Source organism: Somniosus microcephalus, unplaced genomic scaffold, assembly GCF_052327205.1.
Source record: "Somniosus microcephalus isolate GS21.2 unplaced genomic scaffold, FLI_Smic_1.0 unresolved_chr1, whole genome shotgun sequence".
Taxonomy (NCBI): domain Eukaryota; kingdom Metazoa; phylum Chordata; class Chondrichthyes; order Squaliformes; family Somniosidae; genus Somniosus; species Somniosus microcephalus.
Genome location: NW_028225179.1, coordinates 67,726,542 through 67,798,104, shown reverse-complemented (window position 1 = coordinate 67,798,104; position 71,563 = coordinate 67,726,542). Strand labels below are relative to the sequence as shown.

The 71,563-nt window shown below is 53.0% G+C and overlaps 2 protein-coding genes across 2 annotated transcripts in view; both read right to left on the bottom strand.

Annotated features, from left to right (window-relative positions):
* The window catches only part of LOC147095461 (uncharacterized), a 38,554-nt gene extending 33,541 nt beyond the window's left edge, over window positions 1–5,013 (bottom strand). The window contains exons 1-4 of the mRNA XM_085973641.1: window positions 5,001–5,013; window positions 2,738–2,886; window positions 2,348–2,407; window positions 1–24 (exon numbers count right to left, since the gene is read on the bottom strand). The exon at window positions 1–24 is cut by the window's left edge and continues 609 nt beyond it. Of these exons, the coding sequence (XP_085829767.1) occupies window positions 1–24; window positions 2,348–2,407; window positions 2,738–2,886; window positions 5,001–5,013 (246 nt within the window). The remainder of the gene's footprint in view (window positions 25–2,347; window positions 2,408–2,737; window positions 2,887–5,000) is intronic.
* A 9,350-nt stretch (window positions 5,014–14,363) lies between these two features.
* LOC147095460 (uncharacterized) lies at window positions 14,364–37,147 on the bottom strand. Its single transcript, XM_085974610.1, has 4 exons — window positions 36,809–37,147; window positions 32,571–32,686; window positions 22,984–23,251; window positions 14,364–16,651 (listed from the first exon to the last, which is right to left on the bottom strand). Exons 2-4 carry the CDS (start codon window positions 32,679–32,681, stop codon window positions 14,421–14,423), a joined length of 2,610 nt encoding a protein of 869 aa, XP_085830736.1. The 5' UTR covers window positions 32,682–32,686; window positions 36,809–37,147; the 3' UTR covers window positions 14,364–14,420.
* Between the last annotated feature and the right edge of the window lie 34,416 nt (window positions 37,148–71,563).

Here is a 71,563-nt window from a genome sequence, read left to right as displayed (position 1 = left end):
CGCCCCCTGAAGTCCCCTCGCCCCCTGAAGTCCCCTCACCCACTGAAGTCCCCTCGCCCACTGAAGTCCCCTCGCCCCCCGAAGTCCCCTCGCCCCCCGAAGTCCCCTCGCCCCCCGAAGTCCCCTCGCCCCCTGAAGTCCCCTCACCCCCTGAAGTCCCCCCGCCCCCTGAAGTCCCCTCACCCCCTGAAGTCCCCTCGCCCCCCGAAGTCCCCTCGCCCCCTGAAGTCCCCTCGCCCCCTGAAGTCCCCTCACCCCCTGAAGTCCCCTCACCCCCTGAAGTCCCCTCGCCCCCTGAAGTCCCCCCGCCCCCTGAAGTCCCCTCGCCCCCCGAAGTCCCCCCGCCCCCTGAAGTCTCCTCACCCCCTGAAGTCCCCTCGCCCCCTGAAGTCCCCTCACCCCCTGAAGTCCCCTCGCCCCCTGAAGTCCCCTCACCCCCTGAAGTCCCCCCGCCCCCTGAAGTCCCCTCGCCCCCTGAAGTCCCCTCGCCCACTGAAGTCCCCTCGCCCCCCGAAGTCCCCTCGCCCCCCGAAGTCCCCTCGCCCCCTGAAGTCCCCTCGCCCCCCGAAGTCCCCTCGCCCCCTGAAGTCCCCTCGCCCCCTGAAGTCCCCTCGCCCCCCGAAGTCCCCTCGCCCCCTGAAGTCCCCTCGCCCCCCGAAGTCCCCTCGCCCACTGAAGTCCCCTCGCCCCCTGAAGTCCCCTCGCCCCCTGAAGTCCCCTCGCCCCCCGAAGTCCCCTCGCCCACTGAAGTCCCCTCACCCCCTGAAGTCCCCTCACCCCCTGAAGTCCCCTCACCCCCTGAAGTCCCCTCACCCCCTGAAGTCCTCCCGCCCCCTGAAGTCTCCTCACCCCCTGAAGTCCCCTCGCCCCCCGAAGTCCCCTCACCCCCTGAAGTCCCCTCGCCCCCTGAAGTCCCCCCGCCCCCTGAAGTCCCCTCGCCCCCTGAAGTCCCCTCGCCCCCTGAAGTCCCCTCACCCCCTGAAGTCCCCTCGCCCCCCGAAGTCCCCTCGCCCCCTGAAGTCCCCTCGCCCCCCGAAGTCCCCTCGCCCCCTGAAGTCCCCTCGCCCCCTGAAGTCCCCTCGCCCCCTGAAGTCCCCTCACCCCCTGAAGTCCCCTCGCCCACTGAAGTCCCCCCGCCCCCTGAAGTCCCCTCGCCCCCTGAAGTCCCCTCACCCCCTGAAGTCCCCTCACCCCCTGAAGTCCCCTCGCCCACTGAAGTCCCCTCGCCCCCTGAAGTCCCCTCGCCCCCTGAAGTCCCCTCACCCCCTGAAGTCCCCTCACCCCCTGAAGTCCCCTCACCCCCTGAAGTCCTCCCGCCCCCTGAAGTCCCCTCACCCCCTGAAGTCCCCTCACCCCCTGAAGTCCCCTCGCCCCCTGAAGTCCCCTCACCCCCTGAAGTCCCCTCGCCCACTGAAGTCCCCTCGCCCCCTGAAGTCCCCTCACCCCCTGAAGTCCCCTCGCCCCCTGAAGTCCCCTCACCCCCTGAAGTCCCCTCACCCCCTGAAGTCCCCTCACCCCCTGAAGTCCCCTCGCCCCCTGAAGTCCCCTCGCCCCCTGAAGTCCCCTCACCCCCTGAAGTCCCCTCGCCCCCTGAAGTCCCCTCACCCCCTGAAGTCCCCTCGCCCCCTGAAGTCCCCTCACCCCCTGAAGTCCCCTCGCCCCCTGAAGTCTCCTCACCCCCTGAAGTCCCCTCACCCACTGAAGTCCCCTCGCCCCCTGAAGTCCCCTCACCCCCTGAAGTCCCCTCGCCCCCTGAAGTCCCCTCACCCACTGAAGTCCCCTCGCCCCCTGAAGTCCCCTCGCCCCCTGAAGTCCCCTCACCCCCTGAAGTCCCCTCGCCCCCTGAAGTCTCCTCACCCCCTGAAGTCTCCTCACCCCCTGAAGTCCCCTCACCCCCTGAAGTCTCCTCGCCCCCTGAAGTCCCCTCACCCCCTGAAGTCTCCTCACCCCCTGAAGTCCCCTCACCCCCTGAAGTCTCCTCACCCCCTGAAGTCTCCTCACCCCCTGAAGTCCCCTCACCCCCCGAAGTCTCCTCACCCCCTGAAGTCCTCTCGCCCCCTGAAGTCCCCTCGCCCCCTGAAGTCCCCTCGCCCACTGAAGTCCCCTCGCCCCCTGAAGTCCCCTCGCCCCCCGAAGTCCCCTCGCCCCCTGAAGTCCCCTCGCCCCCCGAAGTCCCCTCGCCCCCTGAAGTCCCCTCGCCCCCTGAAGTCCCCTCGCCCCCTGAAGTCCCCTCACCCCCTGAAGTCCCCTCGCCCCCTGAAGTCCCCTCGCCCCCTGAAGTCTCCTCACCCCCTGAAGTCCCCTCGCCCCCTGAAGTCTCCTCGCCCCCTGAAGTCCCCTCGCCCACTGAAGTCCCCTCGCCCACTGAAGTCTCCTCGCCCCCTGAAGTCCCCTCGCCCCCTGAAGTCCCCTCGCCCCCTGAAGTCTCCTCGCCCCCTGAAGTCTCCTCACCCCCTGAAGTCCCCTCGCCCCCTGAAGTCTCCTCGCCCCCTGAAGTCCCCTCGCCCACTGAAGTCCCCTCGCCCACTGAAGTCTCCTCGCCCCCTGAAGTCTCCTCACCCCCTGAAGTCCCCTCGCCCCCTGAAGTCTCCTCACCCCCTGAAGTCCCCTCGCCCCCTGAAGTCCCCTCGCCCCCTGAAGTCCCCTCGCCCCCTGAAGTCTCCTCACCCCCTGAAGTCTCCTCACCCCCTGAAGTCTCCTCACCCCCTGAAGTCCCCTCGCCCACTGAAGTCCCCTCACCCCCTGAAGTCCCCTCGCCCCCTGAAGTCCCCTCGCCCCCTGAAGTCCCCTCGCCCCCTGAAGTCCCCTCGCCCCCTGAAGTCCCCTCGCCCACTGAAGTCCCCTCACCCCCTGAAGTCCCCTCACCCCCTGAAGTCTCCTCGCCCCCTGAAGTCCCCTCACCCCCTGAAGTCCCCTCACCCCCTGAAGTCCCCTCACCCCCTGAAGTCTCCTCACCCCCTGAAGTCTCCTCGCCCCCTGAAGTCCCCTCACCCCCTGAAGTCCCCTCACCCCCTGAAGTCCCCTCACCCCCTGAAGTCCCCTCACCCCCTGAAGTCCCCTCACCCCCTGAAGTCTCCTCACCCCCTGAAGTCCCCTCGCCCCCTGAAGTCCCCTCACCCCCTGAAGTCCCCTCACCCCCTGAAGTCCTCCCGCCCCCTGAAGTCCCCTCGCCCCCCGAAGTCCCCTCGCCCCCTGAAGTCCCCTCGCCCCCTGAAGTCCCCTCGCCCACTGAAGTCCCCTCGCCCCCTGAAGTCCCCTCGCCCCCTGAAGTCCCCTCGCCCCCCGAAGTCCCCTCGCCCCCCGAAGTCCCCTCGCCCCCTGAAGTCCCCTCGCCCCCTGAAGTCCCCTCGCCCCCTGAAGTCCCCTCGCCCCCTGAAGTCCCCTCGCCCCCCGAAGTCCCCTCGCCCCCTGAAGTCCCCTCGCCCCCTGAAGTCCCCTCGCCCACTGAAGTCCCCTCACCCCCTGAAGTCCCCTCGCCCCCTGAAGTCCCCTCACCCCCTGAAGTCTCCTCACCCCCTGAAGTCTCCTCGCCCCCTGAAGTCCCCTCGCCCCCTGAAGTCCCCTCACCCCCTGAAGTCTCCTCGCCCCCTGAAGTCCCCTCGCCCCCTGATGTCTCCTCGCCCCCTGAAGTCCTCCTAATGTCTCCTCACCCCCCGATGTCTCCTAATGTCTCCTCGCCCCCTGATGTCTCCTAATGTCTCCACGTCTCCCCACCCCCTGATGTCTTCTCACCCCCTGATGTCTCCTAATGTCTCCACACCCCCTGATGTCTCCGCAACCCCCGATGTCTCCACACCCCCTAATGTCTCCACACCCCCTGATGTCTCCGCAACCCCTGATGTCTCCTAATGTCTCCTCAGCCCCTGATGTCTCCTAATGTCTCCACACCCCCTGATGTCTCCTAATGTCTCCTCACCCCCTGATGTCTCCTAATGTCTCCTCACCCCCTGATGTCTCCACACCCCCTGATGTCTCCACACCCCCTGATGTCTCCACACCCCCTGATGTCTCCTAATGTCTCCTCACCCCCTGATGTCTCCTAATGTCTCCTCACCCCCTGATGTCTCCACACCCCCTGATGTCTCCTAATGTCTCCTAATGTCTCCTCACCCCCTGATGTCTCCACACCCCCTGATGTCTCCTAATGTCTCCTCACCCCCTGATGTCTCCTAATGTCTCCACACCCCCTGATGTCTCCTAATGTCTCCTCACCCCCTGATGTCTCCTAATGTCTCCTCACCCCCTGATGTCTCCTAATGTCTCCACACCCCCTGATGTCTCCTAATGTCTCCTCACCCCCTGATGTCTCCTAATGTCTCCACACCCCCTGATGTCTCCTAATGTCTCCACACCCCCTGATGTCTCCTAATGTCTCCTCACCCCCTGATGTCTCCTAATGTCTCCACACCCCCTGATGTCTCCTAATGTCTCCTCACCCCCTGATGTCTCCACACCCCCTGATGTCTCCTAATGTCTCCTCACCCCCTGATGTCTCCTAATGTCTCCACACCCCCTGATGTCTCCTAATGTCTCCACACCCCCTGATGTCTCCTAATGTCTCCTAATGTCTCCTCACCCCCTGATGTCTCCACACCCCCTGATGTCTCCTAATGTCTCCACACCCCCTGATGTCTCCTAATGTCTCCACACCCCCTGATGTCTCCTAATGTCTCCTCACCCCCTGATGTCTCCTAATGTCTCCTCACCCCCTGATGTCTCCTAATGTCTCCACACCCCCTGATGTCTCCTAATGTCTCCTCACCCCCTGATGTCTCCTAATGTCTCCACACCCCCTGATGTCTCCACACCCCCTGATGTCTCCACACCCCCTGATGTCTCCTAATGTCTCCTCACCCCCTGATGTCTCCTAATGTCTCCACACCCCCTGATGTCTCCACACCCCCTGATGTCTCCACACCCCCTGATGTCTTCTAATGTCTCCTCACCCCGATGTCTCCTAATGTCTCCTCACCCCCTGATGTCGCCAAATGTCTCCTCGCCCCCTGAAGTCATCCTAATGTCTCCTCACCCCCTGATGTCTCCTAATGTCTCCTCGCCGCCTGATGTCTCCTAATGTCTCCACATGTCTCCTCACCCCTTGATGTCTCCTAATGTCTCCACATGTCTCCCCACCCCCTGATGTCTCCTAATGTCTCCTCACCCCCTGATGTCTCCTAATGTCTCCACACCCCCTGATGTCTCCACACCCCCTGATGTCTCCTAATGTCTCCTCAACCCTGATGTCTCCACACCCCCTGATGTCTCCACACCCCCTGATGTCTCCACACCCCCTGATGTCTCCTAATGTCTCCTCACCCCCTGATGTCTCCTAATGTCTCCTCACCCCCTGATGTCTCCTAATGTCTCCTCACCCCCTGATGTCTCCTAATGTCTCCTCACCCCCTGATGTCTCCTAATGTCTCCACACCCCGATATCTCCTCACCCCCTGATGTCCTCCTAATGTCTCCTCACCCCCTGATGTCCTCCTAATGTCTCCTCGCCCCCTGATGTCTCCTAATGTCTCCTCACCCCCTGATGTCTCCTAATGTCTCCACACCCCGATATCTCCTCACCCCCTGATGTCCTCCTAATGTCTCCTCGCCCCCTGGAGTCCTCCTAATGTCTCCTCGCCCCCTGATGTCCTCCTAATATCTCCTCACCCCCTGAAGTCCTCCTAATGTCTCCTCACCCCCTGATGTCCTCCTAATGTCTCACCTCCTGATGTCTCCAAATGTCTCCTCACCTCCTGATGTCTCCTAATGTCCCCATACCCCCTGAAGTCCTCCTAATGTCCCCTCGCCCCCTGATGTCCTCCTGATGTCCCCTCGCCCCCTCGCCCCCCGATGTCCCCTCGCCCCCCTGATGTCTCCTCGCCCCCCTGATGTCTCCTCGCTCCCCTGATGTCTCCTAATGTCTCCTCACCACCCCCCCCCCATGTCTCCTAATGTCTCCTCACCACCCCCCCCCCATGTCTCCTGATGTCTCCTCACAACCTCCCCCACTGTAATGTATGTACCTTTAAGGGAGAGAACTACTTCTTCCAGCTCCTGTATCCTGTAGTACCGGCAGTGACCACACCTGTATATAAACACTGAGTAGTGATCTGTACAGTCAGTTGCAGCTTGAACCCTCATTCAGTAAACACCTGTTGATCGTTCCCTGCAGTCTTTGTCTGATTATTGAAAGACACAACATTAAGATACACGGATCTAACATTGGCGACGAGCAGACTCGAACCTACCTGCAACTCTGCATCACCTCCCAGGGATTTGCTCCTGGAGAACAGTGGAAGGAGGTCGAGTCCAGAGGCACGGGCGTCGACCACGGGCAACCGCCCAGTCATCCAGCGGAGATTTGAGCATCGCAGCGGAGACTGTCGAGAGCCAGGCTTGGCTTTCCAGTCACGGTGGTCCAGCGAGGCGGGCTGGCAACAGGTACTGCGCAGACCCTTCCCGGACAGCGGCGGCTAGAGCCAACCGAGCAGCACAGAAAAAGGCCGAGCAGCATCGACGGGGGAGAGAGAGAGGGCAGAGCGTACAGGGCACAGCCGGTGTTCAGGACAGAGCGGCGTCAACGGGGGAGAGAGACGAGAGAGAGCAGAGCACAGCCGGTGTTCAAGGGCCGAGCAGCGTCAACGGGGGAGAGAGGAGTGCAGGAAAACACGAGGCGCTGTCATTGCCACGAAGACCGCAGAGAGCGGCATTGGCAGCAGCGCAGGAGCAGTGCACGAAACCCACAGGGCGTCGCCATTTGCCACGAGGACCGCCGAGAGCAGCGTTGGCAGCAGCGCGGGAGACGCCATTTTAAGCCGCAGCGGGGAAGAAAGGAAAGCGCGGGAGACGCCATTTTAAGCCAGTCTAACCACACCCAAAAATGCCGAAGAGTGGCAGTATCACAGCGTTTGACAATGAAGTCGAAGATTGGACGACATATGTCGAACGCATAGAAGTATACTGCAAGGCGAATGAAGTGCCAGATGACAAGAAAGCAAACGTATGGCTTACTACAAAACCTAGTAACCCCAGAGAAGCCAGCAGAAAAGGATTTTGAAAACATAGTGTCAACCCTACAGGACCACTTAAACCCCACACCGCTGCTGATAGCAGAAAGATTTAAGTTTCACAAAAGGAACCAGCATAAAGATGAAAGTAATGCTGAGTATTTAACAGAACTGCGCAAGCTATCGAAACACTGCCAGTTTGGAACGGGACTAGCAGATACTTTAAGGGACAAGTTTGTGTGTGGGCTTCAAAGTGAAGGAACCCAGAAATGGCTTCTATCAGAAAAGGATCTTACGCTGGACAAGGCTTTCAGCATTGCAGTATCACATGAAGCAACAGCACGGGGCGCGGCAGAGATACAATGGAGGCCGCAAGAATATGGCACAAATGAAATGTCATACGGAACAGTGAAGTGCTATCACTGCGGCAGAACAACACACGACCATAATGATTGCTGGTTCAAGGACAAAGTGTGCAGACAGTGTGGAAAAGTAGGACACATAGCAAGAGTCTGCAGGTCGGGAAAGAAAACCAGCAGCAAGAAATCTCCACAGGAGAAGTACAAGAAGGTACATAAGGTGACAGAGAGTAGTTCAGACGAACAGAAGAGTGATACAGACTCCGGAAGCAAGGAGCTGGGTTGTCTGAAACTACATAATGTCCGCCATCTTGGACGCCTCCAACTCCAATCGCGGGTGACCCGGACTCAACCACCGCCTCGTCCGACGACCACAGCGACTCGCTCGACCATACGCTGGCCTCCGTGACGCTGGACCAATCTCTCCCTCACCAACTGTCCAGGTCCATGATGGACATTACGGTAAACGGCCGCGCCACTACCTGCCTTTTCGACAGCGGGAGCACGGAGAGCTTTATCCACCCCGACACGATGCGCAGTTACTCTCTCCCGGTCCTGCCAACGCGCCATCGGATCTCTGGTTTCCAAATCCCATTCAGCGGACGTCGGTGGCTACTGTGTAGTGACCCTTTCAGTAAGGGGCACAGAATACAAAAATTTTAAACTTCTTGTCCTGCCCCATCTCTGCACTGCCGTTCTACTGGGGTTGGATTTTCAGTGCCACCTTAAAAGTGTCACATTAGCGTACGGCGGACCCCTCCCCCCACTCACAGTCTGCAGCCAGCAGCTTTTAAATCGCCCGCCGTGCACCATTTGCAGCCTCTCCACGCTTAAAGTCTCCCACCCCCCCTTGTTCGCTAACCTCACCCACGACTGTAAGCCCATCACTACCAAAAGCAGGCGGTACAGTGCCGGGGATAGGAGCTTCATTAAATCCGAAGTAGCAAGACTCCTGAAGGAAGGGATTATTGAGGGTAGCACTAGCCCATGGCGAGCACAAGTGGTGGTAGTGAAGACTGGCGAAAAACAGCGCCTAGTTATTGACTACAGCCAGACGATCAATCGCTACACCCAGTTAGATGCATACCCACTCCCCCGCATATCTGACATGGTCAATCAGATAGCACAATACCGGGTGTTCTCGACGATTGATCTGAAGTCGGCATACCACCAGCTCCCCATCAGGGCTGAGGACCGCCAGTACACAGCTTTTGAAGCTGACGGTCGTCTCTACCACTTCCTCCGAGTCCCCTTCGGCGTCACCAACGGGGTTTCGGTCTTCCAAAGGGAGATGGACCGAATGGTTGACCAGAACGCGCTGCAGGCCACCTTCCCCTATCTAGACAACGTCACCATCTGCGGCCACAGCCAGCAGGACAATGACGTTAACCTAGAGAAATTCCTCCGTACGGCCCAGCGGCTGAATCTAACATACAACAAGGACAAATGTATGTTTCGCACCACGCGCCTCGCCATTCTTGGCTGCGTAGTGGAGAACGGAGTCATCGGCCCTGACCCCGACAGAATGCACCCCCTTATGGAGCTCCCCCTCCCCCACTGCCAAAAAGCACTGAAGAGATGCCTAGGGTTTTTCTCTTACTATGCTCAGTGGGTGCCCAACTATGCGGACAAAGCCAGACCCCTCATCAAGTCCACCTCCTTCCCCCTGACAGCAGAGGCATGTGCAGCCTTCACTCTCATAAAAAGAGATATTGCGAAGGCCACAATGCACGCAGTGGATGAGTCCATCCCTTTCCAAGTGGAGAGCGACGCATCCGACTTCGCCCTAGCTGCAAACCTTAACCAGGCGGGGAGACCCGTGGCCTTTTTCTCAAGGACCCTCCAGGGCCCCGAGATTCGACACTCCTCTGTTGAAAAGGAGGCCCAGGCCATTGTGGAAGCGGTGCGACATTGGAGGCATTACCTGGCCGGAAAACGATTTACCCTGCTCACTGACCAGCGTTCAGTAGCTTTCATGTTTAACAATAAGCAGAGGGGCAAAATCAAGAACGACAAGATCTTGAGGTGGAGAATTGAACTCTCCACCTACAATTACGATATCTTGTACCGGCCCGGGAAACTCAATGAGCCCCCAGATGCCCTATCACGTGGTACATGCGCCAACGCGCAGGTTGATAGACTGCAGACCCTCCACAATGACCTCTGCCACCCGGGGGTCACCAGGTTCTTCCATTTCATCAAATCCCGTAACCTGCCCTACGCCATCGAGGAGGTCAGGACCATGACCAGGAACTGCCAAATCTGTGCCGAGTGCAAACCGCATTTTTATAGGCCAGACAGAGCAAGCCTGATCAAGGCCACTCGCCTCTTCGAGCGCCTGAGCGTCGATTTTAAAGGGCCCCTCCCCTCCTCTGACCGCAACGTGTACTTCCTCAACATAATTGATGAGTACTCCCATTTCCCGTTTGCCATCCCTTGCCCAGACATAACCAGTACCACGGTCATTAAATGTCTGAATGACCTTTTCGCCTTGTTCGGCTTCCCTAGCTATATCCATAGCGACCGGGGCTCATCCTTTATGAGCGACGGACTCCGTCAGTACCTGCTCACGAGAGGTATCGCTAAAAGCAGAACCACCAGCTACAACCCCCGGGGGAACGGCCAGGTGGAAAGAGAGAACGCGACGGTTTGGAAGGCCGTCCTCTTAAACTTAAAATCTAAGGGCCTTCCGACCTCTCACTGGCAGGAGGTCCTCCCTGCGGCGCTCCACTCCATTCGGTCACTGCTTTGTACGGCCACCAATGCAACCCCCCATGAAAAAATGTTCACTTTCCCCAGGAAGTCCACATCGGGGACCTCGCTACCGACATGGCTGACGTCTCCAGGACCCGTCCTACTGCGGAAGCACGTGAGGTCCCATAAAACGGACCCCCTGGTCAAGAGGGCGAGCCTCCTCCACGCCAACCCCCAGTATGCTTAAGTGGCGTACCCGGACGGGCGGGAGGACACAGTCTCCATACGAGACCTCGCACCTTCGGGTGCCCCTGAAACACTACCATTGCCATCCACCACTACCCACAACCCAACCCCTGTAGACGGCATGCCGCAGCCCCAGGACCCGTCGTTGACCACCCAACCACTCAATGAGACGCCAGATTCAACGTTGGATGCTGCACCATCACCGCCGCCACCATGACGATCAGGACGGCATAGAAGGCCACCTGATATACTCACTTACACAAACCTTTAGTACACTTCACCCCGCCGGACTCAATTTTAAACAAGGGGTGAATGTGGTAAACCACTGTTATTGTTGTTCACCGTTGTTGTTGTTGTTGCACACTGTTGTATCTATGCATGCCTCAGCTGGCTCCACCCCTGGCTCCAACCACATGCCCAGGTATAAAGGTGACTGCTCTGCAGCCCCCTGCCTTCTTGGAAACCAGTCAACCACGAGAGGCATGCTCTGTTCTTTGTTAATAAAAGCCTTTTAGTTACTCTCCTAACTCTCCGTCTTTTATGAGTAATTAATAGCGCATCAACTATCTGGGTCACGCTCAAGATAGCAGGAGTCCAAGTGAAAATGGAATTGGACACAGGATCAGCCCTAACAGTCATAAACCAAAGGGACTACAAGCGGCTATTCTCACATATACCCTTGAGAGATATACAAAGATTGTCTTGAAGACGTACACGGGGCAAAAAGTCTACCCCAAAGGAAAAATAAGGGTGAACGTTATATATAACGGCAAGGAAACACCAAAAATGGACCTATATGTATTGCCAGATGGAGGACCACCACTACTAGGACGTGAATGGATCCGGAAGATACAGCTAGATTGGCATTCCATACAAGCACTGACTGTAGATGCCAAAAAGGATGACGACGTCACACCTGGACGACTGTCAAAAATGCTAACTGACGCACAAGAAGTGTTCCAGCAGGGACTCGGAACACTAAAAGGCATAACAGCGATGATCAAAATAGAGGAAAATGCAAGCCCAAAGTTTTTTAATGCCTTATGCGATCCGCCCAGCCGTCGAAGCAGAGCTGGAAGGTTTGGAACGTTCAGGAGTACTGTCCAAAGTGGACTGGAGCGAGTGGGCTACACCCATCGTTCCTGTAATGAAGAGGTCATTGAGTAATACGCCTGGGGAACCAAAGAAGGTTCGCATCTGTGGGGACTTTAAGGTGACAGTGAACCCAGTCCTTCACACTGTACAATATCCGCTTCCGCGGATTGAAGATATTATCGCCTCGCTATCTGGAGGGAAACGCTTCACTAAGATTGATCTGGCCCAGGCGTACCTGCAAATGGAGGTAGAAGAAGCCTCGAAACAGTACCTCACGATCAACACTCATAAAGGTCTCTACCAATACAACCGGCTGGTGTTCGGGGTAGCATCAGCTCCGGCTATTTGGCAAAGGGCAATGGAACAAGTCCTGCAAGGGATTCCAGGGACCCAGTGTTATTTGGACGACATCCTGGTCACGGGCGAAAATGACAGTGATCACCTCGCCAACCTGGAGCAGGTGCTCACTAGATTGAAGGAATATGGACTCCGAGCCAATCGCCACAAATGCGAGTTTTTCCAGAAGCAGATCTCGTATTGTGGCCACGTTATTGATAAAGGGAGGTTACATAAGTCCCCAGAGAAAATTGAGGCAGTAGTTAAGGCTCCAGCACCGGAAAATGTGTCACAACTGAGGTCGTTCCTCGGGCTGGTGAACTACTACCATAAGTTCTTGCTGAATTTGTGTACAGTACTACACCCACTGAACACCCTACTGCAAACGGGGGTACCATGGAAGTGGAGTGACGAATGTAAACGAGCTTTCCATTGATCACATCAAAAGAGGTGTTCGCTCATTTCAACCCAGCACTACCAATTCGGTTGGTGTGTGATGCATCACCCTATGGCATTGGAGCGGTGCTGTCACACAAATTCCTGGACGGCTCGGAGAGGCCAGTAGCCTTTGCGTCTCGGTCACTAACCTCAGCCGAGCGTAACTACGCCCAGATTGACAGGGAGGCCCTCAGCCTAGTGTGGGGAGTGAAAAAGTTCAATCACTATCTGCACGGGCAGAAGTTCACCTTGCTGACTGACCACAAACCACTTGTCTCCATCTTTAATCCAAAGAAGGGCGTTCCGGTGATGACTGCGCAACGGCTACAAAGATGGTCCCTTTTCTAGGGGTGCACCAATATGAAATCGAGTATAAGGGCACGAAACAGCATGGAAACGCTGATGGGCTATCATGCCTGCCACTGCCTACTGCGGAGGAAGCACCAGCAGTGGATCCTGTCGAAATATTTCATTCGACTATAATTGAATGCTTGTCAGTAACTAACGTTGGTATAGAGAAGGAGACCCGAAATGACCCGACACTGTCTCGGGTGTATGATTTGACGGTGAAGGGATGGCCAGCACATGGCGACTCACTGTTGCCAGCATTCTCATCCAGAAGAGAACAGCTGTCAGTATGCCAGGGGCACTTGATGTGTGGATCCCCAGTGGTAATTCCACCCAAGTTAAGGGAGAGAGTGCTCAATGAGCTTCACGAAGGTCATCTGGGAGGGGTGAAAATGAAAAGCCTTGCTAGGGCTTATGTGTGGTGGCCGGGGATCGATCAGCAAATCGAGGACCTGACAAAGAGCTGCTCAGGATGCCAGAAGGTCCAAAATGCACCACCACATGCCCCTCTACACCCATGGGAGTGGCCCTCATCTCCATGGCAATGGGTGCATATTGATTTTGCTGGTCCATTCATGGACTCAATGTTTTTAATAGCCGTGGATGCGCACTTGAAATGGCCTGAGGTGATCAAAATGTCCTCCACCACCACGGAGAAAACTATTGCAGTCCTACGGACCATTTTTGCCAGGAACGGCTTGCCAGAGCAGATTTGCTCTGATAACGGACCACAGTTTGTGTCCGAAGAGTTTCGAAGATTTATGAAAAGGAATGGGGTAAGGCATTACACATCCGCCCCGTATCATCCAGCCACAAATGGATTGGCTGAGAGGTTCATACAAACCTTTAAAAAAGCAGTAAAGGCCATGTGCGATGACGACATTCCACTGCAGCATAAGGTGGACAATTTCCTGTTAGCCTACAGAAATGTGACACATGCAGTCACCAACCAGGCCCCGGCCATGATGTTCTTTAACCGAAGGTTGAGATCTCGTCTGGATTTGCTCAGACCAAATGTACGAAGAGATGTTGAGAATAAGCAATTCCAGCACATCAATGAGAAGCCGACAAGGAGCTTCAATGTAGGGCAACCAGTCTTGGCCCACGACTACCGTACAGAGAAATGGCAACCAGGAACGATATGCACACGGCAGGGGCCACTAATGTACACAGTGGATGTTGGGGAGAACATTGTGAGACGCCATGCTGACCAGATCCTAGAGTCACAGGAACGAGTCAACCCCATGTCTCGGCCATACGTACCTGGTGAGGAACCCGACGTGCAGGTCGCATCTACCTCAGAAACAATAGCATTGGAAGCTGATGAATCAACTGACGACAGGGTGTTAGAATCGCCTCCGCACCAAGAGCGAGACACTCGGGAAAGGCGCTATCCAGAAAGGATCAGGAAGCCTCCCCAAAGACTGAATTTATAAATAGACTATTTTCAGTTAATGTTGCATGTTAAAAGTGTTAATTGTATTTAGTTTGATATTTAATTGTTAAATGAGTGTTATGGTACTGTTAATCTAAAAGGGGAGGAATTGCAATGTATGTACCTTTAAGGGGAGAACTACTTTTTACAGCTCCTGTATCCTGTAGTACCGGCAGTGACCACACCTGTATATAAACCCTGAGTAGTGATCTGTACAGTCAGTTGCAGTTTGAACCCTCATTCAGTAATCACCTGTTGATCGTTCCCTGCAGTCTTTGTCTGATTATTGAAGGACACAACATTAGGATACACGGATATAACACCCCCATGTCTCCGAATGTCTCCTCACCCCGTGATGTCTCCTCACCCCCACAGCACAGACCAGAGACAGTCCACAGCTTGAAGGCAGCTTTTTTAATTGCGGATTGTGATTAAATCTCTCTCTCTTTGTCTTTCTCTCTTTCTCCCTCAGCCCTCCTTGTGCCGCCGTCTCCTCCTCCTCTCTCCCCGCCAGCGCCGGCCCAGCAGCAGCCGGCGGGCCGCCTCCACCCCACCGCCGAAGTAGAATGCGGCCCAGTACTCGCGGTCGGAGGCGGGCACCCAGATCAGGCGGCTGTCGGGCAGGGCGGCGTCGGAGGAGGAGCAGCAGGGGGAGGGGGTGGAGAGCAGCTCGATCAGTGCCTGCTCCTCGGGCTGCAGCCGGAAGCGAAGATGTGGCGGCGGAGGAGGGACCGCGGCCGAGCGGTTCTTACCTGCGTCCCCGGCGGCGTTGTGCAGCGGCCGGCTGCTGGTGCTGGCGGTGCGGCGGCGGGAGGCGGCCGCCAGCGCCTGGAAATGCTCCCAGACCCAGAGCGACGTGTTTGTGCAGCTGAGAGCTTCATCGCCGCCGTGCTCCCGGAGCAGCAGCAGAGCCGAGGCCGGAGGAAGCCCGCCCGACGACCAGGCCTGGCAGGAGCCTCGGCCGATCGTGACTCCCTCCTCCTGCTCCGAGGAGAAGCTGCTGCTGCTGCTTTGCCCTCGCATTGTGTCGGCGCCCGAGACCAGCGAGGAGATCTGCGGCTCCTCGCTGCTGCAGCTGCTGCTTACTTCTTCTTCCTGCGGCGAGGGCGAGCGCAGGCTCTGCGGCGGCCGAGATTCGGGGTAGGCCGCTGCCGTCGCCATGGGGACGGCCGCCATTTTGGCGGCGCTGTTGCTGCTGCCGGAGGAAGAGGAGGAGGGGCTAGAGCTGGTCGCCCTGGAGACGGTGTCCACGGCGACGCCCACCACCGTCGGGTCGAGCCCCGCCCCGCCCCCTTCCCCTTGCTCCTCTGCCAATAGCAGGCTGGAGCTGCCACCGCTGTTGCTGGGATTCGCCAAGGGGGTGCTGCTGCTGCTGGGATTTGCCAAGGGGCTGCTGCTGGGATTTGCCTGGGGACTGTTAACCATTGCTAAGCTTCTGGGCATTGCTAGGGGGCTGCTGGGATTTGCTCGGGGGCTGCTGGGATTTGTCAAGGGGCTGCTGCTGGGATTTGCCTGGGGACTGTTAGCCGTTGCTGAGCTTCTGGGCATTGCTAGGGGGCTGCTGGGATTTGCTAGGGGGCTACTGGGATTTGCCTCAGGGCTGCTGGGATTTGCCATGGGGCTGCTGGGATTTGCCACGGGGCTGCTGGGATTTGCCACGGGGCTGCTGGGATTTTCCAGAGGGCTGCTGGGATTTTCCAGGGGGGTGCTGCGGGTGCTGCTGGAAGTATGCCGGGACCCCGGGGCGGAGGAGACCCCCAGTCGGGGGGAGACGGAGGGAGGCGGGCCGCTGGCCTCTGAGGTCGTGCTGGTGCTCTGGCTGGAGGAGGATGAGGAGGTGGTGGTGGTGGCGGTCCCGGACGACTCTGGGGCCCTGCTGGCGACCCGGGGGTCCCCACCCCCCACCTCCGGGGCCGCCTCTGGATCGGGGGAACCTCCGGCCGAGGTGGACCCCCCGGCCGAGCCCGGGACCACCCGCGCCAAACCCACAGAGGAGGGATCAGAGCCCGGCCCCGCCGAGGTGGGTCTCTCCCTGGGGGCCTGTGGGGTCCCGTCGGCGGCTGTGCCGGCCACTGTGGCCGCGGGGGCGAGGCTGGTAGCAACTGGGGTCGCTGGAGGCACCGGGATGTCGATGGTGCCAACTGAGGCCCCCTTGGCCCAAGTCTCCTCCCCTGCCATTGGTAGCATCTCCCCCAGTGCCCGCCCCAGGACTTTGGTCTCCTGGGCCATCAGCCGTTCCGTTAGTCCAGGGCCCGTGCTGTCCGGTGCCAGGGGGGACCTGGTCTCTCGAGTGGCTCCCAGGCTCGGTAAGGTCCTGGCTGCTGGTTTGGCGCTGGACACGTGCGTGGCGAAGCATGTCCTCTGCAGGGAGAGGTTCTCCTGGCACACTGTGGTCAGCGTCAGTCTGAAGGTGATCAATTCCGGGTAGGTGGACTGCAGCTCCACGATGGTGGTCTTCACTGACGGATATCTCAAGGGGGGTCTCGGCATCATACCGACGAGCAGGGCAGAAGGCACCACAGTCCTGCTGGGGGCGGCCCGGGTCGGGCTAGCTATGCTGGGGAAAACCTTCGATGCTGGTTGGAGACGGGACGAAGACAGTTCCTCTGGCGTCCTGCTCTCGTTGGTTGGGCTCCGAGCCGTCACCTCCTTTGGCGCAGGTTCCGAAAGGGCAACATCCAATGCCTTTGACTCCAGACCTAGGACCAAGAGAGATAGGATCAGGGAGCGTCATTAGGATCAATGCACCACTACTTCTGATAGATTTCGACCTCTCTGGCCTAATAACGTTCCCCCCATCTGCTCCCTAAATATCTCAACCCCACATTTTTACCTGCTCCCACCTGCCCACATTCTTCTCCCCATATACCTACCCACCATATCCCTCAATCCCACCTCTCCATACCCCTCATCCCACCTTCTCTCCATATCCTTCAATCCCACCTTCTCACCAGATCTCCCAACCCTACCTACCGACCTCAACAGATCTCCCAATCCCACCAACTCACCTTCTCCCCGTATCCCTCAATCCCACCTACTCACCATCTCCCTATATTCCTCAACCCCACCCACCCACCTTCTCCCCTCTCAATGAACCTGTTCTCTCTCCACAAAGCTATCTAATTTGGCTCTTGACCCATTTGATATTATCTGCCTCAACATTTTCCCCGATCCAATTCCTCTTAGTCTCTTCTAACTCCTTGGGATAAGTATTCAACCATCTGGGTGTTTTTCTGATGCAGTGCATTTTTTTCAAAAATTCATTCTCGGAATGTGGGCATCATTGACAAGGCAGGCATTTATTTCCCATCCATAAATCGATATGACTAGCTACGGGTCAACCACGTTGGCTTGGGACTGGAGTCACATGTAGGCCCAGACAAGGTAAGAATGGCAGGTTTCCTTCCTTAAATGAACCAGTTACAGAACCCGCCCTCTTGTCATTCCATCGATTACAATTGTCGGATTGTATAACGGGCATTCGACCCGCTCCAACACATTACCACCCAAGCAGTGCAGACCGTAATTCAATCCTTGCATTCGGGAAGACATAGGAACAGGAGGAGGCCATTCAGCCCCTCGAGCCTGTTCCGTCACCCAACCGGATCACGGCTGATCTGTATCTTAGCTTCATCTACCCGCCTTGGTTCCATAACCCTTAATACCCTTACCCAACAAAACCCTATCCATCTCAGTTTTGAAATTTTCAATTGACCTCCCCGGCCTCCACAGCTTTTTTGGGGGGAGAGAGTTCCAGATTTACACCAGACTTTGTGTGAAGAAGTGTTTCCTGACATCACCCCTGAACGGCCTGGCTCTAATTTTAAGGTCATGCCCCCCCTTGGTCCTGGACTTCCCCGACCAGAGGAAATTTCTATCTACCCTATCGAATCCTTTAATCATCTTAGATCCTTAGAATGATACAGCACAGAAGGATGCCACTCAGCCTGTGCCAGCTCTTTGGTAGAGCTGTCCAATTCGTCCCAAATCCCTCTTCCCTGCAAGTATTTATCCAATTCCCTTTTGAAAGTTACTATTGAATCTGCTTCCACCGCCCTTTCAGGCAGCGCATTCCAGATCACAACAACTCGCTGCATAAAAAAAAATGGTAAATCTGAGTCCTCTGGTTACTGACCCTTCTGTCACTGGAAACCGTTTCTCCTTATTTACGCTATCAAAACCGTTCATGATTTTGGACACTCCAAACCTTCCATATTCTTCTATACCCTGGAAAATACAAGCCTGGTCGATGCAACCTGTCCTCATAATTTAACGCTTTTAGACCTGGTATCTTAAATGGTTTGTTGCTGCAAAAAATTCTCGCAGACTTGCCAACCCTCCAGCGAACATGAACGCTTCCCTTTGGGTCCACTTTGGTCACCTCCCCTGTTCCCACAGGGGCAAAGACGAGTTCCAAGACCAGCTGGACTTCTCCAGAGAGTCGAGCCCCATAAAGCTTGGTAAGACCACACTTGGAGCACTCTGCATACATTTATGTCGGAGGGGCAATACTGAGGGAGTGCTGCATTGTCAGAGGGGCAGTACTGAGGGAGCGCTGCACTGTCAGAGGGGCAGTACGGAGGGAACATTACACTGATGGAGGGGCAGTAATGAGGGAGCGCTGCACTGTCGGAGGGGCAGTACTGAGGGAGTGCTGCACTGTCAGAGGGGCAGTACTGAGGAAGCGCTGCACTGTCGGAGGGGCAGTACTGAGGGAGTGCTGCACTGTCGGAGGGTCAGTACTGAGGGAGCACTGCACTGTGAGGGTGTCAGTTCTGAGGGAGCGCTGCACTGTGGAAGAGGCATTACTGAGGGAACGCTGCACTGTCGGAGGGGCTGTACTGAGGGAGTGCTGCACTGTCGGAGGGGCAGTACTGAGGGAGTGCTGCACTGTCGGAGGGGCAGTACTGAGGGAGCGCTGCACTGTCGGAGGGTCAGTACTGAGGGAGCGCTGCACTGTCGGAGGGTCAGTACTGAGGGAGCGCTGCACTGTCGGAGGGGCAGTACTGAGGGAGTGCTGCACTGTCGGAGGGGCAGTACTGAGGGAGTGCTGCACTGTCGGAGGGTCAGTACTGAGGGAGCGCTGCACTGTCGGAGGGGCAGTACTGAGGGAGTGCTGCACTGTCGGAGGGGCAGTACCGAGGGAGAGCCGCACTGTCGGAGGGGCAGTACTGAGGGAGATCTCGACTGACGGAGGGGCAGTACTGAGGGAGCGCTGCACTGTCGGAGGTGCCGCCTTTCGGATGAGACATTGAACCAGAGAGCCTCGTCTGCCCTCTCGGGTGGACGTAAAATCCCACAGCATTATTGGAAGAAGAGCAGGGAGAGAGTTCTTCCCATTGTTCCGGGGCCCAATATTTATCTCTCAACCAACGTCACTAATAAACAGGTTTTCTGGTCATTATCACGTTGCTGTTTGTGGGATCTTGCTGTGCACAATTTGGATGCCGTATTTCCCACATTAAAACAGTGACTACGCTTCAAAAAAAGTACTTCATTGGCTGTAAAGCGCTTTGGGACGTCCTGCGATCATAAAAGGCGCTGCAGAAATGGGAGTCTTTCTATTCACTTCTCTTGTAGTCGTGTTCCCAGCATACTGCAGGAGGTTTCAAAAGAGAGGCTCCTGCCATCTTAACTTTGGGAAAATAAACATAAGCCTTTGTGTGGGTCACTTACATAGAATTACATAGAATTTACAGCACAGAAACAGGCCATTCGGCCCAACAGGTCCATGCTGGTGTTTACATAGAAACATAGAAGATAGGAGCAGGAGTAGGCCATTCGGCCCCTCGAGCCTGCTCCGCCATTCAATGAGATCATGGCTGATCATCCAATTTCAGTACCCTGTCCCTGCTTTCTCCCCGTATCCCTTGATCCCTTTAGCCTTAAGAAATATATCCAACTCCTTCTTGAATATATTTAATGAATTGGCCTCAACTGCCTTCTGTGGTAGAGAATTCCACAGGTTCACCACTCTCTGGGTGAAGAAATTCCTCCTCATCTCAGTCCTAAATGGCCTACCCCTTATCATTAGACTGTGACCCCTGGTTCTGGACTCCCCCGCCATTGGGTTTATGCTCCACACGAGCCTTCTCCCACCCCTCTTCGTCTAATCCTATCAGCATATCCCTCTATTGCTTTTCCCTTGTGTGTTCCAGCTCCCCTTTAATGTATCTATGCTTTGCATCTCAACCACTCCCTGTGGTAGCGAGTTCCACATTCTCACCACTCTCTGGGTAAAGAAGTTTCTCCTGAATTCCCTGTTGGATTTATTAATGACTGTCTTATATTGATGACCTCTAGTTCTGGTCTCCTCCACAAGTGGAAACAACTTATCTACGTCTACCCTATCGAACCCCTTCATATTCTTAAAGACCTCTATTAAGTCACCTCTAATCCTTTTTTCTAGAGAAAACAGCCCCAGCCTGTTCAGTCTTTCCTGATAGTTATAACCTCTCAGTTCTGGTATCAACCTTGTAAAAATGTTTTGTGCCTTCTCTAGGGCTCCTGTATTCCTTTTAAAATATGAAGACCAGAGTTGTGCACAATGCTCCAAGTCTATATGGAGCAGTGCTCCAAGTGTGGTCTAACCAAGGTATATGGAGACCAGAACTGTGCACAGTGCTCCAAGTGTGGTCTAACCAAGGTATATGGAGACCAGAACTGTGCACAGTGCTCCAAGTATGGTCTAACCAAGGTATATGGAGACCAGAACTGTGCACAGTGCTCCAAGTGTGGTCTAACCAAGGTATATGGAGACCAGAACTGTGCACAGTGCCCCAAGTGTGGTCTAACCAAGGTATATGGAGACCAGAACTGTGCACAGTGCTCCAAGTGTGGTCTCACATAGAAACATAGAAGATAGGAGCAGGAGTAGGCCATTCGGCCCTTCTAGCCTGCTCCGCCATTCAATGCGATCATGGCTGATCATCCAAGTTCAGTACCCGGCCCCTGCTTTCTCCCCATACCCCTTGATCCCTTTAGCCTTAAGAAATATATCCAACTCCTTCTTGAATATATTTAATGAATTGGCCTCTACTGCCTTCTGTGGTAGAGAATTCCACAGGATCACCACTCTCTGGCTGAAGAAATTCCTCCTCATTTCTGTCCTAAAAGGCCTACCCCTTATCCTTAGACTGTGACCCCTGGTTCTGGATTCCCCGACCATCGGGAACATCCTCCCTGCATCTAGTCTGTCCAGTCCTGCCAGAATTTTATAAGTTTCAATGAGATCCCCTCTCATTCTTCTAAACTCCAGCGAGTACAAGCCCAATCGACCCAATCTCTCCTCATACGTCATTCCTGCCATCCCAGGTATCAGCCTGGTGAATCTTCGCTGCACTCCCTCCATGGCAAGAACATCCTTCCTCACATAATTTGACCAAAACTGCACACAATACTCAAGATGTGGTCTCACCAAGGCCCTGTACAACTGCCGCAAGACATCCTTGTTCTTGTACTCAAACCCTCTCGCTATGAAGGCCAACATACCATTTGCCTTCTTAACCGCCTGCTGCATCTGCATGCTTACCTTCAGCGACTGGTGCACAAGGACACCCAGGTCTCATTGCACTTCCCCTTCTCCCAATCTATTGCCATTCAGATAATAATCTGCCTTCCTGTTTTTGACACCATTTATCCACGTTATATTGCATCTGCCATGCTTCTGCCCAGTCGGAGTAGGCCATTTGCCCAGTCACCCAACCTGTCCAAATCATCCTGGAGTTTCTCGGCATCCTCCTCGCAGCACACACACCCACCCAACTTTGTGTCGTCTGCAAATTTGGAGATATTACATCCAATTCCCTCGTCCAGATCATTAATATATATTGTGAACAGCTGGGGTCCAAGCACCGATCCCTGCGGTACCCCACTAGTCACTGCCTGCCACTCGGAAGACGACCCGTTTATTCCAACTCTTTGCTTTCTATCCGCCAACCAGTTCTCTATCCAAGTCAATACCTTGCCCCCAATCCCATGTGCCTTAACTTTACACGCTAATCTCTTATGTGGGACCTTATCGAAAGCCTTCTGAAAGTCCAAATACACCACATCCACTGGTTCTCCCTTATCTATTTTACTAGTTACATCCTCAAAAAATTCCAGTATGTAATGTGGATATGGTATATGGAGACCAGAACTGTGCACAGTGCTTCAAGTGTGGTCTCACCAAGGTATATGGAGACCAAAACTGTGCACAGTGCTCCAAGTGTGGTCTAACCAAGATACTTCAGGAAAATGGAGATGAGGTAGACGATCAGTCATGATCTTACTGAATGGCAGAACAGGCTCGAAGGGCCAAATGGCCTACTCCGGCTCCTATTTCTTATGTTCTTATGTATATGGAGACCAGAGCTGTGGACAGTGCTCCAAGTGCGGTCTAACCAAGTTATATGGAGACCAGAACTGTTCACAGTGCTACAAGTGTGGTCTAACCAAGGTATATGGAGATCAGAACTGTGCACGGTGCTCCAAGTGTGGTCTAACCAAGGTATATGGAGACCAGAACTGTGCACAGTGCTCCAAGTGTGGTCTAACCAAGGTATTTGGAGACCAGAACTGTGCACAGTGCTCCAAGTGTGATCTAACCAAGGTATGGAGACCAGAACTGTGCACAGTGCTGCAAGTGTGGTCTAACTGAAGCATATAGAGACCAGACTGTGCACAGTGCTCCAAGTGTGGTCTAACCAAGGTATTTGGAGACCAGAACTGTGCACAGTGCTCCAAGTGTGGTCTAACCAAGGTATTTGGAGACCAGAACTGTGCACAGTGCTCCAAGTGTGGTCTAACCAAGGTATGGAGACCAGAACTGTGCACAGTGCTCCAAGTGTGGTCTAACCAAGGTATGGAGACCAGAACTGTGCACAGTGCTCCAAGTGTGGTCTAACCAAGCTTCGCTACAAGTTGAGTGCAACACTGAGGGCAGTAACTTTGCGATAGCCTAAACCTCGCTCCCACCCCTTTGTGGTTGGAAACCGGCAATGGGAATGCGGTTATGGTGGCTATCTCCCCTCCCCCACCCCCTCAGTACCGTCCAAGATGCTCTCCTGCTCAGGTCTGAGGTTCAGCGTCGGGTGTGAGGCCACGTGAGTGGAGACAGGGCGGGCAGCTTGGGCCTTGTCTTCGAAGGGGCAGGGGATAGGTTGAGTGGAGACGGAGTTGGGGTCCTTCAGCTCATTGATGGCCAAGGAGTAGTACTCCAGCAGCCCATAGTTGGCCCACTCCTCGGAAAAGGGCATCTCGAGATTGCAGCCGACCGCGTAGAACTGGGAATCACTCTCCGTGATTTCATCAGACTCCTGGCAGGACGAACAAAGGAGGGCACACGGGTTCAAATATCAACATCAACCGGCAATAATCAGAGCAAAGCATACATTGCCTACAAGTGTTTGATGGGACAGTGTAGAGGGAGCTTTACTCTGTATCTAACCCGTGCTGTACCTGCCCTGGGAGTGTTAGATGGGACAGTGTAGAGGGAACTTTACTCTGTATCTAACCCGTGCTGTACCTGCCCCAGGAGTGTTAGATGGGACAGTGTAGAGGGAGCTTTACTCTGTATCTAACCTGGGCTGTACCTGCCCTGGGAGTGTTAGATGGGACAGTGTAGAGGGAGCTTTACTCTGTATCTAACCCGTGCTGTACCTGCCCTGGGAGTGTTAGATGGGACAGTGTAGAGGGAACTTTACTCTGTATCTAACCTGGGCTGTACCTGCCCTGGGAGTGTTAGATGGGACAGTGTAGAGGGAACTTTACTCTGTATCTAACCTGGGCTGTACCTGCCCAGGGAGTGTTAGATGGGACAGTGTAGAGGGAGCTTTACTCTGTATCTAACCCGTGCTGTACCTGCCCTGGGAGTGTTTGATGGGACAGTGTAGAGGGAGCTTTACTCTGTATCTAACCTGTGCTGTACCTGCCCTGGGAGTGTTTGATGGGACAGTGTAGAGGGAACTTTACTCTGTATCTAACCTGTGCTATACCTGCCCTGGGAGTGTTTGATGGGACAGTGTAGAGGGAGCTTTACTCTGTATCTAACCTGTGCTGTACCTGCCCTGGGAGTGTTTGATGGGACAGTGTCGAGGGAACTTTACTCTGTATCTAACCTGTGCTATACCTGCCCTGGGAGTGTTTGATGGGACAGTGTAGAGGGAACTTTACTCTGTATCTAACCTGTGCTATACCTGCCCTGGGAGTGTTTGATGGGGACAGTGTAGAGGGAGCTTTACTCTGTATCTAACCCGTGCTGTACTTGCCCTGGGAGTGTTTGATGGGACAGTGTAGAGGGAGCTTTACTCTGTATCTAACCCGTGCTGTACCTGCCCTGTGAGTGTTTGATGGGACAGTGTAGAGGGAGCTTTACTCTGTATCTAACCCATGCTGTGCCTGCCCTGGGAGTGTTTGATGGGACAGTGTAGAGGGAGCTTTACCCTGTATCTAACCTGTGCTGTACCTGCCCTGGGAGTGTTTGATGGGACAGTGTGTAGAGGAAGCTTTACTCTGTATAATCAGTATATTACTTAAGATAATACTTTTTGTCAGTCTTCACAGTAGTGGAAGAAGATAATATACCTGACATTCCAGTCAATCTAATAATGAATCAAGTACAGGAACTCACTAAAGTTAACATAAGCAAGAATACAGTATTAGAAAAAATAGACACTAAGGACTGACAAATCCTCAGGACCAAATAGTTTCCACCACAAGCTTTTAAAGAAAGTAAGTGAGAAAATTGCAGATGCTTTAGCCATATCTTCCAAAGCACTCTCGATTCAGGAATTGTCCCTTTAGATTGTAAATTGCAAATGTAACTCCCATTATTTAAGAAAGGTGAGAGAGAGAGAAAAACCAGGAAATTACAAATCTGTTCGTCTAACATCTGTTGCGGGGAAGTTATTGGAATCTATAATTACGGACAGAGTGACTGAACACTTTGAGAAACTTCAGCTGGTTAGAGAGAGCCAACATGGATTTGTAAAGGGTAGGTCATGTTTAACACTCCTAATTGAATCTTTTGAGGAAGTAAATAAAGTAGTAGACAAGGGAATGTCCATGGATGTAGTTTGAATGGACTTCCAGAAGGCATTCGATTAGGTTCCACGAGAGAGAGCTAAAATTAAAGATCATGGAATTGAAGGCAAAGTATTGACCTGGTTGGGAGATTGGTTAGGCAGAGGAAGACAGAGAGTAGGGATAATTAAAGGCAAATCGTGTTTAACCAACTTGATCGAGTCTTTTGATGAGGTAACAGAGACGGTTGATGAAGGCAATGCGGTTGACGTAGTGTACATGGATTTCCAAAAGGCGTTTGACAATGTGCCACATTAGAGGCTTGCCAGCAAAGTTGAAGCCCATGGAATAAAAGGGACAGTGGCAGCATGGATACGAAATTGGCTAAGTGACAGGAAACAGAGAGTAGTGGTGAACGGTTGTTTTTCGGACTGGAGGAAGGTATACAGTGGTGTTCCCCAGGGGTCGGTTCTGGAACCGTTGCTTTTCTTGATATATATTAATGTCTTGGATGTGGGTGTGTCTTGTTTTGCACACTTTGTACAAAAATAATAACTTGCGGGTGTTAAGTATGTGTATTGTATTGAACAATTAACACAAAGACTTAAACGTATAACTCAAACAGGTCTTTACTGGTTGGAGGTAGGGACTATACGTAGGTCTTTACTTCATGCCCACAGGCGGGAACTGAGGGGAGATCAGTACCCACAGTACTATTTATACCCCTATGGCCAGGAGTGGTACTGCGTATCACTACGCCCTACAAGTAGTGCAGTCCTGTCCATAGGTTCAAAGTAGCACACATATTACATACACAACATTCCTCCCTTCCTAGCTTTACAGTCATCTCCCCATTTAACATAACGTAATAACATATATACATATATAACTTCAGGTTTACATAACAGAATAACATAGATACATAGATAACTTCATGTCAAAACAGATCACAGATTCAGTCTCTGCGGAAAACAGTTCACAGATTCAATCTCTGTGGTGTAGTCGGTTCACGTTGCTGGAGTGACTCATTCAATAGTCCTTCCATGGATTTAACAGTTTGAACTTCCGAACTGAATTGGCTCCGTTCGGAGGGACCACGTGTGTGATCTGGTAGAGGTAATAATGGTTCAGATGGGTCATCTTCTGTTTTGACTTTTCCTTTTCTGCTTTTTGGAGACTCTCTGGGTTCCACTGTCAGCTGCCAGCTGCATGCGCAGTTCCTCCTTCTCTTCCTCCTTTTTCCGTAGTAGAGCCACCTTCTCCCGATGTTCCGTAGACTTTCGGTGCTCCTCCATGATTTCTGTATGGTGGGAGTCGAAGTTACAAGTTGGGCAGGACAGGACATAGTAATATTCGGTGTCGTCCTGATCTAGGCCAGCGAGAGGGTCTTCTATTTCCTCCATACCCAGCTGGGCGTTAGCCAGCTTTTGTTCCAAGTCCAGACATCTTTCCTGAAGAGACTTCTTCATGCGTACCTCTTCATCCAGCTTTTTCTGGGCTTTCAGCAAGTCGTTTACTAATGACCTCATTTGAGATTTTACTACTTCAACTTCTTTTGGAGATTGATTGATCAGACTATTCAATCCCTCTACCGGAGCAGCTGTTTCAGCGGTCTGTTGTTCTACGTTGACGTGAGTCAGCGTACTTTTGGCATCCAAGGGCTGCTCTGTTGCAGTCATCTCAGTCTGTGTTGCCACCTCAGCTCTTCCAATAACCTTTGAGAGCTCCGAACCCCTTTCGTTTGAATATTGAAGTTCGTGTTCAAGTTTTTCCCATTTCAGAGTCCTGTCCTTCAGCATATGCAGGAGTTGGCTGACCGTTAACTCCTCTGACATCAGACGTTTTGTGTGCTCCTGCTCCATTTTCTCCATCAGCTGCTTCTGTTGTCTTTCCAGATTCTCCAACTCTATATCAAAGAACTCTTTCGTTGCATTCAACTCTTGCTCAAAACGGCGAAGCATTTGTTCTAATTGCTGTTGTAGTTTGAAATGGAGTTGAGTTCGAGCCCGGTGTCCCTCAGAAATGGGCACATCAGTAGACTTGCCAGACTCAGAGTCCACAGTTAAACTATGTTGTTGTTGCTCAGTGGAATTCTGTGCTGAAACTTTGTCTTTTGCACCTGAGTTGGGCTTACCATCATCCGTTCCAGAATCTGGGCCGACTATCTTCACCGAGTTCTCACTCGTTATTGTTTGTAGGAAATGCCAGTCCATATTCATTTTCTTAATCCACTCCCGTCCTAGTAGTGGAGGACCTCCTTCAGATATCACATATAAGTCCATTATTTGACTGTCTTCGCCCTTGTGGACCACTGCAACCTCTATTTTCCCGATGGGGTACACTCTTTGCCCCGAGTATGTTTTCAATATATTCCCCGTATCCTGTAGGGGAATATGTTGGAATAACTTTCCGTAATCTTTCTTATTTATGACCGTTAATGCCGATCCAGTGTCCAATTCCAGTTTTACTTGGACTCCTTCTATCTGAAGAGTGACCCAAATTGTCTGGAGGTCTGCACCCTTACCAGCGTTGAGTACTCTTAAGCTAGCCAGTTCATTACAGCTTAAGCTAGCCAGTTCATTACTGCTAGCGTCTGAATCGGACTCCTGTTCGGTCACCTTGTGTACCTTTGCGTATTTTCCTTGCGGTGACTTCTTGTTGCTGGTCTTCTTCCCTGACCTGCATACTCTAGCTATATGTCCAAGCCTACCACAAGTTCTACATTCTTGGTTTTTAAACCAACACTGGTTCTGATCATGCATTGTCTTTCCACAACGATAACATTTGCCAGAACTCACACCCAATTTGTGTGCACTGAGCTCCGGTGACCGTAGCTGCATTACTGCCGTGCCTCTCGCTGCGGCTTCGTGTGCTGCTGCCATAGTGACCGCCTTCTCAAGCGTCAGCTCATTCTCCTCGAGCAGTCACTTTTGTGTATCCTGTTTAAATAAACCACACACAAATTTGTCTCGTAGTGCATCTGTCAGTCCCGTTCCAAACTGGCAATATTTCGCTAATTTACGCAATTCCAGCAAATATTCAGCATTGCTTTCATGCTGTAGCTGCCTTCTGTCGTAAAATTTAAATCGTTCCGCTAGCATCAGCGGCGTGGGGTTTAGATGATCTTTCAGGACAGTAACAATCTCATCGAACGTCTTATCCGCCGGTTCATCTGGTGATAACAGGTGTTTCAATTGCCCGTATGTCTTCGCACCCATTAAATTTAATAATGTTAGAGCTTTATCTTGGTCACGAATTTTATTGGCCTTACAATAATTTTTTACTCTTTCAACATATATGGCCCAATCTTCAAGGTCACTATCAAAGGTGCTAATATTCCCGTGTTTAGGCATTGTAGATTTGCAATTTCTCAGATTTTATTTTGTTTACTTGTTATCAAAGATGGCGGTTTCCCGCTCTTGCCGTCGTCCTCCGCCCACAAAATGGCGGTTTTCCCGCGCTTGGCGGTCTTCACCCGTCCCCCGACGCCGTCTCCCTTCAGCCCCCGAGTGCGGCCCTTATCTTCGCCGCGATCGATAGCCCGCGCTGTGCACCGCGGCTCTCGCACCTTGAGCTTCTGCAGCCGCCGCGCCTTTCAGTCCGAGTGCGGCCCTTATCTTTGATCCCGATCGCTGGCCCGCGCTGCGCCTCGCACTTGAAGCGGCTCCTGGCCTCTGGCTCACCCGCTCGCGCGGCTCTTGCTCGCTCCCTCCCGGGCTCTGGCTTACCCGCTCGCGCGTTTCACCGTGGCTCTTATCAGGGATTGCGATCGCCCTTATCTTCTCCAACTTCCCCAGCCCTGTCTTTGCAGCCAACGCTGCACGGCTTACCCCACCACCTAGGTTGAACAAGGAAACTGCAGAAAGACTTCTGTCAGTCGCTGGAAGCTGTCAGGACGGCTGCTGCACTCCAGTGCTCAGTCGCTGATGGAGGCTTCAGAGTCCTAAAGCCTGTCGCTTCTAGTGGGGTGGTGATGTTTGAAACCTCTCTTCAACTGCCGCAGGGTAAGAACCTGACTCGTCGCCAGTGTTAAGTATGTGTATTGTATTGAACAATTAACACAAAGACTTAAACGTATAACTCAAACAGGTCTTTACTGGTTGGAGGTAGGGACTATACGTAGGTCTTTACTTCATGCCCACAGGCGGGAACTGAGGGGAGATCAGTACCCACAGTACTATTTATACCCCTATGGCCAGGAGTGGTACTGCGTATCACTACGCCCTACAAGTAGTGCAGTCCTGTCCATAGGTTCAAAGTAGCACACATATTACATACACAACAGCGGGACAATGGAGTGTTACAGTTTAACTCTTTATTTAAGCATTAGGTCTGATCTTACTTGTAGCAGCACAGTGGGGACAAGATGGAGTTAGGACCCCTAGCCTGGGTCTTCAAAACAATAGTAGTCCTTACAGATGCCTGCAGGCCAATGACAACTCAGCATGTGATCACATGTGAATATAATAGGTATTCCTTACAGATGCCTGCGGGCCAATGATAATTCAATATGCAAATGTTACAGGGTGTACAGGGCACAATTTCAAAATTTACAGATGACACAAAACTTGGAAGTACAGTGAACAGTGAGGAGAAGAGTGATAGACTTCAAGAGGACATAGACAGGCTGGTGGAATGGGTGGAGATGTGGCAGATTAAATTTAACGCAGAAAAGAGCAAAGTGATGCATTTTGGTAGAAAGAATGAAGAGAGGAAATATAAACTAATGGGTACAATCCTAAAGGGGGTGCATGAACAGAGAGACCTGGAAGTATATGTGCACAAATCATTGAAGGTGGCAGGACAGGTTGAGAAAGCAGTTAAAAAAGCTTACGGGATCCTGGGCTTCATGAGTCAAGGTATAGAGTAGAAAAGCGTGGAAATTATGATGAACCTGTATAAAACACTGGTTCGGCCCCAACCGGAGTACTGTGTCCAATTCTGGGCGCTGCACTTTAGGAGGGATGTGAAGGCCTTAGAGAGGGTGCATGAAAATATTCACAAGAATGGTTCCAGGGATAAGGGACTTCAGTTATGTGGATAGACTGGAGAAGCTGGGGTAACACAATAGAGAGCCATATATCCAAGTTTGCCAATGACATAAAGATTACAAAAAGAGACTTTGATAGATTAAGTGAGTGGGCAAAACTGTGGCAAATGGAGTTCAACGCAGGTAAGTGTGAGGTCATCAATTTTGGACCAAGAAAGGATGGATCCGAGTACTTTTTTAAAAGGTGAAAAGCTTGGAACAGTGGAAGTTCCAAAGGCATTTAGGTGCCCCAGGTACACAGATCACTAAAATGTAAGGATCAGGTACAAAAAATTATCAAAAAGGCTACTGGAATGTTAGCCTTTATAACTAGTTAGAGGACTAGAACATGAATGGAAGGAAGTTTTGCTACAGCTGTACAAAGCCCTGGTTAAACCACGTCTAGAGTATTGTGTACAGTTCTGATCATCGCACCATAGAAAGGATATAATGGCCTTGAATGAAGTGTAGTGCAGATTCACCAAAATTTTACCATGGCTCCAAGGATTAAATTATGAGGCCAGGTTACATCAACTAGCCTTGTATTCTCTGGAATATAGAAGGTTAAGGGGTGATTTGCTTGAGGTTTTTAGGATTTTGAAAGGAATTGATAAGGTAGATAGAAACATTTTTCGCTGGTAGGGGAATCTATGACAAGAGGACTTAAGCTTAAAGTCACAGCGAGGACATTCAGGTGAGACGTTAGGAAGCACTTGCACAGTATTTACAGCACAGAGACAGGCCCTTTGACCCAAAAGGTCTATGCCGGTGTTTATGCTCCACATGAGCCCCCTCCCACTCCTTTTCATCTCACCCCATTAACATATCTCTATTCCTTTCTCTAGCTTCCCCTTAAATGCATCCATGCTAGTTGCCTCAACCACTCCCTGTGGTAAAGAGTTCCACATTCCTACCACTCTCTGGGTAAAGAAGTTTCTTCTGAAATCCCTGTTAGATGTATTGGTGACTATCTTATATTGATGGCCCTTAGTTCTGGTCTCTCCCGCAATTGGAAACATCTTCTCTACGTCTACCCTATCGAACCCTTTCATAATCTGAAAAACCTCTCCACCAGGCCACACCCTCAGTCTTCTCTCGTCTAGAGGAAAGAGCCCCAGCCTGTTCAATCGTTCCTGATGGGTATAACCTCTCAATTCTGGTATCATCCTAGTCAATCTTTTTTGCACCTTCTCCAGTGTCTCTATATCCTTTTTATGATATGGAGACCAGAACTGTTCACAGTGCTCCCAAGGAAAATGCTAGAGTCCATTATAAAAGATGTAATAGCAGAGCACTTGGAAAAGAGTGACAGGATCGGACAAAGTCAACATGGATTTACAAAAGGTAAATCATGCTTGACTAATCTACTGGAATTTTTTGAGGATGTAACTGGTAGAATAGATAAAGGAGAACCAGTGGATGTGGTGTATTTGGACATTCAGAAGGCTTTCAATAAGGTCCCGCATAAGAGATTTGTTGTGTCTGTGTATAATAAGACACGGACTGCAGGAGAACGGTACAACAGGTGTTTACTCAACGTGGCTCACACGGGAACTGATCTGTACAGATTACTACTCAGTGCTACATACAGGTGTGGTCACTGCCGGTACTGCAGTATACATGAGCTGTAAAAGATAGTTCCCCCCTTAAAGGTATATACATTACAATTCCTCCCCTTTTAGATTAACAGTACCATAACACTCATTTAACAATTAAATATCAAACTAATCACAATTAACACTTTTAACATGCAACATTAGCTGAAAATAGTCTATTTATATATTCAGTCTTTGGGGAGGCTTCCTGATCCTTTCTGGATAGCGCCTTTCCCGAGTGTCTTGCTCTTGGTGCGGGGGCGATTCTGGCCCCCTGTCGTCGGTTGGTTCATCAGCTTCCGAAGGGACAGTGTAGAGGGAGCTTTACTCTGTATCTAACCCGTGCTGTACCTGCCCTGGGAGTGTTTGAAGGGACAGTGTAGAGGGAGCTTTACCCTGTATCTAACCTGTGCTGCAATCCCTTTGCTAAAACCCTAAGTGGGAATCTCAAGGTCTCCAATTACTGCCACATCGGCCTGGGGTAGCAGAGCAGACTGTCCCCGCTCCAACAGGTAGAGTAAGGCCTAAACTGGGGCTTTCCTAATCTCATTGGCGCCATAGATGTGCTACCATGGTAAGGCTCTAGTACGAGCGGCCTGGCTGGAATGAGCTGAATGTGAAGTGATCCTGGACACTGCTGCCATCTCCTCTGGATGCAGAAAAGGCCCCAAGGGGGCAGAAGGGCATAGCAGGCCCAGGCATTGATAGAGGTGCCACAGGCTGCACCAGCTCCACCTCAGGACACCAAGGCCTAGAAGCCCATACCGACACACGGTAGCAAGGCTCCACATGTACCTCTTTCACTGAGGCAACTCCTTAACTCAGCATTGGGCCAGGGATGGAACCTGGGCTTTTCCTGCTGTGTGTGTGCGGTTCGGGGGGTGGTGGGGAGCAGGGGTTGCTCAGTCCCACACCGGGATGAGCATTGATCCAATGAGCCACTCTGGATAATGCATTTAGGTTAAGGAGGTAATGAAGGCAGCAACTTACCAGGGAACTATTGTTGCAACAGAGTAACCTCAAAGAAGAGAGTTTTGGGACAGCGGGTAAACGACTGCGAAGGGGCCTGTTCACATCTGGCTTGCTGTACCCCTGTCGCATTGTACCTGCATGGTGAAAGAGAGAGTATCAGAGAGCAACCTGCAGCCTATATTCTGTATCTAATCCGTGCTGTACCTGCCCTGGGAGTGTTTGACGGGACAGTGTAGAGGGAGCTTTACTCTGTATCTGACCCGTGCTGTACCTGCCCTGGGAGTGTTTGACGGGACAGTGTAGAGGGAGCTTTACTCTGTATCTAACCCGTGCTGTTTTTGCCCCTGGGAGTGTTTGATGGGACAGTGTAGAGGGAGCTTTACTCTGTATCTAACCCGTGTTGTACCTGCCCTGGGAGTGTTTGATGGGACACTGTAGAGGGAGCTTTACTCTGTATCTAACCCATGCTGTACCTGCCCTGGGAGTGTTTGATGGGACAGTGTAGAGGGAGCTTTACTCTGTATCTAACCCGTGCTGTTTTTGCCCCTGGGAGTGTTTGAGGAGGCAGCGTAGAGGGAGCTTTACTCTGTATCTAACCCGTGCTGCACCTGCCCTGGGAGTGTTTGATGGGAAAGTGCAGAGGGAGCTTTACTCTGTATCTAACCAGTGCTGTTTTAGCCCCTGGGAGTGTGTGATGGGACAGTGTAGAGGGAGCTTTACTCTGTATCTAATCGGTGCTGTTTTTGCCCCTGGGAGTGTTTGATGGGACAGTGTAGCGGGAGCTTTACTCTGTATCTAACCCATGCTGTACCTGCCCTGGGAGTGTTTGATGAGACAGAGTAGAGGGAGCTTTACTCTGTATCTAACCCGTGCTGTACCTGCCCTGGGAGTGTTTGATGGGACAGTGGAGAGGAAGCTTTACTCTGTGTCTAACCCGTGCTGTACCTGCCCTGGGAGTGTTTGATGGGACAGTGTAGAGGGAGCTTTACTCTGTATCTAACCCATGCTGTACCTGCCCTGGGAGTGTTTGATGGGACAGTGTAGAGGGAACTTTACTCTGTATCTAACCCGTGCTGTACCTGCCCTGGGAGTTTTTGATGGGACAGTGTAGAGGGAGCTTTACTCTGTATCTAACCCGTGCTGTACCTGCCCTGGGTGTGTTTGATGGGACAGTGTAGAGGGAGCTTTACTCTGTATCTAACCCGTACTGTACCTGCCCTGGGAGTGTTTGACGGAAGCTTTACTTTGTAACTAAACCAAGTCTCCCCAACCCAGTTTGTGCTCCTCCCTGTACTAGAACCCCTTGGAATTGGATACAATGGGAGCAGATTTCTGCTCCACCAGAATCTGTACCTTGGGATGGCGTCACTTTGGGATTCAGGAGCTCAGGGCTGATGCTGCCTGACCGGCCGCACAAAAGTCACTGTAGAAGTGAGGGAGAGGACAAGGTAAAGGGAAATGCAGTGAATGTGGTTGACCGGGATGCTCAAAAAGCCTTGGATAAGTTGTCGACATATGGCAATGATAGCAGATCGTGGAATTAAGGGGGCTTGAGAGCACAGGGATAGAGAAACAGTTGCACGACATAAATACAAGGTCTGGAAATGTGAGAAGCGTCTTGTAATAAAGAAAGAACATAAGAACATAAGAAATAGGAGCAGGAGTCGGCCATACCGCCCCTCGAGCCTGCTCCACATTCAATAAGATCATGGCTGATCATCGACCTCAACTCCACTTTCCTGCCCGACCTCCATATCCCTCGATTCCCCTAGAGTCCAAAAATCTATCGATCTCAGCCTTGAATATACTCAACGACTCAGCATTCACAGCCCTCTGAGTGAAGAAATTCCTCCTCATCTCGGTCTTAAATGACCGACCCCTTATCCTGAGACTATGCCCCCTAGTTCTAGACTCTCCAGCCAGGGGAAACAACCTCTCAGCATCTACCCTGTCAATCCCCCTCAGAATCTTGTATGTTTCAATGAGGTCACCTCTCATTCTTCTAAACTCCAGAGAGTACAGGCACATACAAGGGCAGCACGGTGGCATAGTGGTTAGCACTGTTGCCTCACAGCGCCAGAGACCCGGGTTCGAATCCGGCCTCGGGCGACTGTCTGTGTGGAGTTTGCACATTCTCCCCGTGTTTGCGTGGGTTTTCTCCGGGTGCTCCGGTTTCCTCCCACAGTCCAAAGATGTGCGGGTTAGGTTGATTGGCTATGATAAATTGACCCTTAGTGTTAGGGGGATTAAATGCGTGGGGTTACAGGGATAGGGTGGGATATGTGTTGGTGTAGGGGTTACGGGGATCGGGTGGGATATGTGTCGGTGCAGGCTCGATGGGCCAAATTGGCCTCTATCTGCACTGTGGGGTTTCTGTGATTCTGTGATTCTACACAATCTCTCATCATAGGACAGCCCTCTCATCCCAGGAATCAATCCAGTGAACCTTCGTTGCACCGCCTCCAAGGCAAGTATATCCTTCCTTAGATAAGGAGACCAAAACTGTGCACAGTACTCCCGGTGTGGTCTCACCAAGGCCCTGTACAATTGTAGCAAGACTTCCTTACTCTTATACTCCAACCCCCTTGCAATAAAGGCCAACATGCCATTTGCCTTCCTTATTGCTTGCTGCACCTGCACGCTGGCTTTCTGTGTTTCTTGCACGAGGACACCCAAATCTCTCTCAACACCAACATTTGAAAGTTTGTCACCATTTTTTAAAAAATTCTGTTTTTCTATTCTTCCTACCAAAGTGAATAACCTCACATTACCCTACATTATACTCCATCTGCGACCTTACTGCCCACTCACTTAGTCTATCTATATCCCTTTGCAGACTCTTTGTGTTCTCCTCACAGCTTACTGTCCCACCTAGCTTTGTGTCATCAGCAAACTTGGATACATTACACTCGGTCCCTGCATCTAGGTCATTAATATAGATTGTAAATAGCTGAGGCCCCGACACTGATCCTTGCGGCACCCCACTAGTTACAGCCTGCCAACCTGAAAAAGATCCGTTTATCCCTACTCTCTGCTTTCTGTCCGTTAACCAGTCCTCTCTCCATATTACCCCCAACCCCATGAGCCCTAATCTTGTGTAATAACCTTTTATGTGGTACCTTATCAAATGCCTTTTGGAAATCCAAATATACTACATCCACTGGTTCCCCTTTATCTACCCTGCTCATTACATCCTCAAAAAACTCTAATAAATTTGTCAAACATGATTTTCCTTTCATAAAACCATGCTGACTCTGCCTAATCATGTTATGATTTTCTAAGTGCCCTGTGACCACTTCCTTAACAATGGATTCCAGCATTTTCCCAACGACTGATGTCAGGCTAACTGGCCTGTAGTTCCCTGTTCTCTCTCAAGATAGAGTTGCATTTCTATAGCACCTTTCACGACCTCAGGACACCCCGAAGCGCTTCACAGCCAATGAAGTATTTCTGAAGTGTGGTCACTGTTGTAATGTAGGAAATGAGGCAGCCAATTTGCACACAGCAAGCTCCCACAAACAGCAATGTGATAATGCCCAGATAATCTGTCTTTAGGTGGGATAAATATTGGCCCCAGGACACTGGGGAGAACTCCACCCGCTCGTCTTCCAATAGTGTTGTGGGATTTTACGTCCACCTGAGAGAGCAGACGGGGCCCTCGGTTTAATGTCTCATCCGAAAGGCGGCACCCTCCGACAGTGCGGCGCTCCCTCAGCACTGCACTGGGAGTGTTGGCCTAGATTTTTGTGCTCAAGTCTCTGGAGTGCGACCTGAATCCACAACCTTCGTGACTCAGAGACGAGAGTGCTACCCACTGAGCCACGGCTGACAACCAGTGGAAAGGCGATGTGTGGCGATACGTGGGCTGTGAGTTGGGGCACCTCTTATTTACCCCAATATTGGCACATGGCGCCAAATTGAGGGGGCAGGTTGTGACTCAGGGTACAAGAGACTGCAGGACGACATAGGTAGGTGAGCGGGGTGGGCAGTTAGGTGGCAGATGTAGTTTAACGCGGGGAGGCTTGTAAAGAAAATACATTTTGAAGGTAAGAATACAGAATGGCTATAGAGCTTGAGTGACCGGTGTATCTATTCCATGAGACAGCTCTATTCTTTCCTCCACCGTGCCCCCACCACTGCCCGCCCCCCCCCCCACCAACCCACAGCACTGACATCCTCGGTTCCGATGGGTAGAAAGCTCTCCCTCGATAAAAGAATGTACGAATCTATTTTGAAGGAATGAGAAATGGGCCTACCTTGTGCATGGATATCTGAGGCCTGAGCACGATCTGCTCATCTGAGACCCTCAGGCTCCTTTAGGACTGGCATCCAGTGAATGTGCCTTGCCTGTAGTTCGTGATCAGCTCCCCTGAGGCCCCAAGGTCCTTGCAGCTTCCAGGACTATCTCAGCTGCCTACCTAGCTCTGTTGTAGCGATCCGATTGGCCAGCAAATCGCAGAGTGCTCCTCAGAGTGACATACGTGCAGCGTAACAGGTTGTGACGTAACGTGACGTGATAATTGGGGGAAATGTGGGTTCCCCGCCTCAGGTGATGTAAGTGTCTGTGGCTCTTTGCACAAAGGCCTCAAGCCTTTAACACCTACACAAACAAGCAGGAAAAAGAAAACACGTTAATTTAATCTTTTGTCAAGCTGCGATGTGGATTGATTCATTGGGCCCTTCCGGCTCTGTGTGTGTGAGACTCAGACCCACTATGGGTGACATCAGCTCACTCAGCACAGGCCAGGGATGGAGCCTGGGCCTTTCCTGCTCGGTGTGTGGGGCTCAGACCCACTCTGGGTGACATCAGCTCAGTCAGCACAGGCCGGGGATGGAGCCTGGGCCTTTCCTGCTCGGTGTGTGGGGCTCAGACCCACTCTGGGTGACATCAGCTCAGTCAGCACAGGCCGGGCATAGGGCCTGGGCCTTTCCTGCTCTGTGTGAGTGTGCAGGGCTCAGTAACGTGGGACCGGGTGGTGCACTGACTGACCTAGTGAGCTACACGTCTAATATTCAGGCAGGTTTTGCCATGTCAGATACTAAATGTTTATTGAGTGGAAACAGTTGCTGGATATAAAGCAGGTAAAAAAAGACTCTCAACAGCTCAGTTCAAGGGGGGCACGGTGGCATAGTGGTTAGCACTGTTGCCTCACAGCGCCAGGGACCCGGGTTCAAATCTGGCCTCGGGCGACTGTCTGTGTGGAGTTTGCACATTCTCCCCGTGTTTGCGTGGGTTTCCTCCGGGTGCTCCGGTTTCCTCCCACAGTCCAAAGATGTGCAGGTTAGGTTGATTTGGCTATGATAAATTGACCCTTAGTGTTAGGGGATTAAATACATGGGGTTATGGGGATAGGGTGGGATATGTGTCGGTGCAGGCTCGATGGGCCGAAATGGCCTCTATCTGCACTGTAGATTCTGTGATTCTGTGATTCTGTGATTCATTGTCGCGCATTACCAGACCGGAAATGAAAGTGTACCTAACGCACTGTGACACCCGGTCCCAGAGGGGGAAAGGACAGTGTATCTAACACACTGTGACGCCCGGTCCCAGAGGGGGAAAGGACAGTGCATCTAACGCACTGTGACACCCAGTCCCAGAGGGGGAAAGGACAGTGTATCTAACGCATTGTGACACCCGGTCCCAGAGGGGGAAAGTACAGTGTATCTAACACACTGTGACACCCGGTCCCAGAGGGGGAAAGGATAGTGTATCTAACGCACCGTGACACCCGGTCCCAGAGGGGGAAAGGACAGTGTATCTAACGCACCGTGACACCCGGTCCCAGAGGGGTAAAGGACAGTATATCTAACGCACTGTGACACCCGGTCCCAGAGGGGGAAAGTACAGTGTATCTAACACACTGTGACACCCGGTCCCAGAGGGGGAAAGGACAGTGTATCTAACACACTGTGACACCCGGTCCCAGAGGGGGAAAGGACAGTGTATCTAACACACTATGACACCCGGTCCCAGAGGGGGAAAGGACAGTGTATCTAACACACTGTGACACCCGGTCCCAGAGGGGGAAAGGACAGTGTATCTAACGCACCGTGACACCTGGTCCCAGAGGGGGAAAGGACAGTGTATCTAACACACTGTGACACCCGGTCCCAGAGGGGGAAAGGACAGTGTATCTAGCACACTGTGACACCCGGTCCCAGAGGGGGAAAGGACAGTGTATCTAATGCACTATGACACCCGGTCCCAGAGGGGGAAAGGACAGTGTATCTAACACACTGTGACACCCGCTCCCAGAGGGGGAAAGGACAGTGTATCTAACGCACTGTGATACTGGTCCCAGAGGGGGAAAGGACAGTGTATCGAACACACTGTGACACCCGCTCCCAGAGGGGGAAAGGACAGTGTATCTAACGCACTGTGATACCGGTCCCAGAGGGGGAAAGGACAGTGTATCTAACACATTGTGACACCCGGTCCCAGAGGGGGAAAAGGATAGTGTATCTAACACACTATGACACCCGGTCCCAGAGGGGGAAAGGACAGTGTATTTAACACACTATGACACCCGGTCCCAGAGGGGGAAAGGACAGTGTATCTAATGCACCGTGACACCCGGTCCCAGAGTGGGAAAGGACAGTGTATCTAACGCACTGTGATACCCGGTCCCAGAGGGGGAAAGGACAGTGTATCCAACGCACTGTGACACCCGGTCCCAGAGGGGGAAAGGACAGTGTATCTAACACACTGCGACACCCGGTCCCAGAGGGGGAAAGGACAGTGTACCTAATGCACTGTGACACCCGGTCCCAGAGGGGAAAGGACAGTGCATCCAACGCACTGTGACACCCGGTCCCAGACCGGAAAGATCAGTGTATCTAACGCACTGTGACACCCGGTCCCAGAGGGGAAAGGACAGTGTATCTAACACACTGTGACCCCCGGTCCCAGACCGGAAAGATCAGTGTATCTAACGCACTGTGACACCCGGTCCCAGAGGGGGAAAGGACAGTGTATCTAACACACTGTGACACCCGGTCCCAGAGGGGGAAAGGACAGGGTATCTAAGGCACTGTGACACCCGGTCCCAGAGGGGGAAAGGACAGTGTATCTAACGCACTGTGACACCCGGTCCCAGAGGGGGAAAGGACAGTGTATCTTATGCACTGTGACACCCGGTCCCAGAGGGGGAAAGGACAGTGTATCTAACGCACTGTGACACCCGGTCCCAGAGGGGGAAAGAAGAGTGTATCTAACGCAGTGTGACACCCGGTCCCAGAGGGGGAAAGGACAGTGTATCTAACGCACTGTGACACCCGGTCCCAGAGGGGGAAAGGACAGTGTATCTAACGCACTGTGACACCCGGTCCCAGAGGGGGAAAGGACAGTGTATCTAACGCACTGTGACACCCGGTCCCAGAGCGGGAAAGGACAGTGTATCTAACGCACTGTGTCACCCGGTCCCAGAGGGGGAAAGGACAGTGTATCTAATGCACTGTGACACCCGGTCCCAGAGGGGGAAAGGACAGTGTATCTAGCACACTGTGACACCCGGTCCCAGAGGGGGAAAGGACAGTGTATCTAATGCACTGTGACACCCGGTCCCAGAGGGGGAAAGGACAGTGTATCTAACACACTGTGACACCCGCTCCCAGAGGGGGAAAGGACAGTGTATCTAACGCACTGTGATACTGGTCCCAGAGGGAGAAAGGACAGTGTATCGAACACACTGTGACACCCGCTCCCAGAGGGGGAAAGGACAGTGTATCTAACGCACTGTGATACCGGTCCCAGAGGGGGAAAGGACAGTGTATCTAACACATTGTGACACCCGGTCCCAGAGGGGGAAAGGACAGTGTATCTAACGCACTGTGACACCCGGTCCGAGAGGGGGAAAGGACAGTGTATCTAACACACTATGACACCCGGTCCCAGAGGGGGAAAGGACAGTGTACCTAACGCACTGTGACACCCGGTCCCAGAGGGGGAAAAGGATAGTGTATCTAACACACTATGACACCAGGTCCCAGAGGGGGAAAGGACAGTGTATCTAACACACTATGACACCCGGTCCCAGAGGGGGAAAGGACAGTGTATCTAATGCACCGTGGCTCCCGGTCCCAGAGGGGGAAAGGACAGTGTATCTAACGCACTGTGATACCCGGTCCCAGAGGGGGAAAGGACAGTGTATCCAACGCACTGTGACACCCGGTCCCAGAGGGGGAAAGGACAGTGTATCTAACACACTGTGACACCCGGTCCCAGAGGGGGAAAGGACAGTGTATCTAATGCAATGTGACACCCGGTCCCAGAGGGGAAAGGACAGTGTATCTAACGCACTGTGACACCCGGTCCCAGACCGGAAAGATCAGTGTATCTAACGCACTGTGACACCCGGTCCCAGAGGGGAAAGGACAGTGTATCTAACACACTGTGACACCCGGTCCCAGACCGGAAAGATCAGTGTATCTAACGCACTGTGACACCCGGTCCCAGAGGGGGAAAGGACAGTGTATCTAACACACTGTGACACCCGGTCCCAGAGGGGGAAAGGACAGGGTATCTAAGGCACTGTGACACCCGGTCCCAGAGGGGGAAAGGACAGTGTATCTAACGCACTGTGACACCCGGTCCCAGAGGGGGAAAGGACAGTGTATCTAATGCACTGTGACACCCGGTCCCAGAGGGGGAAAGGACAGTGTATCTAACGCACTGTGACACCCGGTCCCAGAGGGGGAAAGGAGAGTGTATCTAATGCAGTGTGACACCCGGTCCCAGAGGGGGAAAGGACAGTGTATCTAACGCACTGTGACACCCGGTCCCAGAGGGGGAAAGGACAGTGTATCTAACGCACTGTGACACCCGGTCCCAGAGGGGGAAAGGACAGTGTATCTAACGCACTGTGACACCCGGTCCCAGAGCGGGAAAGGACAGTGTATCTAACGCACTGTGTCACCCGGTCCCAGAGGGGGAAAGGACAGTGTATCTAACGCACTGTGACACCCGGTCCCAGAGGGGGAAAGGACAGTGTATCTAACGCACTGTGACACCCGGTCCCAGAGGGGGAAAGGACAGTGTATCTAACGCACTGTGACACCCGGTCCCAGAGGGGGAAAGGACAGTGTATCTAATGCACTGTGACACCCGGTCCCAGAGGGTGAAAGGACAGTGTATCTAATGCACTGTGACACCTGGTCCCAGAGGGGGAAAGGACAGTGTATCTAACGCACTGTGACACCCGGTCCCAGAGGGGGAAAGGACAGTGTATCTAATGCACTGTGACACCCGGTCCCAGAGGGGGAAAGGACAGTGTATCTAACGCACTGTGACACCCGGTCCCAGAGGGGGAAAGGACAGTGTATCTAACACACTGTGACACCCGGTCCCAGAGGGGGAAAGGACAGTGTATCTAACGCACTGTGACACCCGGTCCCAGAGGGGGAAAGGACAGTGTATCTAACGCACTGTGACACCCGGTCCCAGAGGGGGAAAGGACAGTGTATCTAACGCACTGTGACACCCGGTCCCAGAGGGGGAAAGGACAGTGTATCTAATGCACTGTGACACCTGGTCCCAGAGGGGGAAAGGACAGTGTATCTAATACACTGCGACACCCGGTCCCAGAGGGGGGAAGGACAGTGTATCTAACGCACTGTGACACCTGGTCCCAGAGGGGGAAAGGACAGTGTATCTAACACACTGCGACACCCGGTCCCAGAGCGGGGAAGGACAGTGTATCTAACGCACTGTGACACCTGGTCCCAGAGGGGGAAAGGACAGTGTATCTAACGCACTGTGACACCCGGTCCCAGAGGGGGAAAGGACACTGTATCTAACGCACTGTGACACCCGGTCCCAGAACGGGAAAGGACAGTGTATCTAACGCACTGTGACACCTGGTCCCAGAGGGGGAAAGGACAGTGTATCTAACACACTGCGACACCCGGTCCCAGAGGGGGGAAGGACAGTGTATCTAACACACTGTGACACCCGGTCCCAGAGGGGGAAAGGACAGTGTATCTAATGCACAGTGACACCCGGTCCAAGAGGTGGAAAGGACAGTGTATCTAATGCACTGTGACACCTGGTCCCAGAGGGGGAAAGGACAGTGTATCTAATGCACTGTGACACCCGGTCCCAGAGGGGAAAGGACAGTGTATCTAACGCACTGTGACACCCGGTCCCAGAGGGGGAAAGGACAGTGTATCTAAAGCACCGTGACACCCGGTCCCAGAGGGGGAAAGGACAGTGTATCCAACGCACTGTGACACCCGGTCCCAGAGGGGGAAAGGACAGTGTATCTAACACACTGCGACACCCGGTCCCAGAGGGGGAAAGGACAGTGTACCTAATGCACTGTGACACCCGGTCCCAGAGGGGAAAGGACAGTGCATCCAACGCACTGTGACACCCGGTCCCAGACCGGAAAGATCAGTGTATCTAACGCACTGTGACACCCGGTCCCAGAGGGGAAAGGACAGTGTATCTAACACACTGTGACACCCGGTCCCAGACCGGAAAGATCAGTGTATCTAACGCACTGTGACACCCGGTCCCAGAGGGGGAAAGGACAGTGTATCTAACACACTGTGACACCCGGTCCCAGAGGGGGAAAGGACAGGGTATCTAAGGCACTGTGACACCCGGTCCCAGAGGGGGAAAGGACAGTGTATCTAACGCACTGTGACACCCGGTCCCAGAGGGGGAAAGGACAGTGTATCTTATGCACTGTGACACCCGGTCCCAGAGGGGGAAAGGACAGTGTATCTAACGCACTGTGACACCCGGTCCCAGAGGGGGAAAGGAGTGTGTATCTAACGCAGTGTGACACCCGGTCCCAGAGGGGGAAAGGACAGTGTATCTAACGCACTGTGACACCCGGTCCCAGAGGGGGAAAGGACAGTGTATCTAACGCACTGTGACACCCGGTCCCAGAGGGGGAAAGGACAGTGTATCTAACGCACTGTGACACCCGGTCCCAGAGCGGGAAAGGACAGTGTATCTAACGCACTGTGTCACCCGGTCCCAGAGGGGGAAAGGACAGTGTATCTAATGCACTGTGACACCCGGTCCCAGAGGGGGAAAGGACAGTGTATCTAGCACACTGTGACACCCGGTCCCAGAGGGGGAAAGGACAGTGTATCTAATGCACTGTGACACCCGGTCCCAGAGGGGGAAAGGACAGTGTATCTAACACACTGTGACACCCGCTCCCAGAGGGGGAAAGGACAGTGTATCTAACGCACTGTGATACTGGTCCCAGAGGGAGAAAGGACAGTGTATCGAACACACTGTGACACCCGCTCCCAGAGGGGGAAAGGACAGTGTATCTAACGCACTGTGATACCGGTCCCAGAGGGGGAAAGGACAGTGTATCTAACACATTGTGACACCCGGTCCCAGAGGGGGAAAGGACAGTGTATCTAACGCACTGTGACACCCGGTCCGAGAGGGGGAAAGGACAGTGTATCTAACACACTATGACACCCGGTCCCAGAGGGGGAAAGGACAGTGTACCTAACGCACTGTGACACCCGGTCCCAGAGGGGGAAAAGGATAGTGTATCTAACACACTATGACACCAGGTCCCAGAGGGGGAAAGGACAGTGTATCTAACACACTATGACACCCGGTCCCAGAGGGGGAAAGGACAGTGTATCTAATGCACCGTGACTCCCGGTCCCAGAGGGGGAAAGGACAGTGTATCTAACGCACTGTGATACCCGGTCCCAGAGGGGGAAAGGACAGTGTATCCAACGCACTGTGACACCCGGTCCCAGAGGGGGAAAGGACAGTGTATCTAACACACTGTGACACCCGGTCCCAGAGGGGGAAAGGACAGTGTATCTAATGCAATGTGACACCCGGTCCCAGAGGGGAAAGGACAGTGTATCTAACGCACTGTGACACCCGGTCCCAGACCGGAAAGATCAGTGTATCTAACGCACTGTGACACCCGGTCCCAGAGGGGAAAGGACAGTGTATCTAACACACTGTGACACCCGGTCCCAGACCGGAAAGATCAGTGTATCTAACGCACTGTGACACCCGGTCCCAAAGGGGGAAAGGACAGTGTATCTAACACACTGTGACACCCGGTCCCAGAGGGGGAAAGGACAGGGTATCTAAGGCACTGTGACACCCGGTCCCAGAGGGGGAAAGGACAGTGTATCTAACGCACTGTGACACCCGGTCCCAGAGGGGGAAAGGACAGTGTATCTAATGCACTGCGACACCCGGTCCCAGAGGGGGAAAGGACAGTGTATCTAACGCACTGTGACACCCGGTCCCAGAGGGGGAAAGGAGAGTGTATCTAATGCAGTGTGACACCCGGTCCCAGAGGGGGAAAGGACAGTGTATCTAACGCACTGTGACACCCGGTCCCAGAGGGGGAAAGGACAGTGTATCTAACGCACTGTGACACCCGGTCCCAGAGGGGGAAAGGACAGTGTATCTAACGCACTGTGACACCCGGTCCCAGAGCGGGAAAGGACAGTGTATCTAACGCACTGTGTCACCCGGTCCCAGAGGGGGAAAGGACAGTGTATCTAATGCACTGTGACACCCGGTCCCAGAGGGGGAAAGGACAGTGTAGCTAACGCACTGTGACACCCGGTCCCAGAGGGGGAAAGGACAGTGTATCTAACGCACTGTGACACCCGGTCCCAGAGGGGGAAAGGACAGTGTATCTAATGCACTGTGACACCCGGTCCCAGAGGGTGAAAGGACAGTGTATCTAATGCACTGTGACACCTGGTCCCAGAGGGGGAAAGGACAGTGTATCTAACGCACTGTGACACCCGGTCCCAGAGGGGGAAAGGACAGTGTATCTAACGCACTGTGACACCCGGTCCCAGAGGGGGAAAGGACAGTGTATCTAACGCACTGTGACACCCGGTCCCAGAGGGGGAAAGGACAGTGTATCTAACACACTGTGACACCCGGTCCCAGAGGGGGAAAGGACAGTGTATCTAACGCACTGTGACACCCGGTCCCAGAGGGGGAAAGGACAGTGTATCTAACGCACTGTGACACCCGGTCCCAGAGGGGGAAAGGACAGTGTATCTAATGCACTGTGACACCTGGTCCCAGAGGGGGAAAGGACAGTGTATCTAATACACTGCGACACCCGGTCCCAGAGGGGGGAAGGACAGTGTATCTAACGCACTGTGACACCTAGTCCCAGAGGGGGAAAGGACAGTGTATCTAACACACTGCGACACCCGGTCCCAGAGCGGGGAAGGACAGTGTATCTAACGCACTGTGACACCTGGTCCCAGAGGGGGAAAGGACAGTGTATCTAACGCACTGTGACACCCGGTCCCAGAGGGGGAAAGGACACTGTATCTAACGCACTGTGACACCCGGTCCCAGAATGGGAAAGGACAGTGTATCTAACGCACTGTGACACCTGGTCCCAGAGGGGGAAAGGACAGTGTATCTAACACACTGCGACACCCGGTCCCAGAGGGGGGAAGGACAGTGTATCTAACACACTGTGACACCCGGTCCCAGAGGGGGAAAGGACAGTGTATCTAATGCACAGTGACACCCGGTCCAAGAGGTGGAAAGGACAGTGTATCTAATGCACTGTGACACCTGGTCCCAGAGGGGGAAAGGACAGTGTATCTAATGCACTGTGACACCCGGTCCCAGAGGGGAAAGGACAGTGTATCTAACGCACTGTGACACCCGGTCCCAGAGGGGGAAAGGACAGTGTATCTAAAGCACCGTGACACCCGGTCCCAGAGGGGGAAAGGACAGTTTATCTAACACACTGTGACACCCGGTCCCAGAGGGGGAAAGGACAGTGTATCTCACGCACTGTGACACCCGGTCCCAGAGGGGGAAAGGACAGTGTATCTAACGCACTGTGACACCCGGTCCCAGAGGGGGAAAGGACAGTGTATCTTATGCACTGTGACACCCGGTCCCAGAGGGGGAAAGGACAGTGTATCTAACGCACTGTGACACCCGGTCCCAGAGGGGGAAAGGAGAGTGTATCTAACGCAGTGTGACACCCGGTCCCAGAGGGGGAAAGGACAGTGTATCTAACGCACTGTGACACCCGGTCCCAGAGGGGGAAAGGACAGTGTATCTAACGCACTGTGACACCCGGTCCCAGAGGGGGAAAGGACAGTGTATCTAACGCACTGTGACACCCGGTCCCAGAGCGGGAAAGGACAGTGTATCTAACGCACTGTGTCACCCGGTCCCAGAGGGGGAAAGGACAGTGTATCTAATGCACTGTGACACCCGGTCCCAGAGGGGGAAAGGACAGTGTATCTAGCACACTGTGACACCCGGTCCCAGAGGGGGAAAGGACAGTGTATCTAATGCACTGTGACACCCGGTCCCAGAGGGGGAAAGGACAGTGTATCTAACACACTGTGACACCCGCTCCCAGAGGGGGAAAGGACAGTGTATCTAACGCACTGTGATACTGGTCCCAGAGGGAGAAAGGACAGTGTATCGAACACACTGTGACACCCGCTCCCAGAGGGGGAAAGGACAGTGTATCTAACGCACTGTGATACCGGTCCCAGAGGGGGAAAGGACAGTGTATCTAACACATTGTGACACCCGGTCCCAGAGGGGGAAAGGACAGTGTATCTAACGCACTGTGACACCCGGTCCGAGAGGGGGAAAGGACAGTGTATCTAACACACTATGACACCCGGTCCCAGAGGGGGAAAGGACAGTGTACCTAACGCACTGTGACACCCGGTCCCAGAGGGGGAAAAGGATAGTGTATCTAACACACTATGACACCAGGTCCCAGAGGGGGAAAGGACAGTGTATCTAACACACTATGACACCCGGTCCCAGAGGGGGAAAGGACAGTGTATCTAATGCACCGTGACTCCCGGTCCCAGAGGGGGAAAGGACAGTGTATCTAACGCACTGTGATACCCGGTCCCAGAGGGGGAAAGGACAGTGTATCCAACGCACTGTGACACCCGGTCCCAGAGGGGGAAAGGACAGTGTATCTAACACACTGTGACACCCGGTCCCAGAGGGGGAAAGGACAGTGTATCTAATGCAATGTGACACCCGGTCCCAGAGGGGAAAGGACAGTGTATCTAACGCACTGTGACACCCGGTCCCAGACCGGAAAGATCAGTGTATCTAACGCACTGTGACACCCGGTCCCAGAGGGGAAAGGACAGTGTATCTAACACACTGTGACACCCGGTCCCAGACCGGAAAGATCAGTGTATCTAACGCACTGTGACACCCGGTCCCAGAGGGGGAAAGGACAGTGTATCTAACACACTGTGACACCCGGTCCCAGAGGGGGAAAGGACAGGGTATCTAAGGCACTGTGACACCCGGTCCCAGAGGGGGAAAGGACAGTGTATCTAACGCACTGTGACACCCGGTCCCAGAGGGGGAAAGGACAGTGTATCTAATGCACTGTGACACCCGGTCCCAGAGGGGGAAAGGACAGTGTATCTAACGCACTGTGACACCCGGTCCCAGAGGGGGAAAGGAGAGTGTATCTAATGCAGTGTGACACCCGGTCCCAGAGGGGGAAAGGACAGTGTATCTAACGCACTGTGACACCCGGTCCCAGAGGGGGAAAGGACAGTGTATCTAACGCACTGTGACACCCGGTCCCAGAGGGGGAAAGGACAGTGTATCTAACGCACTGTGACACCCGGTCCCAGAGCGGGAAAGGACAGTGTATCTAACGCACTGTGTCACCCGGTCCCAGAGGGGGAAAGGACAGTGTATCTAATGCACTGTGACACCCGGTCCCAGAGGGGGAAAGGACAGTGTATCTAACGCACTGTGACACCCGGTCCCAGAGGGGGAAAGGACAGTGTATCTAACGCACTGTGACACCCGGTCCCAGAGGGGGAAAGGACAGTGTATCTAATGCACTGTGACACCCGGTCCCAGAGGGTGAAAGGACAGTGTATCTAATGCACTGTGACACCTGGTCCCAGAGGGGGAAAGGACAGTGTATCTAACGCACTGTGTCACCCGGTCCCAGAGGGGGAAAGGACAGTGTATCTAACGCACTGTGACACCCGGTCCCAGAGGGGGAAAGGACAGTGTATCTAACGCACTGTGACACCCGGTCCCAGAGGGGGAAAGGACAGTGTATCTAACACACTGTGACACCCGGTCCCAGAGGGGGAAAGGACAGTGTATCTAACGCACTGTGACACCCGGTCCCAGAGGGGGAAAGGACAGTGTATCTAACGCACTGTGACACCCGGTCCCAGAGGGGGAAAGGACAGTGTATCTAACGCACTGTGACACCCGGTCCCAGAGGGGGAAAGGACAGTGTATCTAATGCACTGTGACACCTGGTCCCAGAGGGGGAAAGGACAGTGTATCTAATACACTGCGACACCCGGTCCCAGAGGGGGGAAGGACAGTGTATCTAACGCACTGTGACACCTGGTCCCAGAGGGGGAAAGGACAGTGTATCTAACACACTGCGACACCCGGTCCCAGAGCGGGGAAGGACAGTGTATCTAACGCACTGTGACACCTGGTCCCAGAGGGGGAAAGGACAGTGTATCTAACGCACTGTGACACCCGGTCCCAGAGGGGGAAAGGACACTGTATCTAACGCACTGTGACACCCGGTCCCAGAACGGGAAAGGACAGTGTATCTAACGCACTGTGACACCTGGTCCCAGAGGGGGAAAGGACAGTGTATCTAACACACTGCGACACCCGGTCCCAGAGGGGGGAAGGACAGTGTATCTAACACACTGTGACACCCGGTCCCAGAGGGGGAAAGGACAGTGTATCTAATGCACAGTGACACCCGGTCCAAGAGGTGGAAAGGACAGTGTATCTAATGCACTGTGACACCTGGTCCCAGAGGGGGAAAGGACAGTGTATCTAATGCACTGTGACACCCGGTCCCAGAGGGGAAAGGACAGTGTATCTAACGCACTGTGACACCCGGTCCCAGAGGGGGAAAGGACAGTGTATCTAAAGCACCGTGACACCCGGTCCCAGAGGGGGAAAGAACAGTGTATCCAACGCACTGTGACACCCGGTCCCAGAGGGGGAAAGGACAGTGTATCTAACACACTGCGACACCCGGTCCCAGAGGGGGAAAGGACAGTGTACCTAATGCACTGTGACACCCGGTCCCAGAGGGGAAAGGACAGTGCATCCAACGCACTGTGACACCCGGTCCCAGACCGGAAAGATCAGTGTATCTAACGCACTGTGACACCCGGTCCCAGAGGGGAAAGGACAGTGTATCTAACACACTGTGACACCCGGTCCCAGACCGGAAAGATCAGTGTATCTAACGCACTGTGACACCCGGTCCCAGAGGGGGAAAGGACAGTGTATCTAACACACTGTGACACCCGGTCCCAGAGGGGGAAAGGACAGGGTATCTAAGGCACTGTGACACCCGGTCCCAGAGGGGGAAAGGACAGTGTATCTAACGCACTGTGACACCCGGTCCCAGAGGGGGAAAGGACAGTGTATCTTATGCACTGTGACACCCGGTCCCAGAGGGGGAAAGGACAGTGTATCTAACGCACTGTGACACCCGGTCCCAGAGGGGGAAAGGAGAGTGTATCTAACGCAGTGTGACACCCGGTCCCAGAGGGGGAAAGGACAGTGTATCTAACGCACTGTGACACCCGGTCCCAGAGGGGGAAAGGACAGTGTATCTAACGCACTGTGACACCCGGTCCCAGAGGGGGAAAGGACAGTGTATCTAACGCACTGTGACACCCGGTCCCAGAGCGGGAAAGGACAGTGTATCTAACGCACTGTGTCACCCGGTCCCAGAGGGGGAAAGGACAGTGTATCTAATGCACTGTGACACCCGGTCCCAGAGGGGGAAAGGACAGTGTATCTAGCACACTGTGACACCCGGTCCCAGAGGGGGAAAGGACAGTGTATCTAATGCACTGTGACACCCGGTCCCAGAGGGGGAAAGGACAGTGTATCTAACACACTGTGACACCCGCTCCCAGAGGGGGAAAGGACAGTGTATCTAACGCACTGTGATACTGGTCCCAGAGGGAGAAAGGACAGTGTATCGAACACACTGTGACACCCGCTCCCAGAGGGGGAAAGGACAGTGTATCTAACGCACTGTGATACCGGTCCCAGAGGGGGAAAGGACAGTGTATCTAACACATTGTGACACCCGGTCCCAGAGGGGGAAAGGACAGTGTATCTAACGCACTGTGACACCCGGTCCGAGAGGGGGAAAGGACAGTGTATCTAACACACTATGACACCCGGTCCCAGAGGGGGAAAGGACAGTGTACCTAACGCACTGTGACACCCGGTCCCAGAGGGGGAAAAGGATAGTGTATCTAACACACTATGACACCAGGTCCCAGAGGGGGAAAGGACAGTGTATCTAACACACTATGACACCCGGTCCCAGAGGGGGAAAGGACAGTGTATCTAATGCACCGTGACTCCCGGTCCCAGAGGGGGAAAGGACAGTGTATCTAACGCACTGTGATACCCGGTCCCAGAGGGGGAAAGGACAGTGTATCCAACGCACTGTGACACCCGGTCCCAGAGGGGGAAAGGACAGTGTATCTAACACACTGTGACACCCGGTCCCAGAGGGGGAAAGGACAGTGTATCTAATGCAATGTGACACCCGGTCCCAGAGGGGAAAGGACAGTGTATCTAACGCACTGTGACACCCGGTCCCAGACCGGAAAGATCAGTGTATCTAACGCACTGTGACACCCGGTCCCAGAGGGGAAAGGACAGTGTATCTAACACACTGTGACACCCGGTCCCAGACCGGAAAGATCAGTGTATCTAACGCACTGTGACACCCGGTCCCAGAGGGGGAAAGGACAGTGTATCTAACACACTGTGACACCCGGTCCCAGAGGGGGAAAGGACAGGGTATCTAAGGCACTGTGACACCCGGTCCCAGAGGGGGAAAGGACAGTGTATCTAACGCACTGTGACACCCGGTCCCAGAGGGGGAAAGGACAGTGTATCTAATGCACTGTGACACCCGGTCCCAGAGGGGGAAAGGACAGTGTATCTAACGCACTGTGACACCCGGTCCCAGAGGGGGAAAGGAGAGTGTATCTAATGCAGTGTGACACCCGGTCCCAGAGGGGGAAAGGACAGTGTATCTAACGCACTGTGACACCCGGTCCCAGAGGGGGAAAGGACAGTGTATCTAACGCACTGTGACACCCGGTCCCAGAGGGGGAAAGGACAGTGTATCTAACGCACTGTGACACCCGGTCCCAGAGCGGGAAAGGACAGTGTATCTAACGCACTGTGTCACCCGGTCCCAGAGGGGGAAAGGACAGTGTATCTAATGCACTGTGACACCCGGTCCCAGAGGGGGAAAGGACAGTGTATCTAACGCACTGTGACACCCGGTCCCAGAGGGGGAAAGGACAGTGTATCTAACGCACTGTGACACCCGGTCCCAGAGGGGGAAAGGACAGTGTATCTAATGCACTGTGACACCCGGTCCCAGAGGGTGAAAGGACAGTGTATCTAATGCACTGTGACACCTGGTCCCAGAGGGGGAAAGGACAGTGTATCTAACGCACTGTGACACCCGGTCCCAGAGGGGGAAAGGACAGTGTATCTAACGCACTGTGACACCCGGTCCCAGAGGGGGAAAGGACAGTGTATCTAACGCACTGTGACACCCGGTCCCAGAGGGGGAAAGGACAGTGTATCTAACACACTGTGACACCCGGTCCCAGAGGGGGAAAGGACAGTGTATCTAACGCACTGTGACACCCGGTCCCAGAGGGGGAAAGGACAGTGTATCTAACGCACAGTGACACCCGGTCCCAGAGGGGGAAAGGACAGTGTATCTAATGCACTGTGACACCTGGTCCCAGAGGGGGAAAGGACAGTGTATCTAATACACTGCGACACCCGGTCCCAGAGGGGGGAAGGACAGTGTATCTAACGCACTGTGACACCTGGTCCCAGAGGGGGAAAGGACAGTGTATCTAACACACTGCGACACCCGGTCCCAGAGCGGGGAAGGACAGTGTATCTAACGCACTGTGACACCTGGTCCCAGAGGGGGAAAGGACAGTGTATCTAACGCACTGTGACACCCGGTCCCAGAGGGGGAAAGGACACTGTATCTAACGCACTGTGACACCCGGTCCCAGAATGGGAAAGGACAGTGTATCTAACGCACTGTGACACCTGGTCCCAGAGGGGGAAAGGACAGTGTATCTAACACACTGCGACACCCGGTCCCAGAGGGGGGAAGGACAGTGTATCTAACACACTGTGACACCCGGTCCCAGAGGGGGAAAGGACAGTGTATCTAATGCACAGTGACACCCGGTCCAAGAGGTGGAAAGGACAGTGTATCTAATGCACTGTGACACCTGGTCCCAGAGGGGGAAAGGACAGTGTATCTAATGCACTGTGACACCCGGTCCCAGAGGGGAAAGGACAGTGTATCTAACGCACTGTGACACCCGGTCCCAGAGGGGGAAAGGACAGTGTATCTAAAGCACCGTGACACCCGGTCCCAGAGGGGGAAAGGACAGTGTATCTAACACACTGTGACACCCGGTCCCAGAGGGGGAAAGGACAGTGTATCTCACGCACTGTGACACCCGGTCCCAGAGGGGGAAAGGACAGTGTATCTAACGCACTGTGACACCCGGTCCCAGAGGGGGAAAAGACAGTGTATCTAACACACTGTGACACCCGGTCCCAGAGGGGGAAAGGACAGTGTATCTGACGCACTGTGACACCCGGTCCCAGAGGGGGAAAGGACAGTGTATCTAATGCACTGTGACACCTGGTCCCAGAGGGGGAAAGGACAGTGTATCTAACGCACTGTGACACCCGGTCCCAGAGGGGAAAAGGACAGTGTATCTAATGCACTGTGACACCTGATCCCAGAGGGGGAAAGGACAGTGTATCTAACGCACTGTGACACCCGGTCCCAGAGGGGGAAAGGACAGTGTATCTAATGCAATGTGACACCTGATCCCAGAGGGGGAAAGGACAGTGTATCTAACACACTGCGACACCCGGTCCCAGAGGGGGGAAGGACAGTGTATCTAACGCACTGTGACACCTGGTCCCAGAGGGGGAAAGGACAGTGTATCTAACACACTGCGACACCCGGTCCCAGAGGGGGGAAGGACAGTGTATCTAACGCACTGTGACACCCGGTCCCAGAGGGGGAAAGGACAGTGTATCTAATGCACAGTGACACCCGGTCCCAGAGGTGGAAAGGACAGTGTATCTAATGCACTGTGACACCTGGTCCCAGAGGGGGAAAGGACAGTGTATCTAATGCACTGTGACACCCGGTCCCAGAGGGGAATGGACAGTGTATCTAACGCACGGTGACACCCGGTCCCAGAGGGGGAAAGGACAGTGTATCTAACACACTGTGACACCCGGTCCCAGAGGGGGAAAGGATAGTGTATCTAACGCACTGTGACACCCGGTCCCAGAGGGGGAAAGGACAGTGTATCTATTACACTGTGACACCCAGTCCCAGAGGGGGAAAGGACAGTGGATCTATCACATTGTGACACCCGGTCCCAGAACGGGAAAGGACAGTGTATCTAATGCACTGTGACACCTGGTCCCAGAGGGGGAAAGGACAGTGTATCTAACACACTGTGACACCCGGTCCCAGAGTGGGGAAGTACAGTGTATCTAACACACTGTGACACCTGGTCCCAGAGGGGGAAAGGACAGTGTATCTAACGCACTGTGACACCCGGTCCCAGAGGGGGAAAGGACAGTGTATCTAACACACTGTGACACCCGCTCCCAGAGGGGGAAAGGACGGTGTATCTAACGCACTGTGACACCCATTCCCAGAGGGGGAAAGGACAGTGTATCTAACACACTGTGACACCCGGTCCCAGAGGGGGAAAGGACAGTGTATCTAACGCACTGTGACACCCGGTCCCAGAGGGGGAACGGACAGTGTATCTAATGCACTGTGACACCTGGTCCCAGAGGGGGAAAGGACAGTGTATTTAATGCACTGTGACACCCGGTCCCAGAGGGGAAAGGACAGTGTATCTCACGCACTGTGACACCCGGTCCCAGAGGGGGAAAGGACAGTGTATCTGACGCACTGTGACACCTGGTCCCAGAGGGGGAAAGGACAGTGTATCTAACGCACTGTGACACCCGGTCCCAGAGGGGGACAGGACAGTGTATCTAACGCACTGTGACACCCGGTCCCAGAGGGGGAAAGGACAGTGTATCGATCACACTGTGACACCCAGTCCCAGAGGGGGAAAGGACAGTGGATCTATCACACTGTGACACCCGGTCCCAGAACGGGAAAGGACAGTGTATCTAATGCACTGTGACACCTGGTCCCAGAGGGGGAAAGGACAGTGGATCTATCACACTGCGACACCCGGTCCCAGAGGGGGAAAGGACACTGTATCTAACACACTGTGACACCCGGTCCCAGAGGGGGAAAGGACAGTGTATCTAACGCACTGTGACACCCGGTCCCAGAACGGGAAAGGACAGTGTATCTAATGCACTGTGACACCTGGTCCCAGATGGGGAAAGGACACTGTATCTAACACACTGCGACACCCGGTCCCAGAGGGGGGAAGGACAGTGTATCTAAAACACTGTGACACCCGGTCCCAGAGGGGGAAAGGACAGTGTATCTAATGCACAGTGACACCCGGTCCCAGAGGTGGAAAGGACAGTGTATCTAACACACTGTGACACCTGGTCCCAGAGGGGTAAAGGACAGTGTATCTAATGCACTGTGACACCCGGTCCCAGAGGGGAAAGGACAGTGTATCTAACGCACTGTGACACCCGGTCCCAGAGGGGGAAAGGACAGTGTATTTAAAGCACCGTGACACCCGGTCCCAGAGGGTGAAAGGACAGTGTATCTAACGCACTGTGACACCCGGTCCCAGAGGGGGAAAGGACAGTGTATCTAACGCACTGTGACACCCGGTCCCAGAGGGGGAAAGGACAGTGTATCTAACGCACTGTTACACCCGGTCCCAGAGGGGGAAAGGACAGTGTATCTAACACACTGTGACACCCGGTCCCAGAGGGGGAAAGGACAGTGTATCTAACGCACTGTGACACCCGGTCCCAGAGGGGGAAAGGACAGTGTATCTAATGCATTGTGACACCTGCACCCAGAGGGGGAAAGGACAGTGTATCTAACGCACTGTGACACCTGGTCCCAGAGGGGAAAAGGACAGTGTATCTAATGCAGTGTGACACCTGGTCCCAGAGGGGGAAAGGACAGTGTATCTAACGCACTGTGACACCCGGTCCCAGAGGGGGAAAGGACTGTGTATCTAACACACTGTGAGACCCGGTCCCAGAGGGGGAAAGGACTGTGTATCTAATGCACTGTGACACCTGATCCCAGAGGGGGAAAGGACAGTGTATCTCACACACTGCGACACCCGGTCCCAGAGGGGGGAAGGACAGTGTATCTAATGCACTGTGACACCTGGTCCCAGAGGGGGAAAGGACAGTGTATCTAACACACTGCGACACCCGGTCCCAGAGGGGGGAAGGACAGTGTATCTAACGCACTGTGACACCTGGTCCCAGAGGGGGAAAGGACAGTGTATCTAACGCACTGTGACACCCGGTCCCAGAGGGGGAAAGGACTGTGTATCTAACACACTGTGACACCCGGTCCCAGAGGGGGAAAGGACTGTGTATCTAATGCACTGTGACACCTGATCCCAGAGGGGGAAATGACAGTGTATCTCACACACTGCGACACCCGGTCCCAGAGGGGGGAAGGACAGTGTATCTAACGCACTGTGACACCTGGTCCCAGAGGGGGAAAGGACAGTGTATCTAACACACTGCGACACCCGGTCCCAGAGGGGGGAAGGACAGTGTTTCTAACGCACTGTGACACCTGGTCCCAGAGGGGGAAAGGACAGTGTATCTAACGCACTGTGACACCCGGTCCCAGAGGGGGAAAGGACAGTGTATCTAACGTACTGTGACACCCGGTCCCAGAACGGGAAAGGACAGTGTATCTAATGCACTGTGACACCTGGTCCCAGAGGGGGAAAGGACAGTGTATCTAACACACTGCGACACCCAGTCCCAGAAGGGGGAAGGACAGTGTATCTAACACACTGCGACACCCGGTCCCAGAGGGGGGAAGTACAGTGTATCTAACACACCATGACACCCGGTCCCAGAGGGGGAAAGGACAGTGTATCTAATGCACTGTGACACCCGGTCCCAGAGGGGGAAAGGACGGTGTATCTAACGCACTGTGACACCCGGTCCCAGAGGGGGAAAGGACAGTGTATCTAACACACTGTGACACCCGGTCCCAGAGGGGGAAAGGACAGTGTATCTAACGCACTGTGACACCCGGTCCCAGAGGGGGAACGGACAGTGTATCTAATGCACTGTGACACCTGGTCCCAGAGGGGGAAAGGACAGTGTATTTAATGCACTGTGACACCCGGTCCCAGAGGGGAAAGGACAGTGTATCTAACGCACTGTGACACCCGGTCCCAGAGGGGGAAAGGACAGTGTATCTGACGCACTGTGACAGCCGGTCCCAGAGGGGGAATGGTCAGTGTATCTAACGCACTGTGACACCCAGTCCAAGAGGGGGAAAGGACAGTGTATCTAACGCACTGTGACACCTGGTCCCAGAGGGGGAATGGTCAGTGTATCTAACGCACTGTGACACCCGGTCCCAGAGGGGGACAGGACAGTGTATCTAACGCACTGTGACACCCGGTCCCAGAGGGGGAAAGGACAGTGTATCGATCACACTGTGACACCCAGTCCCAGAGGGGGAAAGGACAGTGGATCTATCACACTGTGACACCCGGTCCCAGAACGGGAAAGGACAGTGTATCTAATGCACTGTGACACCTGGTCCCAGAGGGGGAAAGGACAATGTATCTAACACACTGCGACACCCGGTCCCAGAGGGGGGAAGCACAGTGTATCTAACACACTGTGACACCCGGTCCCAGAGGGGGAAAGGACAGTGTATCTAATGCACTGTGACACCCGGTCCCAGAGGGGAAAAGGACAGTGTATCTAACACACTGTGACACCTGGTCCCAGAGGGGGAAAGGACAGTGTATCTAATGCACTGTGACACCCGGTCCCAGAGGGGGAAAGGACAGTGTATCTAACGCACTGTGACACTCGGTCCCAGAGGGGGAAAGGACAGTGTATCTAATGCACTGTGACACCCGCTCCCAGAGGGGGAAAGGACGGTGTATCTAACGCACTGTGACACCCGGTCCCAGAGGGGGAAAGGACAGTGTATCTAACGCACTGTGACACCCGGTCCCAGAGGGGGAAAGGACAGTGTATCTAACACACTGTGACACCCGGTCCCAGAGGGGGAAAGGACAGTGTATCTAACGCACTGTGACACCCGGTCCCAGAGGGGGAACAGACAGTGTATCTAATGCACTGTGACACCTGGACCCAGAGGGGGAATGGTCAGTGTATCTAATGTACTGTGACACCCAGTCCAAGAGGGGGAAAGGACAGTGTATCTAACGCACTGTGACACCTGGTCCCAGAGGGGGAAAGGACAGTGTATCTAACGCACTGTGACACCTGGTCCCAGAGGGGGAATGGTCAGTGTATCTAATGTACTGTGACACCCAGTCCAAGAGGGGGAAAGGACAGTGTATCTAACGCACTGTGACACCTGGTCCCAGAGGGGGAAAGGACAGTGTATCTAACGCACTGTGACACCTGGTCCCAGAGGGGGAAAGGACAGTGTATCTAACGCACTGTGACACCCGGTCCAGAGGGGGAAAGGACAGTGTATCTAACGCACTGTGACAGCTGGTCCCAGAGGGGGAAAGGACAGTGTATCTAACGCACTGTGACACCTGGTCCCAGAGGGGGAAAGGACAGTGTATCTAACGCACTGTGACACCCGGTCCAGAGGGGGAAAGGACAGTGTATCTAATGCACTGTGACACCCGGTCCCAGAGGGGGAAAGGACAGTGTATCTAATGCACTGTGACACCCGGTCCAGAGGGGGAAAGGACAGTGTATCTAACACACTGTGACACCCGGTCCCAGAGGGGAAAGGACAGTGTATCTAACACAGTGTGACACCCGGTCCAGAGGGGTAAAGGACAGTGTATCTAACACACTGTGATACCCGGTCCCAGAGGGGAAAGGACAGTGTATCTCACGCACTGCAATACCTGGATATAGAATGGGTGAGGTTGCAAAGAAAGTCCTCCTAATGCCTGTGGAACCTGTACCCCAGTGACTGTCACTGCCAGCAAGGGAAGAACGAGGGAAACAGAAGGTCCTGGGATGGAGAGAGACAGTACCTGCAGAGGGGTGGGTTGACTGTGATCGCGTCAAATCCCCAGGGCTCCTCCCTCAGGGAGTGGCCTTTCCAAACCTTTCAATCCTTTCCTTGTGTGCAGCAGAGGTATCTGTGTAATCTTAGCGGGGCTGCTCGCAGTTCTACCTGCCCTCCTCCTCCACCACCCCCCTCCCCACCCCCCCACCCATCCCTAGAAGGCTTGTTGCCCCGTGTTTCATTGTGATGCCCTCTGTCGTCTGTGCCATTGTGAGCCAGCCAAGGGGGAGGGCTGGGGGCAGGGATCGTGCATCATCGCGAGTTGGGCACCAGTATGAGGAAGACTACATGGCCGCCTCTCAATGGGGCACGAGCACCAGCTGGTTAGATGGCTCATGCTCTGCTATACCTTGAGTCATCTTCCCTGCACGCACACACATAGAAACATAGATATAGAAAAATAGGAGCAGGAGTAGGCTATTCGGCCCCTCGAGCCTGCTCTGCCATTCAATATGATCATGGCTGATCCTCTATCTCAATACCATATTCCCACTCTCTCCCCATACCCCTTGATGCCTTTTGTGTCTAGAAATCTATCTCCTTCTTAAATATATTCAGTGATTTGGCCTCCACAGCCTTCTGTGGTAGAGAATTCCACAGGTTCACCACCCTCTGAGTGAAGAAATTTCTCCTCATCTCAGTCCTAAATGTCCTACCCCGTATCCTGAGACTGTGACCCCTCGTTCTAGATCCCCCCAGCCAGGGGAAACATTCTCTCTGCATCCAGTCTGTCTAGCCCTGTCAGGATTTTATATGTTTCAATGAGATCCCCTCTCATTCTTCTAAACTCTCGTGAATACAGGCCTAGTCGACCCAATCTCTCCTCATACGACAGTCCTGCCATCCCAGGAATCAGTCTGGTGAACCTTCGCTGCACTCCCTCTATGGCAAGTATATCCTTTCTTAGGTAAGGAGACCAAAACTACACACGGTACTCCAGGTGTGGTCTCACCAAGGCCCTGTATAACTGCAGTAAGACATCCTTGCTCCTGTGCTCAAATCCTCTTGCAATGAAGGCCAACATACCATTTGCCTTCCTAACTGCTTGCTGCTCCTGCATGCTTGCTTTCAGTGACTGGTGTACAAGGACACCCAGGTCCCTTTGTACATCAACATTTCCCAATCTATCACCATTTAAATAATACTCTGCCTTTCTGTTTTTCCTACCGAAGTGGATAACTTCACATTTATCCACGTTATACTGCATCTGCCATGTATTTTCCCACTCACTCAACTTGTCTAAATCACCTTGAAGCCTCTTTGCATCCTCCTCACAACTCACAATCCCACCTAGTTTCGTGTCGTTAGCAAACTTGGAAATATTACATTTGGTTCCCTCATCCAAATCATTGATATATATTGTGAATAGCTGGGGCCCAAGCACTGATCCCTGCGGTCCCCCACTAGTCACCGCCTGCCACCCCGAAAAAGACCCATTTATTCCTACTCTTTGTTTCCTGTCTGTTAACCAATTTTCAATTCATGCCAGTATATTACCCCCAATCCAATGTGCTTTAATTTTGCACACTAACCTCTTATGTGGGACTTTATCAAAGGCCTTCTGAAAATCCAAATACACCACATCCACTGGTTCTCCCTTATCTATTCTACCAGTTACATCCTCAAAAAACTCCAGTAGGTTTGTCAAACATGATTTCCCTTTCATAAATCCATGTTGACTTTGTCTAATCCTGTTGATATTTTCTAAGTGTCCTGTTATCACATCATTTGTAATAGACTCTAGCATTTTCCCTACTACTGATGTTAGGCTACTCACTCACTCTCTCTCTCTCTCTCTCTCACTTTTGTTTCTCTCCCTCACTCTTTCATCCTAACATAGAAACATAGAAACATAGAAGATAGGAGCAGGAGTAGGCCATCCGGCCCCTCGAGCCTGCTCCGCCATTCAATGCGATCATGGCTGATCATCCAAATTCAGTACCCGGCCCCTGCTTTCTCCACATACCCCTTGATCCCTTTAGCTTTAAGAAATATATCCAACTCCTTCTTGAATATATTTAATGAATTGGCCTCAACTGCCTTCTGTGTTAGAGAATTCCACAGGTTCACCGCTCTCTGGGTGAAGAAATTCCTCCTCATCTGTCCTAAATGGCCTACCCCTTATCCTTAGACTGTGACCCCTGGTTCTGGACTCCCCCGCCATCGGGGACATCCTTCCTGCATCTACCCTGTCAAGCCCTGTAAGAATTTTATAAGTTTCAATCCTCTATTCCTATGCCCTACAACCCTCCGCGATCTCTAAATTCTTGGCCTTTTTTAATCGCTCCACCATTGGCGGCCATGCTTTCAGCTGCCTGGGCCCTAAGCTCTGGGGGATCCCCTCCCTAAACCTCTCTGCCTCTCTCTTTCCTCCTTTAAGACGCTCCTTAAACCCTACCTCTTTGACCAAGCTTTTGGTCACCTGCTCCAGTAACTCCTTATGTGGCTCGGTGTCAAATTTTGTTTGGCAATCGCTCCTCTGAAGCCCCTTGGGACGTCTTGCTACCTTAAAGGTGCTCTATAAATGCAAGTTGTTGTTGTTGTGCATCTCTCTATTTCATCGAAAGCTGCAAGGACAGCTTGCATCCGTATAGTGCCCATGGCGTAGAAAGGTGGAAATGGGACATTGATTGATTACGTGAGTTGGCAAAACTGCGGCAGATGGAATTTAACGTGCGAGGTCATCCACTGAGAAAAATAGATCTCGGTATTTTCAAAAAATGGTTTAAAAAAAATACTAGGAACTGTGGAGGAGCAGAGGGATTTAATGGGTCCAAAAATCATTAAATCTCCTCCTAGTGGGCAGGCACAAAAAATAATTAAAAAGTCTAATGGGACGTTGGACTTTATCTCGGAGGGCAGGAAGTTGGAGGTTATGCTGCAGTTGTATAAAGCTCTGGTCAGGCCCCATCTGGAGTTACTGTCTTCAGTCCTGGGCACCGCATCTCAGGAAGGACATATTGGCCTTTGTTGTGGAGTATTTTAAACCAACATTCAACACAAGGTTTTTAGATCGATAGTCAAGTTGTCTTTATTGCACCGGTGGAGAGACAGTCTGCTCTGTCTTAGCCAGACTTTTCCAAATTGATACAGCAAACACTACATTTTTATACATTATAATACACATGGCCACCTCATGCACAATTCATTCCTGCAACCTGATTGGATCTTGGCCCACATGCACCTTCACTGATTGGTTACAAGTCTTAATATAAACATGTATAAGCTGCCTCCTTAATCAATCACTCAAACTGCTGAATGCTGATTAAAAGATACCTTGGAATGTGACCTAGGTAATAAAGTTCTTACGGGCAGTTGAAATTCTAGACATCCTGTCTCCATTTAATTATTTTATATCTCTCCAAAGGTCAGCTATCTTGACCGCCTCTTTATGGATGTGGTCTTTCATGTTAGTCCCTGTCTTCCTTACACCATTCAGTGAAACTGCCAGCGATGTCAGTTTAACTCTTTCCCCACTTCAGTCTTGGAGGGGGTGCAGCGCAGATTCACCAGAATGACACCAGGGCTAAAAGGGTTAAATTAGGAGGACAGGTTGCATAGACTGGGCTTGTATTCCCCAGTGTCCGCTGTGGCTCGGTGGGTCGCACTCTCTAGGTGGGAGGGGCTAGGAGTGAGCCAGGTGTGACTGGTTGCCTAATTGCAGCAGGGAGTTGGAGGGAGTTTTGTAAAAAGTTGGTGGAGGGTTTTGGGGTGTTGTTTTCAGGTTTTAGGGCCTTTTTGGCCCACAAAAAACAGCCAGATGGCTGCTGAGGGGTCCGGAGTGCCGGGCCCCTCAGAGGACAATATTCCCGAGAGGAATTTAATTAGGGAAGAAACTGTGGTGGGAAGGGGAAAAAAAAGGCCCAAAGATTTGGGTCGGGACCTCAGGAGGTTTGGTAAAGAAAATACGGTGGTGGTGCAATGTGAGGATAAGAAGGTTCGAGCCTGGGATATAATCCAGGCGGTTTATGAGGTCTGTGGTGAGGGAAGCTGTTTTGCCTGCCGACCAAAACCAAATGTGGGATTTGAGGTGACGGTCAGTGGCCGTGAGGAGGTGGAAAAACTGCTGCTCAGTCTGAAAGTTGGGGAGAAATTTTTGGAGGTGACTCTGCTATATTCAGAGGAGGTGGTGGTTTCATTTTTGAACTTGCCTGTGTACATCGAGGACGAAGTGCTGAGCAAAAAGTTGGAGTCGTGGGACATTAAAATCTGTTCCGAAATAAAGAGGAGGTACTATCCGGGAACACGGGTAGCAGACGGAACCCGGTATGTAAAAGTGCGGTTCCCAGAGGGGGTGAGGTCTTTACCTTACAGTATGAAGTTCGAGACACTGGAAGGAGTACAGTACTTTTGTGTGCTGCACGATAACCAAGTAAAGGTGTGTTACTATTGTCTGGGACATGACCATCTCGTAAGAAACTGTCCTGATTTGTATTGTTACTATTGCGGTGAGTTGGGACATATCGCGCGGAGCTGCAAGGCGAAGAGCTGTGGGGTGTGTCGTAAAGGCCCCACCTGCTGTGAGTGTGTGGCAGAAGGGAGCGAAATGAGTGATGAGGAGATGGGAGAAGGAGCAGGAGAGGAGTATGGAACGGCCGGAGGTGCGGTGCAGTCGGAGGACACAGCCGGTAAAATGAAGGAAAAAGGAGCACAGGAAGAGGCAGAGGTTGGCGGAGCGGAGATCGAGATGGAGATGGCAGAAAACACGGCGAGTGCTATGGAGGGGAATAAAGACAGCAGCGGGCAGCGAGGGTCGAGTGCAGACTCGAGCCTTAGTGCAGTTCGGCTCCCCCTGGGGAGTCTGGTGTCTGCGGGGGGAGAGGAGGCAGGAGCGGGGGGTGTGGTGGAAGTGAGTGCTCGAGGGAGAGGCGGGGAGTCGGATATTTTGGTGAGCGGGAGGGGACAGGGCAGGGAGAGGGTGCAAGAGGCAGGAGCCTTAAAGGGACAGCAGAATGGGATCGGCGAGATAGAGACGTCAGAAGGGAACAATTTAGGTGCGCCATTGTCCCATGGAGTGAGGGAACAAAGTGCAAGGGTCAGAGGTAGAGACGTGGTCGAAGGGGGCGGCACAGTGGGAGAAACTGCGATAGCAGGAAGACTCTCTATGGGAGATGAAGTATCTGACGCGGAGCAGGATTATGTATCTGATGGGGACCAGGCACAGGGGGTTGCAGAAGAACTTGAGTGTGAGGAATTAGAGGGGGACAGAGACATGGAAGTCGGGGATGGGGTGGCATCATGTGGAAAGGGAAAGGTTAGTGAGGGGCAGAAGGAGGGAGAAAGGGCAGCTCCTGGGCTCAAACTTAAGGCAAGGAAGAGGCTGAAACAGCAGGGAGGGGTCAAACAGGAGGGGAAAAAGAGCCGGAGGCTGCAGGAAAAAGCAACAGCTGCCCGAAAAGTTGAGAAGGAGCATGAGAGGAGGGAGGAGCCAGAGATTAAATGATGGGGAGATTATCGGGCATACTTCCCTTCTTTGGAGCCATGATTACATTGGTCTCGATCAATGTGAACGGATTGAGGGGTGAGAAGAAATTGCAGCAGTTGTTGCAGGGTTTTAAAGGCACGGACTTGTTGTGTCTGCAAGAAACCTTTTGGGATGAGGATATTCTAGAAAGAGTTCAGAAGGTTTGGAAGGGAGAGGTGTTTGCAAGTTGTGCAAACAATAACCGTAGAGGGGTGGCTGTTTTGGTGAGTCCGTCCATAGAAGAGAACGTTGCCTTGGTGGACAAGGACACTGAGGGGAGATTTTTACGGCTAAGGGTAAAAATGGAGGGATTTAATTGCGATCTTTTTAATATCTATGCACCGAACGACCATTGCAAGCGTCGCGAGTTTTTTCGGGGGTTATTCACTGAAGTGGCAGAGGTGGAAAATCCTTCTATAGTGGGGGATTTTAATGTATTTTTATCTTGGATGGACATTTCAGCACAGATGACCTTTAAAGAGGATAACTCCAGAGGGATGATTGTAAAAATGATGGCAAATTTAAATTTGAGAGACTTATGGAGGGACCGGAACCCCATAAAAAGGGAGTTCTCCAGAGCAGGTTGGGTGGGTGATGTTTAAAACAGAGCCGAATAGATTTTGTGTTAATGCGGGAAGGGTTAAGTTCGGAGGTGATGAAGATTTATTATAAAAAAGTATTTTTTAGTGATCACTTGGCTTTGGTTCTTAGAATTAGGAACAGCAGAGTTAAGATCGGTTCAGGGGTGTGGATTTTAAACAATCAATACCTGAAGGAATGTGCTTATAAAGAAGGGATTATAAATATAATAAAGAATGCTCGGAAGGAACTTTTGTTCTTGAAAGAAAGAAGAGTTTGGTGGGACAATTTCAAATATGAGGTAAAAGTTTTTTCGGTACGTTATGGGAAAAAGAGGGCGGCAGCTAACCGGCATCGAGAAGAGAATATAAACAAAAGGTTTATGGATGTCTGTAAAGCAGTTGACGGAGGGGATAAGGGAGCTGAGACTAAGTTCCGGGTGCTAAAGGAAGAGTGGGAATTATTGCAAGCTGAAAAATGCAAGGGGGCCATTCTCCGTGCAAAGGCTAGAGATGCATTGGAGGGCGAAAGATGCACTTGTGGCAAAACCACTAAGTGACTTACATAATTGTCTGTAACCAATGTTATTACTTCTAGCATCAATTGTCTGTAACCAATGTTATTACCTTTCAAGTTGGCTCTGGTTAAACAGAGCTAGATCGACAACATCGCGATCTGACGCGATGACGTCATCACGTGGGTCACGTGATGTCCCCTTCGGCGGGAAACGTCATGACGTCAGAGGTAGAGGGCGGGACCAGCCAGTCCTCGTGTGGATTGAAAGAGAAAAGACCTGTTTTGAGCTTCTCCTGTAGTTTCTTGTTTTGTAAAGTTCTTAGACAATAAATTCAGTTTGTTAACTTCCAGTAAGTTATAAATTCTTTGTTAGGAGTGCAGAGACTCCTACATTGGTGACCCCGATTCCTCGCGATCGTTTTTCGCGGTGAACGCCGAACACAGGCCAGTGATGGAGGCCAACGCAGTGGCCTTGAAGCTCCCCCAATTCTGGGAACAACAGGCAGCCTCTTGGTTTGTGCAAGCCGAGGCGCAATTTGAGCTCTGCAACATTGTTCAGGATCAGACCAGATATCTCCACGTGGTCTCCGCCCTCGAGAGCTCGACGGCGTCGAGAATCATCAGCCTGCTGGAGAGTCCTCTGACTGCTGACAAGTATGTCGCCATCAAGACACGATTGCTGCAGGTATTTGGTCTCACCAAAGCGGAGCGCGCTCGCCGTTTACTGACTCTACCAGGGTTAGGAGGCTCCAAACCCTCGGAAATGATGAGTCATATGCTGACTCTCCTGGGGTCCGAGCCCCAGTGCTTTCTGTTTCGCGAACTGTTCCTTACTCAACTTCCTGAGCAAGTACAGGCGTCCCTCGCCCGAGCAGAAACCGCAGACTGCGTCGCGCTCGCCGAAGAGGCGGATAAGATTTACGCGGTCCGGCAACAATACTGCGCCCTCGTGCAACGCCCCGCCACGAAGAGCCCGGCCCCAGCTCCGACAAAGGCGCCTCCGACGACCAGTTTCTGCTACTACCACGCTCGTTTCGGCCCGAAGGCCCGCTGCTGCCGCTCGCCGTGCACTTTCGTTACCAGACCGTCGAATAAACCGCCGCGAGTCATGCACGCCGGTCCCGGCACTTCCCCCGCTGCCGCGATGGCGATCGGTGCTTCCGGGAATCTCACCTACGTAACCGACTCCACCTCCGGCCGTCGTTTTCTATGCGACACGGGGGCGCAGTGCAGCATACTGCCCGCCTCGGTCATAGACCTTCGCTCCGGCAGCCGTGGTCCCCCTATGCAAGCGGCCAACGGGGGTTCGATCCGCACTTGCGGGAAGCGTCTCGTGCGAGTATGTTTCGGTGGACAGTTTTTCAGCTGGAATTTCATCACCGCTCAAATCTCACAGGCCCTGTTGGGTGCTGACTTTTTAGGCGTGAAAAATCGACGCCTCGTTCGCGCCACCACGCTCGACGATATTTCGGGGACGCGCAGCACAGCTGCATCACACATGATTTCATGTGCGCGGCCGCAGCCCGACGATTTCGCCCGGCTCCTCGAGGATTTCCCCGAGCTGACGAAGCCCAACTTTTCGGCTCCGACCGTCAAGCATAGGGTGGAGCACCATATTTCGACTACCGGCTCACCCGTTTACGCCAGGGCGCGACGTTTAGAGCCCAGCAAGCTAGCGGCAGCAAAGGCGGAGTTCGCCATGATGGAAAAAATGGGGATCATCCGTCAGTCCAGTAGCCCCTGGTCCTCCCCTCTCCACATCGTCCCCAAGCCCGGCGGGGGATGGCGACCCTGTGGGGATTATCACCGCCTCAACGACATAATGACGCCCGACCGCTACCCCATTCCCCATATACAGGACTTCTCAGCACATTTGGCAGGGACGTCCATCTTCTCCAAAATCGACCTCGTCCGTGGTTACCATCAGGTGCCGGTGCACCCTCAGGATGTCAAAAAGACAGCGGTAATTACCCCCTTTGGACTCTTTGAATTCCTGCGAATGCCCTTTGGGCTTAAGAACGCGGCACAGGCGTTTCAGCGCCTCATGGATTCAGTCCTGTGGGACCTTGATTTTCTCTTTGTTTATTTGGACGATATTCTGGTTGCCAGCACCTCCAAGGAGGAACACCTCGAGCACCTTCGGGTCCTTTTCAGACGGCTTCAGCAGCACGGCCTCATCATTAACTCGGACAAATGCCACTTCGGCCTATCGCAACTGGATTTCCTGGGCCACCGCATAACCCCCACGGGGGCAACGCCACTTCGGGTCAAGGTGGAGGCAATTGCGGCGTTCCCGAAACCGAAATCCGTGAAAGCTTTACAGGAGTTCCTGGGGATGGTTAACTTCTATCATCGTTTCATCCCCAGGGCTGCACAGCTCATGCGTCCTCTATATGAGGCCCTCAGAGGCTCGACGGGAAAGGACCCTGTGGAATGGTCACAGGACATGCATCGTGCTTTCGAGGAGACGAAAGCCGCACTCGCCAATGCGACCATGTTAGCACACCCCCTGCCAGGAGCCACCATCGCTCTCACGACGGACGCGTCAGACTACGCGGTGGGGGCCGTCCAGGAGCAGTGGGTCGACGGCGCATGGCAACCCCTGCCCTTTTTTAGCCGCCAGCTACAACGGCATGAACGCCGGTACAGTACTTTCGACCGAGAGCTGTTGGCTTTGTTTTTGGCCATCCGCCATTTCCGTTTCCTCCTCAAAGGACGACGCTTCATCGCGTTTGTCGACCACAAGCCATTGCTGCTCGCAATGGCCAAGTCTGCGGAACCATGGTCGGCTCGGCAGCAACGGCAGCTGACGTACATACCGGAGTTCACCACCAACATCCGACATGTGGCCGGTAAGGACAACGTCGTCGCCGATTGCCTATCCCGCGCCGAAGTCCAGGCCATTCAATTGGGCATTGACTACGCACAGATGGCGGTTGACCAAGCGGACGACCCGGAGACCCATGGTTTTCGTTCGGTTCCAAACAGCCTCCAGCCGAGGGATGTGCCTTTCCATTCCGCAGGTACCACTCTGCTCTGCGATGTTTCGCTGGGTGCACCCCGTCCGATCGTACCGTCTAAATGGCGTCGTACGATTTTTGATGCCTTACACGGCCTATCGCACCCTGGGGTGCGGGCATCGCAAAAACTGCTGGTCTCCAAATTCGTATGGAGGGGAATACGCAAAGACGTCAGGGACTGGGCGAACACTTGTGTTGTTTGCCAACGGTCCAAGGTGCAGCGCCATGTCAGAGCCCCGCTCGCCACCTTCGAGGTCCCGGAACGGCGATTTGACCATATTCACATCGACTTAGTGGGACCACTCCCACCTTCCCGGGGCTTTACGTACCTTTTGATGATGGTGGATCGCACCACGAGGTGGCTGGAAGCAGTTCCCCTGACGTCCACCACATCTGCGGACGTTGCTCGAGCTTTCATTTCGTCCTGGGTGGCCCGTTTTGGTGTCCCTGCGGACATTTCATCGGATCGGGGACCGCAATTTTCGTCCGAACTGTGGAACGAGGTGATTTCCGTGTTGGGCGTTAAACTCCACCGCACTACGGCCTATCACCCACAGGCGAACGGCTTGTGCGAGCGGTTCCACCGCTCCTTGAAGGCGTCGCTCAGGGCCAGCCTGCTGGATGCATCCAGGGTCGACAAACTACCGTGGGTGATGTTAGGACTCCGCACGGCGCCGAAGGAAGATCTCCAGTCGGCGGCGGCGGAGATGGTTTACGGGCAACCGCTTCGAGTCCCAGGTGAATTCCTGCCGTTACCTACGCGACCATGGTCCGCGGCCACACAAAAAGAGACCCTCCGGGATGCGGCCCGCTGTTTCCGTCCAGTTCCGACCTCACGGCACGGTTTGCTTTCGTCCAACGTCCCGGGGGAGTTGTCGAAAGCCAAGTTCGTGTTTGTGCACCAGGACGGCCATCGTACCCCGCTCACACCGCCGTATGCCGGACCCTTCAAGGTTTTGCAGGCAGGGGACAAGAGTTTCGTGATTGACGTCGGGGGCAAACCGGATCACATCTCTGTCGATCGCCTCAAGCCTGCGCACCTGGACCTCGAACGACCGATCGAGCTGGCGCAGCCTCCGCGCCACGGCCGGCCGCCGGCCGCTACCACACCTGACAACGCCGTGCTGCCTACCAGTTCGCCGCCTGCTCAGCGTTTTCCCCTCCGGGAATTTCGGAGTCGGTCCAACAGACTTGTCCGACCTCCTCAGCGATTGACTCTTTTCGTTAAAGACAATTCTGGGGGGGCGTATGTGGCAAAACCACTAAGTGACTTACATAATTGTCTGTAACCAATGTTATTACCTCTAGCATTAATTGTCTGTAACCAATGTTATTACCTTTCAAGTTGGCTCTGGTTAAACAGAGCTAGGTCGACAACATCGCGATCTGACGCGATGATGTCATCACGTGGGTCACGTGACGTCCCCTTCGGCGGGAAACGTCATGACGTCAGAGGTAGAGGGCAGGACCAGCCCGTCCTCGTGTGGATTGAAAGAGAAAAGACCTGTTTTGAGCTTCTCCTGTAGTTTCTTGTTTTGTAAAGTTCTTAGACAATAAATTCAGTTTGTTATCTTCCAGTAAGTTATAGATTCTTTGTTAGGAGTGCAGAGACTCCTACACACTAGATATTTTCTAGAGCAAGAGAAGCTGCGACAGAGATTATCGTTAATTGAGGAGTTGAAGGTTGGGGAGAAGATCATTCATGAAAGTGAGGAGATTTTGGAGGTGGCTAGCAGCTTTTATCAAGAGCTATATACAAAAGAAGACATTTCCAATTTGGAGATGGAGAAGGTTACTGCTTTTATTGAAAAGGGTTTAAAGGAGGATGAGAGAAGCATGTGTGATAAAGAAGTAGGGTTAGCGGAAATAAAAATAGCAATATGTGGAATGAAGGGGGGGAAAAGCCCAGGGTCCGATGGACTAAGTGCAGAATTTTATAAGGAATTTTTCGAGATTTTAAGTCCATTGCTCTTAGAAGATTTTAAGGAAATTAAAATTGAGGGAAGCCTGGCCCCATCTATGAGGAGAGGTATCATAAGCTTAGCTTATATAGAAATAAAGGGGATAGACAGGATCTGAAGAATTGGAGGCCCATCACACTATTAAATGTGGATTATAAGATCTTGACGAGGGTTATGGCAAATCGTTTGAAGGAGGTGTTACCGGAGATAGTTTGGCCCTCTCAGTCCTATGGAGTCATTGGCCGGGACATCGTAGACTCTGTGGTCTCAATCCGAGATGCGATAGAGCTCATGGAAGAGAGTGGGAGGGAGGCTTATGTATTAAAGATAGATCAAGAGAAAGCCTTTGATAGGGTCTCTCATGAGTTTTTATTGAAGGTTTTGGAAGCATTTGGCTTCAAGGAAAATTTCATTCAGTGGATAAGGATTTTTTATTCAAACATATTTAGCTGTGTTAAATGTAATGGTTTTTTATCTAAGTATTTTCCGATACAGAGATCAGTGAGACAGGGTTGTCCCCTGTCCCCACTGCTGTACACATTGGTAGCAGAACCATTAGGTTACATGATGCGAAAGAAACAAGGTGTAGTTGGGATTGTGGTACCCAGTTCCGGGCTGGTGTCGGTGATACACCAATATGCAGATGACACAACCTTAACATTGAGAAATGGGGAGTCAGTGAGGAAAGCTATGGAGGTAGTGGAGGAATATTGTAGAGCTTCAGGTGCCAGAGTGAATTATAGTAAGTCCCAATGCCTGGTTGCAGGGAGGGGTAGGGGGGAATGGTTGGGGGAATGTCCCTTTAAGGTGGTGGAGGTTTTGGAAGTTCTGGGGGTGCATATGGGGTGCAAGAAAGACAGGGAAGAAGTGGATCGATTAAATTGGGAACCGAAGGTTATGAAAATTTAAAAGATTTTGGGAAGATGGGAAAGAAGGTGGTTGAAAGTGCAAGGAAGAGCGACAGTGGTGTCTGCTCTCCTGCTATCTAAGCTATGGTACTTATTGACGGTGGAGGATATTCCTGAGTGGGCAGAAAAGTCCATCCGAGAGGCTTGTGTGAGGTTTTTATGGGAAGGGAAACCAGCCTTGGTGGCTTACAATACCATCATTGGACGGGGAAATCAGGGAGGACTCAACTTCCCAGATATTGATTTGAAGAAAAAATCCTTTAGAATCA

Coding starts and splice junctions, on each gene's coding strand:
- LOC147095460 (XM_085974610.1), bottom strand. CDS start 32,681: ATGCGACAGGGGTACAGCAAGCCAGATGTGAACAGGCCCCTTCGCAGT. Junction 23,252..32,570: donor GTTGCAACAATAGTTCCCTG/GTAAGTTGCTGC, acceptor TCGTCCTGCCAG/GAGTCTGATGAAATCACGGA. Junction 16,652..22,983: donor GCAGGAGAGCATCTTGGACG/GTACTGAGGGGG, acceptor TCTTGGTCCTAG/GTCTGGAGTCAAAGGCATTG.